Genomic DNA, 72,089 nt, shown 5'->3' on the forward strand with positions numbered 1-72,089 from the left:
CCATGGAGATTAAAAGGGTCATGGTACCGGTATTGCCAACAATTCAATTTGGTTCATTAGATCCTATAGAAATCGAACAAGAAGGTACTCCTTCAACTCTTCAAGAACATGCATATGAAGATGAGAAAGCATTACAGCCCGGCATGGATGATGAAGGATGGACTTTAGTCACGCGAAGAAGGAGGCGACATTCCCATCCATCTAGTAAGGCAAACAAGGCCTTAACAAGAAGCCTGGTGATCTGGAAGGGGAAAGATAAGGATGTAAAGAGAAACAATGACTGTCGTAATCTTCAAGAAAGTCGAATTTGCAAGCAAAAGTCACGAATTCCTGTCACTCTAAAAGAATTCATGCTAAAAGAATTCTTTGATGTTGATGTGATCGCAAGTCACACAACGCGAGTAGATAATGTCGAAGAACAAAAGGATAATACTCGCGAATCTTTCTGTGAGATAGACCGTATGCCTACCGGTAATGAAAAAGGTCGCATGCCTACCGGCAATGAAAAAGTGAACGTCATAAGTATCACTTTCACTAGTGAAGACTTGTTGCTTGGGTCAACACCGCATAACTGCCCTTTGTTTGTGACTGGTTATGCAAATGAGCAAAAAGTGAATAGAATTTTGATATATGGAGGTTCCGCAGTCAATATTCTTATTTTAAAGACTCTGAAGGAGTTTGGCATCTCGGTTGATGAACTCTCCAACAGCCGACTGATGATTCGAGGTTTTAATCAAGGAGGGCAAAAAGCTCTGGGATCACTAAATTTGGAGATAGTCGTTGATGACATGTCATCCAGAGCGCTGTTATATGTAATAGATGCTAATACAACATACAATGTACTACTGGGAAGGCCCTGGATTCATGAAAATGGAGTTGTACCATCAACTCTTCATTAATGTTTCAAGTACTGTCAAAATGGGGTGGCAAGAAGTGTGAAAGCCAATGATAACCCTTTCACTGAGGCGGAAGCGTATATCGCTGATGCCAAATTTTACATCAAAAGGCACAATGCGAAGGATAAGTTTGAGCAACCTCTATTTGGGGATAAAATCCAGAACCCCGAATCTCCAAGTGCAAAAGGGGAGAAAATGATGATTTCGAAATCAAAAGAGGAAGTTCATGGAGAAACTGATGTTTTATTGCCAAACAATGAATCAGTTGTCTTTCGCTACCCTCCCAAGTCAAGAATGGAACAGGGACAGTCACCTGCAATTTAGCATGAAACTCTAAAAGATTTGACTCTTCCGGTAGTTCATCTTGATACAAAGAAGGTGTCATCTTCTCAACTTAAAAGGTCTAACTTTTTAAGCAAAGAATCTGAAATTGAACAAGACACCATACCAAAGTCAAGAACCAAAGAAGGTTTTGATCCTATCCCTTATAAGCTTCTCGCTAAGGATGGATACGATCTCAAAGAATCTGCGGTGTTAAATGTTCCATCCCGTCAATCTACTAGTGACATAATTCATGGATTGAATCCTACCCAAAAGATGTTGAAAGAAAAAGGATATACTGTTGAAAATCCTAAATTTGGTCTTGGCTATTCCTTTCTTACACCAATCCGCATCAAGATCAATAGAGTTAGTAGCCAATATATTGCTGTGGAGGATGAGTCTTCTCAAATAGTTGGTAAATTTTAAACTTTTCACGAAAAGGAGAATAAAACTCCACGGGTATCTATTTTTAAAAGATTAGGACCACAAAGAAGACAAAAGTCTCAAGACTCTCATAAGAGTAAAGGAAAAATGGCAATATCATTGTAAAATCTTAAAGAACCTTTTGATTGTTCTCATAAATTTGAGAGTATCGTTCCTTCGAGAATGAGAAAATGCACAGACCTTGTAATAAAGTGTGTGACTGAATTGAGGGTCAGGGAGCATATCGTGGTGTACACAAGATCAAAAGAGGATGATGAAGAGAGTGTTACTTCATGCAATCATATAACCATAATTGACGGTGACTCTCCTCAAGAAGAAGAGGATGCTGAAGACGCTCCACTTGAATTGGAAGAAGGTGTTAAGGCCACTGTGGATGATCTAAAGGAGATCAATTTTGGTACTTCAGAAGACCCACGTCCAATATATGTAAGTGCTTCATTGAGTCCTGACGAAGAGAACGCATATGCTGACCTCTTGCAAGAGTATCGAGATATTTTTACTTGGACTTATAAAGAAATGACGGATTTAGATCCAAAAGTGGCCGTCCACCATTTGGCTGTTAAAAAGGGAATTCGATCGGTGAAACAAGCACAACGGCGATTTAGACCCGATTTGATTTTGTTGATCGAAATTGAAGTCAATAAGCTTATTGAAGCCGAGTTTATTCGTGAAGTTAAATATCCCACATGGATTTCGAGTATCGTGCCCGTGCGAAAGAAGAATGGGCAAATCCGCATCTGTGTCGATTTCAAAGATCTTAACAATGCTTGTCCTAAAGATGACTTTCCTTTACCGATCGCTGAATTCATGATTGATGCAACTACTGGGCATGAAGTTCTGTCATTTATGGATGGCTCTTCTGGGTATAATCAAATTTGACTGGCACCTGAGGATGAGGAGTTCACTGCATTTCGTACTCCTAAGGGTATTTATTGTTATAAAATAATGCCCTTTGGTCTCAAAAATGCTGGACCACATATCAAAGAGCAATGCAAAGCATCTTCGATGACATGCTTTATAAAAATATCGAGTGTTATGTGGATGATTTAGTTGTTAAATCAAAGAAAAGAAGTAATTGCTTGGAGTACTTGAGACAAGTATTTGATCGGTTGAGAAGGTATCAACTCAAAATGAACCCTCTCAAGTGTGCATTTGGAGTCACGTCGGAGAAATTTTTTGGTTTTATGGTTCGCTATCGAGGTATTGAAATTGATCAGGCCAAAATTGATGTTATATCGAGGATGCCTGAACCTCGTGACATTCGTGAATCGAAAAGTCTTCAAGGGCGATTAGCTTATCTGCGGAGATTTATCTCAAATTTAGCAGGAAGGTGTCAATCATTTAGTCGCTTGATGAAGAAAGATGTGCCATTTCAATGGGATGAGGCATGTAGTAATGTATTCAATAGCATTAAGTCTTATCTTATGAAAGCATCTGTTTTGGCTGCACCTATACATGGAAAGCCATTATTTCTTTATATTGCTGCCCAGGAATGCTCAGTGGGGGCATTGCTTACACAAGAAAATAATGAAGGAAAAGAAGTTGCCTTTTATTATTTAAGCAGAATGATGACCCCCAACGAACTAAACTATTCACCGATTGAAAAGTTGTGTCTAGCTCTTATTTTTGCAATACAGAAGTTAAAACACTACTTTCAAGCACATAGCGTGAGGTTCATTTCCAGGGCGAATCCTATAAAATATGTGATGAGCATACCAGTATTATCCGACCGTCTAGCTAGATGGTATCTTCAACTACAACAGTTTGAAATTATTTATGTGCCTCAAAAGGCTGTGAAAGGACAAGTTCTAGCAGATTTTCTTGCTAATCAACCGATACCTGCTGAATGGGAGTTAAGTGATGACCTGCCAGTTGAGGATGTACTTCTTGTTGAGATTCGCCCACCATGGAAGATGTATTTTGATGGTGCGGCTCATCGTCGTGGAGCTGGAGCGGGGATTGTATTCGTGACTCCTGATAGAGGGATATTGTTATACTCTTTTACTCTAAATCAACATTGTTCAAACAATGTCGCTGAGTATCAAACTCTCATACTCGGATTTGAAATAACTGTTAACATGGAACAGTTGGAACTTCAAATCTATGGTGATTCTCAATTGGTGGTTAACCAACTCTTAGGAAGTTATGAAGTCAAAAAATCTGAATTAATTCCATATCACAAATATGTAACGCGACTTATGAGGCAGTTTGGAGGTGCAAGTATTAAGCAAGTTCCTAGAAGGAAAAATAAGCAAGCTGATGCATTAGCTGCGCTAGCCTCTTCACTTACCATGCCGAATCATGAAATACAAGTTTGTGTATGCCAAAGTGGGTAGTTCCATCACTAATTGATGATGAAGATATTGAAGGAAACGATGCTCATGTGGTCTCAACGTATGAAATTGACAAAGAAGATTGGAGACAACTTCTCGTTGATTATCTCAAATATCAAAAATTACCTGAGAAGCAACGTAGGAGAACTAACATCCGTCGTCGTGCCCCTCGTTTTATCTTGTACAAGGATACGTTGTACCGAAAATCATTTGAAGGTGCACTGTTGCACTGTCTGAGCGAAGATGAGGCATATCGGGCGATGTACGAGGCACATTCTGGAATATGTGGAGCTCATCAATCCGGTCCCAAATTACATTTTTGGATTAAAAGGATGGGCTACTATTGGCCTACTATGGTCAAAAATTGCATAGAATATGCTCAAAAATGTCAAACTTGCCAGTTTCATGCAAATTACATTCATCAACCAGTTGAGCCGTTACACCTGACCGTTGCTTCTTGGCCTTTCGATGCTTGGGGCTTGATGTTGTGGGGCCATTACCAAAGTCGTCCGGTCAACATTTATATATATTGGCTGCGACCGACTACTTTTCTAAATGGGTTGAAACCATAGTGCTCAAGCAAGTTAGAAAGGAAGATGTGGTGAATTTTATTCATGTGAATATTATTTACCATTATGGAGTTCCCAGGTACATTATCACTGATAACGGAAAATCCTTCTCCAATAGCTTGATGGATAAGTTGTGTGAAAAATTTAATCTCAAGCAACGCAAGTCCTCCATGTATAATGCCCCCGCCAATGGTCTTGCAGAGGCATTCAATAAAACTTTATGTAACTTGTTGAAGAAAGTGGTGGCTAAATCAAAAAAGGATTGGCACGAAAGGATAGGTGAAACTTTTTGGGTTTATCGCACCACATATCGAACTCCAACGCAAGCCCCACCATATGCCTTAGTCTATGGTGTAAAAGCTGTCATGCCCCTTGAGCAACAAATTCCTTCTTTGAGAATTGCAATCCAGGAAGGGCTCACGGAGAAAGAAAATGTTCGCCTGTGCCTTGAAGAATTGGAAGTTTTAGATGAAAAAAGATTAAAGGCCCAACAAAATCTGGAATACTATCAAGCCCGTCTCTCTAGAGTTTTTAATAAGAAAGTTCGGCGCCGCTCCTTTCAAGTCGAGGACATGGTACTTGCCGTTCGAAAGCCAATAGTTATGACTCATCGCACTAAAGACAAATTCGTCTCCAAATGGGATGAACCATATGTTGTTCGAGAAGTCTACACGAATGGCGCGTATAAACTGGTGGACAAAAATGGCGTAAAAGTTGGTCCTATAAATGAAAAATTCATGAAGTTATACATGCCATAAAAAAAATGAAGTACTCCATGACGCATGAGTCTAAACTGCCTGTTGCTCCAGACCCGCATGAGCTAAAATTGTGAATAACAACCACCAATAGTATAACACGTGGTTAAACTGCTGAAACACTCCACCAAATCTAAGGTGGTAAACAAAAGGATATTCCTGACCCGCAAGAGTTTAAACTGTGAACGGTAGGAACTACGTGTGATTTGATTCCTTTTTGGGATACGTAGGCAGCTTAGAGGACAACTTCTAAGTTCAGTTACAACCTCATAAAACTAAAGTCTTTACCCGGATAATTCTTTTGATGAAAAAAAGAGAACGTTCATCTTTAGGACAGTTCGAATTATTTTGTGACATATACTTGAAAGTGTATTATTCAGATTACCAAATTATTTGGATAATTACTTTTTCAAGTGTGATCAAAATTATGCAAAGATGAAATTATTTGTATTGCAGTTGATAGTCTAAAATGGTGGCTATTGAAAGAATAAGGAAAAACGAGGACATCTACAAGAATGTGGGGAAAAAAAAGATCAAGTTTCATTATGAAGTGCTTGTACTCGTAGCTACACGCTTTGAGCAATTAACAAAAGATGAAATTTGAAACAAAGTAAAAGATTGTAACTATTCCTAGAATTCAAATGACGACAGCTTCTTTCGGTTGTTTTCAAATAATGCTTGCATCTTGTCCAAAGTTTGACTCTCCTCAGTAAGTAGGGGCGGGAAATCCTCAACCTTTCGAACTTCATTTCGTAAGTTGACCATCACGCCTTGCACTCGGGTAAGCTCGTCCTGCTCTTCTCGTAGCAGTGAAAGCGTCTCCTTCCTGTGAGTATCCAAAAACTCAAGTCGCTTTCTCAACTCTACTTCCTCGCGATCAATCTTCTTAAGTTTCAACATGTGCGTTAAGATCTTTTTTGCTTGTTGTTTCTCCTTACTCTGAGCATCTCTAAGATGTTGGGTGGTCGTAGAAAGCAACTCATTGTATGATTCAACTGAAATTTTATTTGAGAGAGAATATTTCACTGCAACGTAACGAGCTGCATTTACAAAGAAAGCCTTTAAAAGGCCTTGCAAATTTGAGATATCTGTGGCATTGAAACTTTGCATTTCCTCCATAATTTCGCTTGCTTTCATTTCAAGAGCAGGCATGCGCTCCAAGGCTGTTTGAGATACCATCACCCTCAAATTATTACACAACATTTGGATATAGTCTAACGGCATGTTGAGATTACACTTTGGGGGCAAAATTCAGACACCTGACCACGATGGTGGATCGAAAACTTTGAGTTTCTTTTTTACTGATGGAGTCATATGTTCCGCCTTCTGTGGCGTGATTTGCTGAATCACATTTCCATCCTCTATTGCCTTTTTGGAATTCTCACTAGCACCTTTTTGTTGGGTAGAACTGACCACTTGTTTTGCCAAAAGTTCAAATGCAGTAGGTCCTTCAACTGATACTTGGCTTGGTTCTCCATCATCAATAAAGATCAAATCTTGATCATCCAACTGTAAGGAAAACGTTATGAGATAAATCATGAATATGAAATTAACAAGCAAATTTCAAATGCTAAATTAAAGAAGGCAAGGAGGGTCCTTACAATATTGGCACGGCTTATACCAGGCACAGATATATCCAGAATGTCTTTAAAGGGTTCTTTAGCATCTAAACCAATATCATCCAAAGGGAGAGTCATTACCTTGGACTTCTTGCGCTTCCAATGCTGGTCCGTGCTAGTGGATTGCTCATCCTCCTCATCAAAAGGCTCGCTCCTCTTCTTCTCATGTGAATTGCAAGAATCATGATCAATAGCCTTCACTATTTTTGAAAGAAGATGAAATGAAGTACCCTTCGAAAATTGTTCATTAGGAGTAAGGTCCTCAGGGGTAGCAACCTTGTTGCTTAAACTCTTCAAAATTTCCTTCTCGCTTCTCATAGTTTTTTGCTTCATCTCAAGACTATTGCCAACCTTGGAAGGATGGTTCAGGTTTGCAAGTTCCTTCCCTTTTGACTTCTTCTGCTCCCCATTTGATTGGACACTCTTAATCAAAGCATCACGCCCTTTGAGGAGATGATCATCATGCATCATAGACCACCATATTTAAAAGCCTGAAGATGTGTGCTTGCTAGCATTCAAGGGATAGGTAGGAAAAGAGTACCTTTGACTCTGTTTTACTACGAATGGAAGTGCGCCAGAGTATTCGACTCAAGTTATGATTCGTGGAACGAACATCTGCCCCGAATTCCTGTGGAGGAACTTGATAAAATCCGAATTGCCGCGCGAATCTATATGGACTATATGGCTCAACAAGGAAATCCCATTCAGTATGCAAAACTAAGTAATTTGAGCAGGCGCTTACAAGATAACTTAGTTCGAGATTCACTAATTTGCCATTGTCAATAAAAAGTTCATTGCGGTTCTTCACAAGAGAAGTGATTCCCCAAGTGACTTTGTCTTCCTGATGAATGAGGTCGCGAGCACTATTTTCATCAAAGTATCGCGCGCCACCCTCTCCAGAATAATTGGTCATAGTGGGTCCAGGCATGGTATTTGGAGTCGAATAATGGGTAGAGAAATAACTCGCTAACCAAGTATATACGTAGTGCATCAGAAAAGCCGCACGTGCACACCCTGGGGTAGCTGAGTTTGAAATTTTATCGAGCCTACGGTATATGTTTAGCAGGACAGGAACAGCAAGGCAAGTCTTACGACCGGCAGCCATCATACTAGCCATTTTGAAAGTAGATGGTCTAATATAATGGAGGTTCTCATCTGGTAAAGCAAAGACACAGAGCCAGCAAGATATAAATGCTGCAAGATAGGTTTCTTCCTGCAAGTGAAGTTTAACTCCGATGGTATCAAATATGCCATTGTCTTCACCTGAAAATTTGCGTGGTTGTCCAATTTCGCCATTCGAATTTTGGGTCGCTTGAGCACGATATGCCCTCTTTATCCTTCTTTGCTTTGGCTTTGAGTACTTGGTTTTGCCTTTAAACCAGAAGTTAATCCATTGGGCAGCAGAAACTCCAACTTTGTTGGATTCCCCATGTTGAAGATGATGTAAGGCTGCGAACAAATACTCACAGTTTTGTAGAATATGCCTTAATTTCTTTTCATTAACTCCAATTAGCTCCTCCACGCATGAGATTACCTCTTCATAGATACCCCCGATGATTGGAAGTCCTCCTAACTTGTGCAAGTCCCAAAGTGAGAGAGACAATTCCCCGGCAGATGTATGCAAGGTATTAGTGTCCGTACACCATGCCTTGCAGAATGCTCTAAGTACATGGGGATTTCTATCGTATGTGACAAGTGAAGCATATAAGGCGTCAAACAAGTAATTTTCACGGAACACTTGTTTACTCCTGCCAAGAATATCCTCCAACCACTCTCAATAATTCTCAATGTAACTGAATGCACCACTGAGTCTCAAGGAAGGACTACAGTGTGCATCTCCGTCTATGATCCGCCTGCCAAGGGTTTGAAAAGGAGTTGTCCTTGGCTCCTTATCATGAATAAGGGATTTCAAGAAGTGAACCTTCGTGCCATCATCTTGAGAAAGCTCGAGTGACCAATCTTTCAACTCTGGGTACTGGTGAGAATGCCACTTACCCGAGTAAGATCCTTGTATAGGGGGATGCACCAATAATTTCGTTCCTTTGTCATCAGAGTCATCATGACTATTGGCGATAAGGAGGTACCTTTCGTTTGAAGTGGTAACTTCCTTGAATATTGCCATTTCGTTAGGGCTAACCTGCATAAAAAAGGGGTTACAATGGCGTGACCAAAGACAGTAAGTGGAGTACTAAGTCGTTAGCATAGGATAAATAAAGAGATTTCTAGAGCGTTGGTAAGCTCTTATTGAGGTGGACATTTGTGCCTCCTTTATATACTCCTCAAGCCATAATATGGTTCTCGTGGGAGTTTGCGGTTGCGCCTTCTTCAAATTTTGGTCGCACCTCCTTTATGTACTCCTCAAGCCATAACATGGCTCTTGTGGGAGTTTGCTGTTGCGCCTTCTTCAAATTTTGGTCGCGCCTCCTTCATGTACTCCTCAAGCCATAACATGGCTCTCGTGGGAGTTTGCTGTTGCGCCTTCTTCAAATTTTGGTCGCGCCTCCTTCATGTACTCCTCAAGCCATAACATGGCTCTCGTGGGAGTTTGCGGTTGCGTCTTTTTCAAATTTTGGTCGCGCCTCCTTTATATACTCCTCAAGCCATAACATGGCTCTCGTGGGAGTTTGCGGTTGCGTCTTCTTCAAATTTTGGTCGTACCTCCTTCATGTACTCCTCAAGCCATAACATGGCTCTCGTGGGAGTTTGCGGTTGCGCCTTCTTCAAATTTTGGTCGCGCCTTTTTCATGTACTCCTCAAGCCATAATATGGCTCTCGTGGGAGTTTGGTCCATCGTGCATGTTGTAACGAGAAATCCTCCCTTCGTGGCAAAAAAAAAAAAAATTGGCATTGACAAGAAATAAAAGCCATAAGGTATGTGAATTACCTTAGCATTTTGAACTCCAAGAGCTATGGTCCTAAAATTGTGGACACAATTGGAACGTCAATTTGCTTCAAACAAGATATGTCGACGTCAGCTGCAGAGAAAAAAAAATTTCAGCCATAATTTTGTGCAAAAAAAAAAAAACTCAAAAAAAAAAGAAAACATTTTTTTCCAAGGTGGAAATAAATCAAGTTTTGACAGATCTCAATGAAATTTGGCGAACATCTATTACTCGACCAACATGTGGTTTTCAAAAGGCAGTAAAGATGATTACCTCTAGGGTGCACGTGTGAAACAGGTTTCTTCCTCAAATATTGTAGTAGTCTTCAGTAAAGATGTTTGTCACAGTTTCAAGACAAAAACATGTCTTGTGCAGCTTTTATAAGGTGCTTGGATGAATCATTTTAAGAAGTTTTAAATTTCGGGTAGCTACTAAATTCAATGATTGCCATTTAACTTTTTGGAATCACATGAATTTGGTTCCTAAGACTAATTTCAAAAGCTGGAAGTCAGTTTAGGAAACTATCGAAATTTGAGAAATTCCATATTGTCAAGACATTGGTTTCGACAATTACCTATTCATTGTATGGAGTAAAGCTGCAACTCCATATGGAAGAGGAAGGCACATGTCTGTTTACAAAGAGAGAATACTATATTAATGCATGGTGTTTTAGAAACTTGGAATATTTGGCAATTGCTCTGATCTCTCGGGTATTGCTATTTCCAAAAGCTGCGCACATGGACATTGGCTTTGGAAACATTAATAATGGGTAACCAATATGTATTACTTGTTTCTAAGTCAACCGCAAGTAATAAGCAGTACGGCGGTCATAGGAACAAAATTTCCAAATGCAAGTTTGAAACGAAGTTGCAATAGAAGTGGTGATACCCAATTGGATGTTTCCATTTCTTGCTTCGACATACTGCCGGTTACCATAAGCATTTGAGTGATTTTGGAAAGTGAAGCATTACTTATTGTTTTTTGGTATCATTTCCGAAGTGGTTCAGCAACTTTTGGTTTCCAATGTCTGTGGCTAGTACCTTAGGACATTTGAAATCCCAAAGATCAATGAGATAGCCATTTGGATAATACAATTGGCTTTGGCAATTGCCAAGCCATTGAGTTACGAGACTAATTGCAACAATTGCATTGTAATGACATGGGGAATAATCCTATGCATCACACTTTGCCATAGATCACATGTAATCCGTGAATGGTGTAGATTTTTTTTATGATCTTCGATCACCTGTATTAACCCAGGCTCTTGTTGCTTCCCACCAAATCGGCAAAGGAATTGGCTTCTCTTGAAAAAAAAAAAATCAAGTACTTCAAGTCTCGATTACATCCTTGCCAAGCAAGTCCCAATTGAGTCTTGAAGTGGGGGCATTTGTAGACAAAGAAAATTTGTTTAATTTATTTAATCAAGGGTTATTTAAATTAATTGACCTTGATTAAATTAAATTAAATTATAGAAGTCCATCATGTTTTGGACTGGCAAATTGGGCCAATATTATATGGGCTATTAAATCAAATTAAATTTGTAATGTCCATTTAAATTGGAGTGAATTAATTGATTTACTCACAATGGACTATTTGGGTTGACCCATTATTTAAGCCCAAGTTAAATGGATTTCTTAAGTGTCAAGTGATCCAAAAATGCAGGAAGATTCTGAGAGTTTTCTTGAAGACCTAGTATACATATTTTGCCTATAAATAAAAGCCTTCCCTCAAGGCAAAAGAGATAGAAAAATCCCTAACATTCGGAGAAACTCTGTCAAATTCTCTCAAGAGCTTTTCCTTCTATCCAAGTCCAAATCAAGTCAAACAAATCCTCTTGCCATTGGTGTTGAAGACTTAAGAGTTCCAAGTGTTCGACGTCATCATCAAATCAATCGTTTTCTACGCCGAAATTGTAGGAAACGCCCTTTCGATTGGAGAACAAGCTTTTCGGCTCTTCAATTGAAGCTATTCGAAGAGAAGAATCAGGGGATTAATTTCTTTGATTCAAGAATTTTCAGATATTGTAACTTACTTATTATTTAATTTAATAAATTTGATATTTGTGCAAGTTTTCTTGTCTTTTATTTTAGGCTTGTCTTTTATTTTAGGCAACAAAATTTGTGCTTACAGGCTTAGAAACTGGGATGTTTCAACAATTCAGCATTCAATCTTTCAATTGGAAATGTGGATTCTTTGTTCACATTGACCTTCATACTCTTCATTAAAGGCATATAATTTCCTCTTTCAATTAAAAAAAAAAAGTCTTAAGCTTACTAGAAGATATAGAAATTAAGCATATTATTTCTAACAACTGTTTTGGTTGACAATACAATAAGATAAATTATTTCTAGACACATGATATGCATAATTTGCAGACAAACTTGACTTGTACGAATTGAAGTGTAGAATATGTTTTATGTGACCTACTATCAGAGGAGATTTGCTTTCTAAAAACAACTAACTAGAATACAATAATTTTTTTCGAATCTTTAGGCATTAAAACCACAAGGATTATTCTGTGATATGACAATCTGAAAAGAAATTTAAGGATTTTGAAAAGCATATGCATGCTTCTTCAAAACTTGACAAAGTATGAAATGTAACGAAGATTGTGCCTGAGAAACAAGAAATTTGGAGTAATTGAACTAAGAAATTTGGAGGAATGATAAAGACGTAATCTCAGTTAGTGAAGTGGTAAAATGACTGCACTTGACCAGGCTTGCATGCTGTATGACCTTCATTTTCCAGATAGGATGACACGTTTGCCGTTGAACTTTCAAGAACAAGATTGTGCCTACAGTATTCTGGGCTTGTCTGCTTTCAAAATACTGCGACAGATAAACTCAGGGAGGCTGATTGCTTCATGGACTTGGATATCAGGTTGTTCTTAGTGGTGCAAGATGTTACAATGACTCGGTTAATCAATTGGGCATTGGTTTAAAATTGTAAAGAGAATGATTAAATAATTCAAATGTGGGACTCATATTTAATCACAATATCAGATGGTGTATTATTGGGTTGTATGTGAGCATCCATTTTAGTGGCATTCTTGGCTTGTTGGATGAATTTTATGATGAAAGCAATTAAAAGGTCTCTTCTCTTGTAAAGTGACCCGCTCATCCATCAATCATACTCAAAACCCCTATTGAACTATATACATACATATATATATATATATACATACATATATATATATATATATATATAGAGTCTAGGCAGTTTGGAGTTAATGATCAATTATTATCCCTTGTTCCCTTTTCCTCGTCTTAGTACTAGATCAACCTGAACCGTCTCAATTCCTATCCACAGCCTTTTCCTTCCGTCCATTTCAATAAATCCATTAATGAGTGTGCATAACTGGAAAGATTGCGAGTCCAATTCTTTCCTTGTTACCTTTTTTTTTTGGTTCCTCTCTTTATTTTTTTTTAAAAAAATGAAATAAGGGAAAAAAAAAAGTTCAGTGCCATCAATCCCATAACAAGCAGGCTTGAGAACGAAAAAGATCCACTTAAATATAAATAGGATACAATTTAAGAGGGGAAAACTCAAACATGGTACTAGTCTTTAAAGGATCCAAGGATCTCCTCCAACGACAGCATGGTCTCTGTTTGCCCTGTTTTACATGTACTTGTCCAATGCATACAAAACATACATACTAAAAAACTGAAAATGAAAAGACAATGTGGAAAACAGATGGGCAGAGATGTTAAATCGCATGCATCAGAGGATCACACTGCAGTTGTCCCGTTAAACCCTGTTTCAGATGTATATACCTCTATGTTAAGTTGTTAACAAGCATTATAGAACCAAGATAGAGCGACAGATTCCAGAAAGAAAGAGAAAATTCACCAGTCAGGCAGAGAACGATTGGCAAGGATTATTATTATGGTGAACCCAATGAAGAAGAGGGCGGCGGACATCTGCTTGAATGGGGGATCGAGGTTCATCCAGATGGCCAAGAGAAGCGCAACAGCGCAGAAGAAAATTGCAACGTGCTCCATGACAAGAGATGCTTTGTGGTAATGGCGACGCATGTAAACAGATACCAACAAAGCTAAGAAGGCCAGCTCAAAAGCCATGCAGAACCAAGGAAAGGTTGAAGCTACAGGGAGAGTTGCACGAGTTTGGAGAGCTTGCAAGATGACGCTAATGGCCGCGAAACAAGCTCCAATAACCAGCAACCCCCACTGCATGTTCATCACGTTATCAATCTGGGCTCGATCATGATGACTATCATCGGGTTGCTGCTGCTCCACCAGACGCGCGGGCTGCGGGTCCTCTGTTTCAGATACTGCACCACCAGGCTCAACCTGGGCGGTGGGCAACTCTGGTGGAATTGGCCTTGCACCCCTCCATAAAGGGAGCTGCTTGGCCAGGTCGATCGTGGTATTGACAGCAAGCCTGAATTTTCCCCACATTCCTGAGAATCCCTTGGTTTGGTCTTTCATGGAGGAATTGAGAATCCCTTGGTTTGGTCTTTCATGGGGGAATTGAGAAGCCCTTGTTGAATAGAACAAGTAAAATGGCAGACCCCAGATAGAATGATGTGGAACTGTCCAATGCAATGTCTTGACCAATGTTTTGAAACTCGGACCGTTAATTAAACCGATGAAGTGATCGGGTCGAGATTCAATCGATCGGACGGATTCAACCTTGGTTCGATAATTATATGTAGACACACACACATACGCACACACATTTGTCCACAGAGTAAGATTATCCCATGGACTAATTTAAGACATCACTTGATAAAAACTTAAATATTTTTAAATACAAATAAATTTTTAAAATTGTAAATTCAAACAAATAAATTCATCCCAATTGTACCTCCTAAGAAAAAATCTTAAATCCTACACAAACCACAACCATATTCTGAAATTAAACAAAATGCATTGGTCCTGACCACCATGGTGCACGGTTGTCCTTCAGGTCCTAGAAGAAGTGAAAAGATAGAAAACGCCCAATTTAGAATTTTCAATATCCAGCAATGACTTGCAAAAGTTTAACCTGATTTTATCAATAGTATGTCCCAAACTTAAGAGTGTGCAAGACGTACTATAGAACCAATTATTCCCCCGGTAAATGTAAACATTACGTGTACTCATTCTTTTATTTATTTATTTATTTTTTGAATAAGTACGTTGTAATCCTATGGATAAAGGTTTTATCTTTGGAACCAGTTCCATCATTATTTTTTAATGCTGATTCCCATCATATCCACTAAACTAAATGTCTCTCTTCTTTTTAAACAATTTTTACTTACCAGCTTGGAGAAAATGGATTCAACATGGATAGTCCCAAAATTTTCAGCTACGCGGAAAAACATTAGCAGTATGGGAGATTGATAAATCTTGCTCAAACGTGTTAACTACTTGCCTATGCCCAAAAACCCAAACATGATTAGGATCGCAACAGAGAAGTGTTCCATGACCATAAGAAGAATACAGTCGAGTAAGGGTCCTCTATTCGTGTATAAAACTAGTTCATCTTTATTTTGCATCATGATTCGTGAGTGTAGTTGTTATATTATCTTCTTGTCAGGAATGGGAAATGTAAATTAGAGAAATACACATACCTCTATTAAATGGAGAATGAACATAGCGAATTGTGTGGAAAATGGCATTTAGGAATATCAATATGATCAAGCAGCTTTTGGTGTTTAATTTTACAGTTTATTATATCCCTCTTTACCCTGTATTCCAAAATTCCCTCTTTCAAAACTAGTTGCACAACCAAATATCTAATTATCCTTTTTACTTGGAGAAAAAAAAAACCTCAATTCAATCTCGGCCGGTAGCCTCTGTCAGAATTGAACTGCAATTATGTGATTATATGCTAGAAGAATGTAGAATTGAATGCAATTCTAGTATCCAATTCTGACAGGGGACAAACAGAAGCCAGATACACACACATGCATTTGGCAGCTGAACTGTTGACTGCATAAAGAAAACAATAACAAGGAGAAAATGAATAAATGATTCGAGCAAAGCTAAAAGCCTTCTCTATTGCATTCAGACTGCTGAAATCTTGATCCAGTTGAGGAAATGGGCTTTGATTTGAAATTCTCTGTTGGGGAATTTTGCAGATTTCGCCATTGGCAGTATTGTTGAGTGATAGGATTCTAATGAATACGAACTGGGCTGGCCGAACATTTTAGTCCCAATAGATCTGAATTCCACTCTTTTTGTTTTTTTAAAGAAACTCACACTCAAGTTTGCTGTTCTTTGTAAGATCAGTTCCCTCAGTCTCGAGTTTTCCTATTTATTCTGAAGAAATGCTATTTAGGAAATAAGCTTTCAAAAATTTTCCTATTTGTTCTTTCTATTTCTCTCCTTTTAATTTCACATGTAAACCTTTTGTGTTCCATGTACTGCAATCATCAGGGCAAAAATGATCAGGTCTCTATTTATGGACAGTACAATCCTTCTTCGCTCTTCTTAAGGGAAAAAAAAAATTGTAGGGCCACAAACCCAATAATAGGCTTGAGAACAGAAAGAATCACATGTATATATAAATAGAAGTCACTTCATAGCACAAACTCCACAATTAAAGGAAAAGTATAAACATAGTGATCATAAAACATCATTTCATTGCAGATGAATTATAGTACTAATCATCAAACAAATTACACGATCAACATATTTCCAACAACAACAACAACAACACAATCGTCTCTCTTTGCTCTGTTTATTGTAGAATGCATATACAACAACGCTTCCCAGAAAAACTGAGAATTTTGAAAGCTAAAGGGCATAGTGAAAAGCATAATCTTAACTCGGTCGGACAATTCGCGAGTCATTAAAGCGGGAAAACGATCGGGACCATGTTAAGCCCTGTGTCAAAGGTTTGTATACATTAACCAAACATAACCAAAAATAAAATACAGTGAAAAATTCCAGAAAGAAAGAAATTACCTGAAACTAATATAACGACTGGCAAGGATTATTATGAGAAAAGCAATGAGAATGAGCTTGCTGGATAACGGCTTCAGTGGGGGATGGAGGAGAGGCATCGAGATGGCCAGTATAAAGGCAACAGCGGCAAAGAGGACTCCAAGGTGCTGAATGAGACGAGAAGCATTAGGGTAAGGGCGTTGTAGGTAACTAGATACTAAAACAGCCAAAAAGGCCAGCTCCAGTGCTAGGTAGAACCAATGAAAGATTGCAGGGAGAGGACCAGGAATTTGGGCAGCTTGCAGGGAAGTGCTAATGGCGACAAAAGAAACTCCAATCACCAGGAATACCCACTGCACGTTCATCATGTTACCCTTGGGGACTCAATCAGCACAATCAACGCCTTGTTTTGGCAGACTACTAAACAAGGTCCAGTTTCCAACTATCAATCCTGTAAATACCCAGGTGATATTTTGTGCCTATCTTGGAAGGTAATGCTGTGCTATTGTATAAATCCAAATTCGGCTTTTATCTTAGGACCATGTCCACACGCTACTACTGCTATCAACCAAAATGATGTGTTAATATTTGACACGTTGAGTCTAACATTTTAAAATTGTTTCATGAACAATAACAACAACAACAACAACAATAATAATAATTTTGTGTTGTTCATTACAGCAATGTGTACAATGAGTTAAGATCCTTTTCCTTACATTTCTCTCTATTGTTCCTTCTATTTATATCTAATATTTTATAACTCTATAAGATCATTTCACTGTGTTATTATTTTTCTTTTAATCTCTAGATCAACTTAATAAAAATAATATTCTTTCAGAATACTTTGACATTCAATTTACACGAAACGTTTAAATGGTGAAAATGACCAATTGCATTGCCTCTCACAGCAGATTAGTCGAGCTGTTCAGACAATTCTAAACACTTTTAATCTAAACTGATTTGTCTCCTCATCCTTCAAGAATTTTATAGCCAAACCACATGGTTCAATCCATTGAACAATCAGATCCCATAGGCATAAACCTGCTCCAGATCCACTCCTACCTTTCTCAGAAACCAAAGACTACAAAAAAGATGTATCTTCTAATTATGCTGACTCAACTGCTAATGCAGACAGGTGACTTCTTCCCACTGAGAATTTCAGTCTGGCCTACTGCCATATGCTTGTATGTACTTTATCTTAAATTTTCATGCAATCAGAAAGAGATCCAAAGCTCTCATTATTGGTGTCCATTGGCTAATTATTTGTGGCGCAGAATCTAATCTAAGCTCATTTTAATAAGAAAAGGCAACACATGAGATGAGATATTTTCAGCATGACATCAATATCTATGGAATTTACATGTGCAGTTACAGCAGCTGTAATGTTTATACAGCATACCAGTGTTGAAACAGGTTCTCACGTATTACCTGTTTGGGAAAAACTAACAATTAGATGGTGATTTTGGAGGGCTGGCTGGTTCTGCATGTAGATCACATAGTATTCCCAAGCCCCTGAGTATCATCAGAAAAACCTATCAAACTCAGAATTTACCTTTTAATATGTTTCAATAACAGGACATTCTATACAGACCAACAATCAAGGAAGTTCTCATATAGGACTGGGCATGGCATAAGTCAGAGTTCCCTTTGAAGTTACGTCAAGTAGTATGCCTGGCAGATTTTGGTTAGCAGGCACACATATTGGACATTACCCCGAGACCTTGGAGGAGAAATGACGGTCAATTAACTGAAACATTAAGCTCATGACTACATAATCACAGGATACTCTTCTCCGTATGCTATATGCAGGGTTCGCCGTGTCACCTAAGTCCGAGATGACTCGGGCGAGACATAACCAGAACAATGCTTGCTGGTACAATACCGATCCCCGAATCAATGATTTACCAGTTTCAAATTTGCATTCTCTCAGCTGATATTGACTGAGTTATCTCAGCGATACAAGAAATCGCTGAAACTGGCGGATTCACAAAGAGTCGACTCTCGGGAATCAAAGAAAGGAGACAACAAATTCAGAATACAGTTCAACACCCACCAATTCAGATGAAACAAACCGTATCCAAAGCAAATTGAGAGGCTATACAAGCATCTTCTGAGAAGTTATTCCAACGGCCAACAAAAATTACTTTCAATCACATCTCCACTGTCCTAATCTCTTTTCTTCTTTTTTTTTTTCAAAAAAAAAATTCCCTTCAGAAAACTATAGAGTTGAAACAAAACAAGCAAATTGTAAGGCTATAAACTCACCAAAGTCAATCCCATCTCCTTTTTTCCTCAGCAGTAGCCAACAAAAATTGGTTTCAATCGCATCTCCACGGTCCTGCCTTTGCCTCTGTTTTCGGGAAAAAAAAAAACAGATCCCGTGATTAATAGGGAGTGAGAGGAATAGTATAGATTACTGAGTACTGCCTCCTGCTTTCTGCCTTTGTTCCTCTGTTTTTCGCGGAAATCAGGTGTTGGTCGGTGGAAAGGGAAAGGTGGAACTGGCAGTAGTCTCCACGACAGGACTTGGAGAAGCTTCGTGGGTCGGCGGCCGATGTCAGTATGACGTTGAAAGTGTTAAGCGGCCTTGAGAGAGATAAATTTGGGCCTCTTTGTCACCTTCAAGTGCTGTTGAGTGTAGTGGGTTTTTAAAGATATCAATTCGACAGTTTGCACATCCAAATTCTATGGGCTTTCAACGAATCAATTCAGCTTTTGAATGTGTTTCTTTCCAACAGTACTTTGGTTCGGCCTAATCCTCAGAAGTACATATTGGCTATTTCAGAAAAGATTTGTTAATTTGTTTGTATGAATTTCTTTATTTATTTGTAATTGCTAATGATTTTAGTTCTAATTTACGATTTTTTCTAGATTTAGAATAGAGTATATTAGTCATGTGATTTGCAAATTTATTTTACATATTCTTAACAATATAAGTAGTTGTATTAGATTGATAATTATTTGTTGTATGTATAATGTTAGTAGTTTTTATCTAAGTTTTAATTTAGAAAGTATATTACAATTATTTGGATAAGTTAATGTTCCAAAATTGTTATTCATTTCTTTCACATATTTCTGTTACTCAAGTTAAAATGAATTTTAGGAATATAATTGAAAATAAGCAAAAAAGAAAATTAACTGTTGAATTTTAGGTATAATAGCAAAACACTACTACTTCTTTCGTGTATTGGGATTCTTACTGTGTTATATAAGATATGATGGTTTTAATCTTATACTTAAGTTTTAATGTCAATAAAATAGGAATGGAATGTATACTTGATGCAAAAATCATTTACTATCAATGCTACAGGTCTATGGTTATAGCAGCATTACTTTATTTAAATAATTAGTGACTATATATGATAGTGTAGGTATTCAACAAATCTAATTTGATGATTGTGCTTGCTATGGTATTTTCCTATTTTTAGTAATTTTTTAAAATTTTTTGGAAACTCTTATATGTTATCATGTGTGTATCATCCGATTTTTAGCCACGACAGCTGCAGCTGTGACTCGGCGAACCATGGCTATATTTTCTTTTGGCATGACCAAATTTAACTTTTTCAGTTATGACTGTAGCACATTTATATTTTTAGTAACGTGAATAATCGTTCTAAATACGAAATAGCACATTCGATGAAATTACTTTGACATATTCACTCAAAAAACACTTGGTTAATAAAAGTGTTAAGAAGACATACTGTATATTTGTAATGAATCAGACTCGTATGAAAATTGAAATAACACTAAAATAGAGCATTAATTAGTATTTTTTTTTTCTTCAAGAAAGGGCCATTCTGCTTTGTTTCTAGTGTTATCACAGGATTGCATTGGCACTCAAATGCTATTCAGCAATATGTCTTGAAGCTCTACGTAAAAGGAGACATGAAATACCCAGAAAAAGCTATGCCCTGTAGTTCCATACCTTAACTACCCCATCCGAAGCTCTCGGTTACGATTCCCAGATTTGAACTATAGTAATGGAGGAAAACAGTTAAGTGGCGTGGCGTGGCGTGGCGTTACATTTACCTCCATTAAAGGCAAAATCAGCATAGGAAAATGCACTTCATGTGAAACAAGGCAAATACGTGTATTCAGGGATAGCAAACATCTACATTTGGCAGCTGATGGAGAATGGACTTGGATTATTTTTAACTGCAACCGATATCAGCGTGAAAGATGCGGACAGGTTCATCGTCAAGGCCGCCGTGTGCCTCTTCCTCAATGATGGGCTGCTCCTCAGTCTCAGTTGCTGCCAGATGCTGCTGTTTTCGACCTTGACAGTGTGAGATTGTGGGTAAGTGCTATGGAGTCAAATAGAATTGCTCAAGGTAATATGTTACAACCGCATTAAGCACAATATTACGTTGGGTAAATGATAACTATGCAAAATTTAAATTTGAAATTTAATTTTTGCACACATGTCATGAATCTAACGATGATAGTGTATACACGGTCAATGTAGGAAAGATTTACTCTTAAACAAATGCATCGTAAGTTATAAAACACTGGGCACATCTAACGGAATATAAGTTAAACCCTAAAATCTTTTTTCCTTTTTAAAATTTTTTTTTTGAACGGCTACCCATTGCACAGAAAAAAAAATTGAATCTTTCCCAATCATACAAGAAAAATAATCATACCAATATTTACTACTTTTTCTTAAAAGGTCTTTTTTTTAAACCAATATTTACTACTTGATTAGTAATTGGTTAAAAAAAAGGAAGTAAAAAAGATAAACTTGATAGAGCTGTCTTAAACAATTTAAGAAGCACGTGGATAGATAATTTGAGGGCTGGCTCCCCGATTTGCTCAATCTACTACTACATGACAAATGGTCAAAGCAAGCTACTTAAACATTCCAAGTAATTCATCGAAAGTGCATTTTCTATGATTATTAGTATTTACTAGGACTCCATAGGGGTAGGCAAAATTATCCGTTGAAAACATGTGATGTCCGATCCGATCCATATTATTTGATTGGATCAAAAGAGAGTATTTGACCTAGTAAAAAAAGAGTCGAATATCATCTCATATGCGAGGCGGGTTAGAGTTACAGGATTAAGAACTCATAAGATACCTGAACTGTGCCACATATAAATATCACATACTACAAAATAATATTTTTAGAGTTAACTATATAATTTCATTGAGCAAATTACTGTCCAAATATGGACTATTTGTTTACAAGATTCAGAGGTTATCATCTTATGTTTTTTCAGGAAAGAGTTTGATTGATGTAGAATATACATGAAAAAAAAGACTACTAATTATTTCAATTTTCATCGATTCCGAATTCTTTAAATGTTTACCCTTTTTGTATTCTCTTTGCATGTTTTTTTTTTGGTATGGGGCTTCTTTTTGGATAAAATCTGTGTCGAATCTTAGATGATGTAAAATACAAAATTAGATTAGTATAAATTAGTTTTTATTAAAAAAATAAAATAATGAGCGAGATGGAATGAGTATCCGTTAATCCGATCATCTTTTAATCTTTTAATGGGTACCCGATGATATGCACAGTTGTTAAGTGTCACAAAATAACTGATCAACAAAGTGCGGTTTGAGTCAGTTAAGTGCTGTATAGGACAGGTACACAATTCGTGCCTATCCCTAGGACTCAAGCACTTAGCAGTTAGCAGACATCGTTCATTGCGATAGCCATCATGAAATGGGCTTTATAATTATGGTTATTAGTAAGTTTGGTACGGTATGTCCTCCAAAGTGGGCGTTATAATTATAAGTTTGGTATCTCCTCCAAAGTGGGCTACATATAAACATAGGATTGAAAGAAACCGCCTCCTAAATCTATTCCCCAGGACCTATAGAAGTCCAACACGTGCACTTAGTTGAGAATTGGATCAACTGTGGGTGAACACTAAAGATGTAATCGAATCAAATCGAACTCGAGTATTGTCATACTCGAGCTCGACTCGACTTGTAAGAAAGATATTCGAACTCGATCTCGAGCGAGCAGCATTACTGGAATTCGAGCTTGAGCTCGATACATTGCTTATAGAACTCGAACTCAACTCGCATGGGCTCGAGTCAATGTTAGTCTTATAGAGCTCGAGTTATAAAGATTTGGAAATTTCATTTTTCTTGACAAATTTTAAGCTAAAAGACATTATTGTCCTTCAAAAAAATTTCATACAACCTAAAGCATTTCATAAATTCAACCATTCTGATGGGCACAAGGGTAATTTCATAATAATATATTAAAAAATTAAAATTTAAAAACTCAATAAGGCTTGACGAGCCTTCGAGTCTTGCTACTGGATACTCGAACTCGACTCGTTTGGCTCTATCGAGCTCCTCGAACTCGATCAACGTGAATTCGAGTCGAGTTTTTGATCAATTGCTCGCAAGCAGTTCGGTTCGATTATAACCCTAGTGAACACCACCCTTTCTTTTTTTTTTTTTTTTCTTTTTTTTTCTTTTCTTTTTAATTATTTTTTTTAAATCTTTGTGTGTATTTGCTCAATAAAAAAGGATAGAGAGAATAAAAAACACCAAACAATAAATAAATAAATAAATAAAGGTTTCGTCATCTCTAGCTCTGTAGCTTCCTCTTCCATTTTATCATTTTGTGCCAATTGCCAACTACCTTCTAGCCCTTTAGTCTGCCTCTTACGTTTTTTTGCCTTGGTTAAGAAAAAGGCTCTCCACTCATGACAGCGAAAAAGGAAATACAGGGGAAAAAAAAAGAATTTACTCTGTAGTCTTAATTCCCAAAAAAGAATGAAAAATTTCTTAAAAAACAGTGAATGAATATTTTTAAATGAAATTGGTATCCACGAATACAGTAAAAGAAGACTCAAATATTAGATTAGTATGGCTCTCTCCTTTTTTTTTTTTTTCTCACCCAGGTGTTTTAATTTTCGTAGGACCATGATATTCCAGTTCTGCCCAATATTTGCAGCAATTCTAAGAAAAGATGCAATTGGGCATTTCGCAGCACAGCGCGCTTCGGAAATAGCTGCAGAGGTTGAAAGCGAGACGGCCGCAATGCAGCGTGCTCAATCTGTGAAGGTATATCTAGAATTGCATTTGAACTTAATGTGATATTTGCGCAGATAATTCTAACAAAGACGCATCAGGAATCCTGGAGTATTGCCTCAGCAGCACTAGCAAAGACTGCAGGAATTAACGCCATTTCTTGGTGCTGATTCATGAAACCTGCTCCTCCAGATCCACTCGTTCAACATTTCTTTTTCAGATCCTAAAGACCATACAAAAGATGTATCTTCTAGTCATGCTGTCTCAACTGCTAAGGAGATGGGTAAGTCTGGCCTTGCTACAATATGGATGCATGAACTTTTTCTTGAATAAACTCTCAAGTGGACGTTTTGACCCAATAGGAAAAAAAAAAGTATATCCTACTTTTGGTCACTTATGTTTCAATATTAACAAATCCGATTCCTTAATTATCTTTAATAAACAGGAGTTACAGAGGAAGAGCTGCAGACTAAGATCATATAATATTGAAATAAAAAGGATTAGAGGAGTCTATACACACACACATAAGATAAACAACTTATACTTTCATACTTTAGCCTTGAGACTTGTAAAATTATCCTCGATTGTCCATCCTACTTCAGGTACCAAATAAATACAAATTCGTCCTGTTCTATAATTCTTATTGGACATAATTGCAATTCCAATTCTGACAGAGAGTCTTAACAGAGATTAGAGTGATGGTTCTTTATTTTATATTTTTTATTTCCGAAGAAGGGAAAGGGGAGGGCCTTGTATCATTGAGCTTCTAATACACAAACCACGCATAGCATAGTATGGATTGATATTGCTTTTTTCCTTTTCAAAGATTAACGAATTATATAAAAGATAGAACACAAATAATGAAAACGAAAAGGGCAGGAAGTTTGATCATGGTCTTTATGGCCTTTAGCCTGCATTTAAAAAAAAAAAAAAAGCACATGTGTTGCACTTTATGATAAAGTTTAGCATAGACTTGTATTTATTCAGTTAATATGAATTGATAAAATTGACAGACTAATTTTTGAGAACCAAAACATGTTTTGATTTCTAGCAAAGAAAAAATAAAGTCTCATGAATAATGCCCAAGATGAGATCCTTTGATCGAAAATTTTCCTATATAATAAGTATAATACAGTTGTATAGAAGTGAAATACAACATTCAGCCTAGCCATTTTTATACATGCACATTGTTGTCCACACAAAATTTTAATTACCGGCGAATGTCATAGAATATGTCAGTCCAAGTAATGAGAAATCAAGCTAAAGTGCCATATCATATCATGTGGTAGTCGCAAAAGATGAATTAATGGCATCTGTGTTAAGAAAAAGTCAAACAAAAAACCAACAAAATCTAATTTTTTTTCCTTCTTGTTTGTTTGTTTGTGGGCACGTTGTTTGATTGAGATTGAAATGCATCACTCTGGGTTTAACAATAGAATTAATTGAACCTAGATTTACTTGTTGTCTTCTTATCCTTTGCTGACCTCTTCCTTATAGTAGCCATAGCTTCGAGTCAAATTTTAATAGACTCTAAATTCTCAACAAAACAAGAGAAACCAAAAACATCGAAGATAAAAAAGAAAACCACAAGTCTTTCAGTTCCATAATTCTTTAACAAAATGTAGGAAATAAAATAGAAAAAATGAACTATTAAAATTTTACCTAGAAGCTGTGGCTACAACCAGGAAGAGGTCGGCGTAAGGTAAGAAGGATTAGAAGATAACAGTTAAATCTAAGGCGAAACCTTTATTGTTGTATTCTGAAGTTGCACTATTCTCGAGAACAAGTGTTACATTTCAATCTCAATCAACAAAAACACAGAAAAAAAAAAAAGTACTCACAGACAAGAGAGAGGGAGACGGAGAGAGAGATTCTGTGTTGTGTTTGACTCTTTCTTAATATAATTCCCATCAATCAATTCATCTTTTGCGATTATCTGTTTTGTGTTCCTTTTTGTGATTCACTAAACCCGCATCAGCTTTATAACTAAAAACTGAAAAGACCTATTCATTCCTAGTTCCATTTTTTTTTTTCCTTTTTATACTATATCTATCTTTGGCTTTCCCTTTTTGGATGCAATGATAATAAATTCATGGACTAGTTATATCCATATATAACACCTTGACCCCTCTTTTTCTTTTAAAGACATTCTACAAAAACATATCATAACCGCTTACCTTTGAGAATACCCCATGAAATACAACTGAGCTCATGAACTGCCAGTTAAAAAGTTAAAATAAAAGCAGAAACTTAACAAGCAAACAAACCACTAGGAATATGGATTTACTATGTCTCAGGGCATCAAAAGTTTGGCAACGATGATGAGTAGAGTGCCATGGTGATCTCCAGAAATGGGGTCGAAAAGTTCATTGAGATGGCCAGCATGAATGCCGTGCCGTGGCCACCAAGAAAATGGCAGCATGGTGCATCACAAGAGATGCCAGCTGGTTAGGTGGTCGGATGTATATAGTCACAATCATGGAGAGAAAGGACAGCTCGAGAGCCATGCAAAACCAATGAAAAGCTATCGGAAGTGGTTTTGAAGTTTGGAGAGCTTGCAGATCAGCCCAAGCAGCAGTAAAACAAACTCCTGTCACCAACAATAATAGTTTCATGCTCATCATGTTACAATCAGCAGTGCTAGGGGCTCGATGTCGTCTCCCGCCCCCTGGTCTTGGGGTTGGCTCATCAGTGGAATGTGTTGCTTTAGTCTGGTCTACTCGGATGCTCAGAAATTCAGGCGGGGACCGGGACTGCTCTGGACTGTCTGGCCACCAGGTACAGGGTCTAAAGAAATGGATGTCTTCAGCACGATTGGATGTCTTCAGCACGATTGATGGCATGGATGAAGGGGAAGTCATTCCTCTGTTCCATGATCAGCAAAAGCAAGTTCGCATGCCAGAGCTAGATGATCACTTCCCCATCTCTGCAAAATGGAATTATGCTTAATGCGACAGAAAACTGCAATTCTGTCAACCTTGGGTTGATGAATGTGCGTAGGTTTACCAGAGAAGATAGACCGACATGCATTGATGATTAAACTTCTAGTGCAGAACAAGCCACAACATGTTTTGTCAAGTCCAAAAATAGCCTGCAAGTAAAATTAAAGATACCTTGCTTGGGAGTCCACCTGTTTCCTTCAATTTGTTGATGGCCAATGTTTCAAGAACTTTGACAGGAAGAAGCTCGCCTGTATGCCTGCATCAGCTCATGTCGTCTGACAACATATTTTACACTGCAAAAAATGCTTCGGAAAAGATGCCGAACAGGGGGAGGAGGAGAAGGAAAGTAAAAAGTCCAGAAAGCAAACAATAATGTCCTTTCACAGGAAATAAGAGTACCATATATAATCAACAGTTCCCATGAATTTGGAGTGGTATGATGTTGCCAAGGGTTCTCCGATGTTATTCCTGCTTCTAGTGCTTCCCTGCATAAATTCAGACAAAGAAGTATTACAAGAGAAGAATTTCTCGGACATCTCATGTAACACAATAAGGTGGCAATTTTCTAATAAAGTTACATCTTTAATAAAAAAAAAAAAAAAAAAAAAAAAAAAAAAAAAAAGATGGCATGGATGAAGGAATTCATGGATTTTTTCCGGATGCTCATCACCATAGTTGTGAAGGACAAATCAAGGTACGTAAAAGTATTATTTTGGTAATAAGGTTGAGAAAGTGCAGAATTGAAAAGGGCCGACAGAATGAGAAATTGAGGATTTTCGGACAAGGTAGAGAAGGTATTATTTTGGTAATAATTAAGGTTGAGAGTGAGAGAGAAATTGAAGATGTTCTGAGAAGGTTGAGATTGTGGATGTAATTTGTTCCACATTGGTTGCAGAAAATCAGTCACAATCTGGTCGTGATATGTATATTTTCATTGCTAACATTTTTAAAAAATTCAAGAAAAATTATTAAAAAAAGAAAATATTGTAACGATTGCAATAATAAAATTAAAATTGCAAAATATCGAGATTAATAAAGCCAATCCCTAATTCTATAAAAGAAGTTAAAGATGTTATTAAAAAAAAAATGGCTGTTATAATCACTAGCATCAAAAGACCACAAATATGCATTCTTCTTAGCCTAATGAATCACCTGAGATTTATAGTAGTAGATGTTGCCTCAAAATCTCTTGGGCGTGAATTTGTTATTTTCTATGGATGGGCTTCTTTTGGGCTGGTTGTGCAGTAGACTAATGCATTCAATTGTCACACTCTTCCTCTTTCTCTCTCTCTTTTTTTTTTTTTTCAAGGCAGAAAATCAATCCTATTCGTTCTTTTGTTTAGACTTTTCTTCCTCTTGCTCTCCATTCTTTCTGCTTCTTCTCCTTCAAAATCCCTCTATAATGAACCCATGAAATAGCTTCTAAAATCTCCATTGATCTTCCAAAGATCACACCCTCAATTTACTTTCATCAAAAATCCTGAATGGTTGAAGTAAAATGATTTTAATGAAAGCAACTATCTACTCCTCTGATTTTGGTAAACCTTAGCCCTCAAATTTGCTTCTTTGTTGTTTTATATCGATTAGTTGTTGATTATTTTGGTTTCAACTGGTTGTTGAAGATTTTGTGGGAAAAAGTTGGAAATTTTCGAACTCTTGAGTTGACTTAGCGAGTTTCAATGATTTTCTATTTTTCAGAGTCAACTCAACTGGATCAATTTGAGTTCTCGGAGTCGTGGCACTTTACCAATGATTTGGGTTGAAATCACCCTTTCTCCTTTTAATTTTTTAAAATCCCATTCTTCCCCTACTAAGAAATAAAAAGAAAATCTAACTAAGACAAAAATTTTCCTTCTAAACTATTTCACTATCCATACATTTCATGCCTTTAGAAACTTTGTAATTAAATTTACTAGTAGTCCACCTAATTAAAAGACAAATATTTGTATCATGTTTGCATGCAAAATACGTGCAATTTTAATATATATTTAACTAAATTATATATTAATTTAGGACTAACTCCGTTTTGCACTTCTAAACTTATATCACTTTCTCACTTTACACCATGAACTTTAATTTTGGACACTTTACACCGTAAACTCTAAATTTTAGACACTTTATACCCTAAACTTTCAAATTTGTCCTATTTAAGTTCAATTCATGATTATGTTTGAAAAATTAGCGAGATAAAGGGTGATAAAAATTAATGACAATGTACAATTTTGTTCTAACTGGGATTCTTTAGCTTTTTTGACCATTTTTAGCACATTATCATTGATTTATATAGTCTCAATTATTAATATTATTAGCAAAATTAAACGAGATAAAAGATGGTGTAAATTAATGACAATGTATTTTTTTATTTTTGCTATGATATTTTGGTATCTTGTGATTACTTTTGGCATATTATTATTGATTTGTTGTGTTCTTTATATTGGTAATTTTGCAAAAGTTAACATTGATTGAATTTAAATAGAACAAACTTGAGAGTTTAAGGCACGAAGTGTTCGAAATTGAAGTTTAGGATGTAAAATGAAAAATTAATATAAATTTGGGGTGCAATGTGGAGTTTTTCCATTTATCTACTTACAACAACACAGCAAATATCTTACTTTATGATTTTTAGTTAGTAATATAATAATTAAAAAATAAACTATGGCTCTGTTTGGATAAATGGTTTTTTCAAAAACTAAGTTTTTCCAACAAAATCTTCCCCAATTACCATGGCTGCACCGTCCCACTACCACTCCTTCCCTCCTTCCACATTCCTTGTCTCCTCTACAACTGCACCCTCTCCTTCTTTTCCCTCATTTTTTCCCCATCATCAGCTTTTCTCCCTCGACCAGATCTAGTTACGACTAGATTTGGTCCAGATGGCAATAAGATATGATCATATCTTGATTAGTCATGATGAGGTTTGGTCGTGGGTAATTTATGAGAGTTTTTAACCTAATTTATTGAGTATTAATGGTTATTTGATAGCTAATAAGTAAGCTTTCAGATTAGGAATTCGATATCATTAAGATAGTTTCCATTCGGTCTACAATGTCCAATATTTTTCTGCACACCTAAAGCCAATGTGCTTCTTTCCAAATCACTTTGGAATAGCTAATTTCTCCAAATATTGATGAAAAGAAAAAAGAAAAATCATGTCTCTAACAGTGGACCTTTCTCTTTGGATACCCGCTGTGCTTACGAAGCACGATGTAAGCATGGCGGGCCAATTTTTTTTTTTTTTTTTCAATGAAATTTGACACCTTCATGTCCACTGCAATTTAATTTTTTAAAACAAAATCTGTTTGGACACGGAGGTCTGGACCCAAAGACACATTAAAGGTCCAGTGCTAACTACCAGTATGGTCTACTTATGTGGTAATAGTTGGTTGCCATGGAACTGAAATTGGTAATGCTTTAGCATTGAGGCAGGAGGCATTATGTAGTGCAGTGTAGTCTCTTGCTCCAATGCCTGCATATTTATCTTTTTATATGTTTCTCGTCGCGATTTACTGCTCTTCCAGTCTTCCTCAATGTTAGGCACGGAGACCCCTTTTGCTTTCAGTTTTCACTTTTCTCTCATCAATTGGTCTCACCTATTATTTTTGTCAAGTATGTTTCATGGTGTCTGATAAATATATTTAGATACTACATCCCTTGACAAGTATCCAAAATCAAATGCTTTGGGCGGTTGAGGCCAAAGTGCTATGCCCCCTTGCTCTTTTTCAAAATTTCAGTGTTTGTTTTTGCAATGAATCGCTCTGAAGTTGCAATTGGTTTTGCAGAATATGCTTGCACACTGCAAGTCGATGAGAAGAGCGATATGTATAGCTACGACGTGGTATTGATGAAAATCTTGACTGGAAAAAGATCGGTGGATGCAGAATTTGGTGATGGCAATAGTATTGTAGGTTGGGTGGGATCCAAGATTAAGAGTAAAAATGGTTTTCTTGATAAACAAGAATGCTGGTGCATCATGTGCCTCCGTGAGGGAGGAAATGATGATAGTGCTAAGAATTGCATTAATCTGCACCAGTCGAAATCCGGCTGGCCGTCCAACTGTAAGAGATGCAGTATCAATGCTGCAAGAGGCCAAGCCAACGAGGAAACTACCCCGAGCCGGAGGTGGTGTAACTGGAAGCGGCAGCGAAATGGGCACCGCTTTTTTGGGACAAAAGCCAGCGCCTATAATTGAGTGTTAATTGCATTGGGATTTTAGTTTTTTTTTTTTTAATTGGGGGAATTGGTATTGGAAAGTAAAAAGATTCTGAAGTATAAATTGTTTATAGGATTGCTCTTCTTTTCTGAAGTATAAACATTTCACAGGAAAATTCTGTTCTGATTTGATATGGCTAGTTGTTGCATCCGTTGTAAAGCAAACCACTTTTGATGCAAGCTTAAAACAAAGTCAGATGGTCTATGAGGCTTAAGATATTGATTGCGGCACCAATCTAATTGACTCTAGCAATTTTTTCTGTCAAATTTTTTAAAATAGACCAAATTATATTTATTATACGAAAGGAAAAAGGTATGAATGACAAAATTGCACAGTTGATCTTTGAATGCTAACCATTCTGTTGTGAATATAAGCACATGTACAGTGCAATTAAAAATGTTTTCCTATCTTGTTAATAACATGAGAAACGAAAATACATAATGAAAATGAAATTGCATGCATCAGAGTTTTGAGTTCGAAGACGGGAGTTCAATTACTCTAAAATTATTAATTTGGTTTGCACTATTTGTAAATTTAATATGATAAGATCGTTCGTTCACTATATAGAATTCACATGGTTATCCTTTAAATACATCCTCTAGTTTTTCTAAAAAGAAATCTTGTATTTATATTCAAGCGAAAGGAATTTCATAATTTCATCTTATAAATGTATCTTAAATTAGAAGCATATATCCTTTTGCTAATATATTTAAGAATACTAATCACCACTTTAAAAAATGAAAAATCATGTAAAGCAATTTTTCTTTTGCATATTACTATTATTTGATAGTATGATTTATGAAAATACTGGATCACGTGCAAAGCACATGGTATATTACCGTTTAAAAATTAAACACTCAAGTCAAATAACTAAATAAGCATGCTATGGCGTCAATAAGATTGAGACCTGCAACTAGACATAAGCATGTGACCATAGGCGAGAGGTCAAACCCAACACTATTGAGCCTAATCAATTCAACTCACAATGTCAAAGCTAAATTCGACTTACAATAAAATCCAACCCCAGATGATACTAGATCACGTTTGCCTCTCCACTGCTGTCAATATCTAGATCAGAATTCAGGATATCTATATAATCACCCATCATGTCCACGATATACAGGCGAACGGTTGGTATAGTGGCCTTACGTATTATCTGCATGATAACATCTAAACTCTGCATTGGCTAGTCAGGCTCGACAAACTGGTTGCTCATGGTACTTTCATCCATCAGATCTCTAGACGATCTCCAAGAAAGATCCTTGATATCACATGGGAGGGTCCTTAGATACTGCACATTATTGTTGGCATAGTTAAACGAATCGTTGTGATAATTGATTTTTCCTATTTGAAATTTGGAAGTTTTTGGTTTAGTAAGCTCTAGTAATTTAGTTGTTTAGAGTATGGAGTAACTAATTGATTGTTTTTTGTTGTTAGAGAAAAAAAAGCATGAGAAGTTGAAATGAGTTATTGTAAAGATAGTTTTAGCTAATTTTTATGTCAGTCTCGACAAAAGAGTTGAATGTATACTTTATTTCTGTGATTAATAATAGATTCATCTTCTCTCACATATTTATATATATGTTAAGTATTTTCCATGAAGACCCAACTACTTAATTGGTTGGGACGTTAGCTCTTTTTTTTTTTGGCTGGGTAGATTTGACTTCAGTTACTACCACGGGTCTAGGTAGGCATCCGGGATCATAGGTCACTCACAGAGATACTTATAGATCGCTCACCAATACAATTCTCACATCGACAGCGGGATTCGAATACATGACCTTTTATGATCCATTCTTACCAACTAAGTCAACTTGTGTTGGCGTTGGGGCATTAATTGGGTTATCATAAGATACCTAGTTCAACTCTAAAACCTTTGCCTCTTTCCCTTTCTCCTTATAAGTTGTGGCGTCCCCCTTGAACCAACAAAAAGTCCTCCGTGCATTTTATGTGCCAACTATCCAAAATTCTGAATTGAACATTTAATATTCTATTTATTGTCTTCTGAATAAGTTTTGGTTTCATAATCCTTAAATGGATAAGAGGCAACCAACATGACATATAATGTCACCCACATGACCATATATCTGTTATCTTGCTATCATAGATATTCTTGCTTGAATAAAACAATAGCATAAATGTAAGAAGGTGTTTCCACTCAAGATTGTATTTATTTGAGTAAAATATAGAAGCTCCTTGTGGTTTCACCAAAAGTCAATCAGCCACCCTTTGGTTCAAAATGCCCGCATAACTTTCTTGTACTTTTAAATGTTGGAATAATGCTATAATGTGGTCTACATGACCACATAAATGTAATACTATCTCACATAAGGTGAATGGATTCGTTCAAGGTATTATGACCAAAGTCATGTACTTACTTAATGAAACACAAGATTCAATGACCAAAGTCATGAATCTAGCTAAAGTGATAAATGAACTTATCCTACCATTCATGGAATCTCACATAAATAAATGTACATACTATTAAGGCTATGTATATACATTCTTGAAACAAGTGATTCTTGATAAGATTTATCTTATCCAGAAGAAAGAATGAATGAGCCTTATTAATGATTAATGATGGGAAGGGTCACTTATGCATCTATAAATAGGCTCTTGGTCCCTCTCTCCACTTGACAAGTTTGAAAAATGATTATCCCATCATTGCAACAAACATAAGAGAGAGTAGAAGAGGGAAGATCAAGAGCTATAGCAATTGAGGGTCAGGTTCTTGACACAAGTAGAGACACACTCAATAGCACAAGGTACGTTTAAATGTTCCTTGGCTCATGATTTATAGGTCATGGCTAAAGATCCTACTTTTTTAATGTTTTTCTAACATGTGGTATCAGAGCAAGGTTGAAATCATGACTTATAAATCATATCATGTCTTCTATTACCTTATGCATTTCTATTATGGATGATATGTACTACTATGGTTCTCGTTATCTTAGAAATGTGTAATGTTAATCTAGATATATGGAAAGCTTGATATACCATTACATTTTGCTTATGTAATATGTCACAAGGTTTAAGGATATAATAGAAGCAAGAAGTTTGTTTCTAGTGTATCTCATATTATGTTATATGAGAAATTTTATGAATAGTATGGTTTGATACGAGAAATGTCCATATGCATGTAGTTTGGACAATTTAATATAGCCATATAGACCATGAGTGAAACGACCCTTTTATTATAATAGTTAATAAGGTTAATCCCTTTATGATTATAGAGTTAAAATAACCCAAAGGTGTTTTATATTCTATATTCATGAAAGAGTTGTTATACAACCCAAAGGTGTATAACGTCTCTGTTTTGGGATATTAAGAGAATTACTGCAACTCATTTTAGAATGGATCGCTAGCATGTCTTGTATCTATCCAAAGATAGGACAAGGTGATGCAATTGATTACTTACTAGAGTAAATCGCTAGTATATCCTATTCTGTCCAAATATAGAATAAGATGATGCAATTGATTACTCTACTTATGGTATATCTCGTGACATGTTTTACAAAATTTCAGCTATCACTCCAACAGCACTTCCAGGAGTAATATCTAACATTCCGGAATTGAAAGGGTCTAACTATTCTGATTGGCATGAACAAGTGCTTATTTCCTTGGGATGCCTAGATTTGGATCTGTGTCTCCGGATTGATGAACCTGCCCAACCTACTCCTGGAAGTTCGGAAGCTGAAAAGGCTCTTTATGAGAATTGGGAGCGTTCTAACCGTTTAAGTCTCATGATCATCAAAAGCAAGATTGCAAAACATATACGGAAGTCAATTCCAGAATCAACGAGGGCACGTGAGTTTCTGGCTTCAGTTGGGCAACAATTTTCAGCAACTGATAAAGCCTTGGCTGGAACGCTTATGGCAACCTTGACTACTAAAAGGTATGATGGGGTAAGTGGTGTACGTGAACACATTATGGAAATGAACAATTTGGCTGAACAACTTAAGACTATGGACATGACTATTTCCGAGTCCTTTTTGGTGCAATTTATTCTCAATTCTCTTCCTCCTCAATTTGGTCCATTTAAGATTACCTAAAACACTCAAAAAGATAAGTAGACCATGAATGAACTTATCTCTATGTGTGTACAAGAGGAGGAGAGATTAAAGTGAGAAGGATTGCAAACGGTCCATTTGGTATCACGAGGTCATTCTGGAAAAAGACCAAGAAAAAATAAAAAGAAGAGTCGGCAGACACCAAATAACACCGATCAAGAAGGAGCATCTGACCATGATCGGTTTGTCTTTAGATGCTATTTTTGTAAAAAGAAGGGACATAAGCAGAAGGATTGCACTAAACGTAAGGCTTGGTTTCAAAAGAAAGGTAACCTCCTTTCATTTATGTATTTTGAAACCAATTTAATCGATGTTCCTTCTAATATGTGGTGGCTTGACTCTGGTGCAACTATTCATGTTTCAAATAATATGCAGGGATTCCTTACAACCCGCCAACCAATGATAACCGAAAGGACAATTCTGATGGGAAACAAAATGGGAGTAAAAGTTGAAGTCGTTGGAACCTATCGTCTTAATCTTAGTTCTGGAAATTTACTAGATCTTGCCAATACTTTTTATGTACCCTTCTTTTCTAGAAACTTACTCTCCTTATCTCGTCTTGATTTGGAAGGCTATGTTTTTCATTTTGAGAATAATTCCTTTACCTTTTCTAAGACTGGTAGTTTCATTAGGAATGGCAATTTATGTGATGGATTGTATAAAGTAAACCTTAATCCTACTTTTTCCGAATCTCTTCTTTCCCTGCATATAAATGCTAATGTCTGCACCAAACGTAGTCGTGATAATGAAACTTCATCTATGTTGTGGCATAAACGCTTGGGCCATATCTCTAAAGAAAGGTTTGAGCGGCTTGTAAAGGATGGAGTTTTACCAACTCTTGATTTTACAAATTTTGGTACTTATATAGATTGCATTAAAGGAAAGCAAACTAAGGGGACCAAGAAAGGTGCTACGAGAAATTCAGGACTACTTGAAGTAATACATACAGATATCTGTGGACCATTTTCTCCTTGTATAAGTGGAGAAACATATTTCATCACTTTTATTGATGATTTCTCAAGGTATGATTATATCTATCTTATTAAAGAAAAATCTGATAGTTTGAGTATGTTTAAAGTATTGAAGGTAGAAGTTGAAAACCAATTAGATAGAAAAATTAGAGTTGTGAGATCTGATAGAGGTGGTGAATATTATGAAAAATATAATGAAAATGGTCAGAATCTTGGACCATTTGCTAGGTTCCTTCAAGAAAATGAAATTATAGCTCAATATACAATGCCAAGAATGCCTCAGCAGAATGGTGTGGCTGAGAGAAGAAATCGAACCCTTTTGGATATGGTTCGAAGTATGATTAGCGACACCACACTTCCTGAATTTTTGTGGAGTGAAGCAATTAAAACAGCTATGTATATTTTAAATTGAGTTCCAACTAAAGTTGTTACCAAAACTCCTTTCGAATTATGGGTCGACAGGAAATCAAGTTTAAATCATATACATATTTGGGGCTGTCTTGCCGAAGCAAGACTTTACAATCCACATGAAACGAAGTTGGATTTAAGAACCGTTAGTTGCTTCTTTATCGGTTATCCTGAAAGGTCAAAAGGATACCAATTCTATTATCCTAATCATCATAATAGAATAATGGAAACGAATACTGCTAAGTTCCTTGAGAATGGAAATTCTAGTGGGAGTCATGATATTAGAAAAGTGGCATTGGTCCCTAAAATTCGGGAATCAAATGATTTGCCTATTACAGAAATAGAAAAGGGCGAAAGAGAATTTGATTTGCCGCATAGTGAGCCAAATCATGGCATTTCGAATCCCATTGATACTCATGATCATTCAGGCACTTTATGTCGGTCAAAAAGACACAAGAAAAGTGCAATTTCGGATGATTATCTAATATATTTGCAGGAGCTTGGTGAAACTGGTATTGATGATGATCCAAGCACGTTTTTACAAGCCATAAATAGTAGTGAGTCCAATAAATGGTTGGATGGTATGAATGAAGAAATGGCATCAATGAAAGCCAATGAGATCTGGGAATTGGTTGAATTACCTAAGAGGCATGTACCCATTCAATGTAAAAGGGTATTCAAAACTAAACGAAACTCTAAAGTTAATATTGAGGGGATTCAAGTAGTGGACTCTATGTCTCGACCCATAACGCTTTACTGTGATAATTTCGCTGCTGTATTATTTTCTAAAAACAACAAGTGCTCTAGTAAGTCTAAGCACATTGAGTTGAAGTATCATGTTGTTCGTGAAAGAATACAGCAACAGCAAGTGTCCATTGAACATATCCGCACGGATGTGATGCTTGCAGACCCTTTAACGAAAGCGTTGGCCCCAAATAAGTTTAAAGAACACACTAATTCTATGGGTCTAGCTGAATTAATGTAACTTGGATTTGTGTAATTTGAACACCTGATTGTGATACTTATTTCCTGTATAAGAAATGGGTTTTTGTGCACATTATACAGAAATATTATATAGGAATTTTTGGACCATTGATGGATCTGACAGTTTTAATCCATCTTATCTTCCTTATTTGATTTATCTACATACAGTGATTGAAATTGTGATACATGGAAGGGATTGTATTACATTATTACTTGACCGCCATGATCCATTTCAATCACTGCGTAGGATAAATGTAATTATTTTTTGGTGGCCACTCTTACTTGTTTTTATGACATTTACGTGATTATTTGTCCAAGTGTGAGAATGTTGGAATAATGCTATAATGTGGTCTACATGACCACATAAATGTAATACTATCCCACATAAGGTGAATGGATTGGTTCAAGGTATTATGACCAAAGTCATGTACTTACTTAATGAAGCACAAGATTCAATGACTAAAGTCATGAATCTAGCTGAAGTGATAAATGAACTTCTCCTACCATTCATGGAATCTCAGATAAATAAATGTACATACTATTAACGCTATGTATATACATTCTTGAAACAAGTGATTCTTGATAAGATTTATCTTATCCAGAAGGAAGAATGAATGAGCCTTATTAATGATCAATGATGGGAAGGGTCACTTATGCATCTATAAATAGGCTCTTGGTCCCTCTTTCCACTTGACAAGTTTGAAAAACGATTATCCCATCATTGCAACAAACATAAGAGAGAGTAGGAGAGGGAAGATCAAGAGCTATAGCAATTGAGGGTCAGGTTCTTGACACAAGTAGAGACACACTCAATGGCACAAGGTACGTTTAAATGTTCCTTGGCTCATGATTTATGGGTCATGGTTAAAGATCCTACTTTTTTAATGTTTTTCTAACATTAAATTGATATGAAATTTCACCCTTAACCTATATGTGACCTGCAAATGATGTATTATTTTTTTAAATATTTTTTACTTTTCATTTTTTTCCTTTTATTTATGGTGCTCAAATTACTTTAATTTAACTATTATGGGTGTTTTTTACCAATTTCAAAACTTTTGAAACATTTTTAAAATTTTAAAAAATTATCATCATCCATCTTTCTCTTTTCTCTTCCATCCTTTCTCTCTCTACTCGCCACCATCGCCCGCCACCAGCCAACACCATTTGCCACCACCCTTTTATCTTCTTTCACCTCCTCCCCACTTCCCCCTTCTTTCTCCACTTTCTCTTTCCCCTCTCTCCTTCTCTTTCCCCCCCTTTTCTCCCTCCACTTTCCTACCCCTTCCCCTCCACTTTCCTACCCCTTCCCCTCTTTCCCTCTCCTCCATGGTGACTAGATTTCTAGAGAAGAGATCTGGCTCACTAGAGAGATGATCTAACCAAATCTTGTCGCAACCAGAGATCTGGTTGATAGGAAGAAGGGAGATAGAGGGGCACAAGCGGAAGATTGGGGAGAGGAAAGAAGGAAAAGAGGAAAAGGAGGAGGTAGGAGGAAGTGGGGGAGAAGGGAGAGCAGAGGAGCGGGTGGTAGAGGATGCTAGATGGTGGTGGTAAGAGAAAGATGGAGGTGGTGGTAATGGCGTAGTAGTGACGGTGAAATAAAGAAAGAGAAGAAAGAAAGAAAAAAGTAGAAAACAAAAGGAAAGGAAAACACAAAAAAAAAAAACAAAGGAAAAAAGAAAGGAAAGGAAAAATTAAAAAAAGAAGAAATTGACGAAAAAGGTACCATGTATTTTACCCTATTTCTTTTGTTGGGATTAATCTTCTTTCCTAAGTTTTTTTGGTGAGAGATTCATCTCTTTTATAATTTCCTAGTGAGATTTCTTCTTCCAATATCCTTCCAGGAAGAGTGTTCTCATCGTTTAAGATTTCATTATGTGAGTTTTTTTTTTTTTGTGAAATCTAAGAATTGTTAGGCTATATCTAAAGTTTCTCACTTCTAAATAATTTTTCTTTGGGTTTGAAATATTTTTCTATTAGATATGACTATTAGAACATTTGCACAAATCTATTTGGCTGCTATAATCAATCTAGATAGAAGACATTTTGATGCTTCAATTTTATCTTTATCTTTATTAGCTTTTTAAATCCGCTTTGTAGATTGATTTTCAAATCTATATGCATTCATTGCAAATTTGATGTAATTTCTATTATTAGTGTCAACTTAACGCAATTAAATTTTGTTTTTGATCAAAAAAATGTCAGTTGTGATGATGGATAAAATTACCTTGATTACCCAATTCAAGAAGTTAAGCTGATGGATAAAATAACAAGATAACAATAAAGAAAGAAAACATCATTCTTATTTATTTGTTTATCCTTTCACCCCTCCCCGCACCTTCCCAAGTACAAGAAAACATCATCCTTAATTGAAAAGAAAAACACTTAAAAAGAACCTTATCCTCAGTTGAAGAAAAAGTACAAACAAAATTAATTGACCACGTAGAACGAATATTGCACGTAAGTGAATAGAAAAGTGAGGACAAAATTTAGCCCCCGCGTTCTAAATTTCCATCTCAAATGTACTAATAACTTGTACCATTGGTACTAATAACTTCTAGCTTTAGTATTAAATTTCTACAAGCTGTGGATAGAAAATGGCGAGGTGTGAATTTAGTCCATCCTAGGTATGAATTATCCTTTGTACAAACTTAATTCCGTAGCATTATCATACTAAATGTCAAATATTTATTGATGGAAATCTTGACTGGAAAAAGATCGGTGGATGCAGAATTTGGCGATGGCAATAGTACTCTGTAGGTTGGCTGAGATCTAAGATTAAGAGTAAAAATGGTTTTCTTGATATTCTGGACCAAAATGCTGGTGCATCATGTGACCCGTGAGGAAATGATGCTATTGCAAAGAATTGCATTAATCTGCACCAGTCGAAATCCGGCTGACTGTCCAACTATGGGGGATGTAAGTATCAATTTAGCAAGAGGCCAAGCCAAAGAAGAAGCTACCCGGAGGTGGTGTAACTGGAAGCGGCCTCGACAATGGCACCGCTTGTGATGCTCTATTCCTTTGGCACAAAAGCCGGCACCTATAATTGATGAGTGTTAATAGGATTTGGATTTTAGGTTTTTTTTTTTTATTGTGGAAATTGTTGTAGGAAAGTCTTTTCTTTTTTTTTTTTGCAGAAAATTCTGAAGCATAAACTGTTTGCAGGACTGTCATTCTCTTCTGAAGTACAAACTATTTACAGGAAAATTCTGTTCTGATATGACATGGCTGCGTTGTTGCATCTGTTGTAAAGCAAACTACTTTTGATGTAAGATTAATACAATGTCAGATGGTTTACGAGGTTTTGAATATTGATTACGGCACCTATTTAACTTTTTTTTTTCAATCAATATTTGGAGAAATTAGCCCTTTGGAATCACATTTGATATTGATTCAAGTTTCATTTAGTATGAAATGCGGCTACTTCACATCTTAACTAACCATCTACTCATCAACGTTTTGAATTTTATGGAAATTGACAATAATAAAACTTAATATATCAAAGGTTTCAAGTGTCATGATGGCTTTCAATATCTATCAAAGGCCTAATAGCTGGAATCAGATTGCTTGAAACTTGTATCCTCTTCTTGTTGAGTCGCCCTTGCTTTTCTTGGACGATTTGGACATTGACTTGATGTATGTACTCATTCTCTTCACGCATTAGGACATAAAAACTTAGGAGCCAAATATCCATTGAGAACCATTATTTTGCTATTCATTGATAGGAAGGAGGGGAACTACGAACGGTTCTCTCCTTTTCTTACAAAGCCGCTTTAGTCCTTTTTGGAAGCCTCAGAAGGTCGGGATTTTTAATTTTTTTTTTTCCATATGTTGAACTGAAAATAAAGGCAATTTTATGACCTTTTGAGTTATTTATTAAATACCAGTCTTTCAATAAAAATCATTTTTTTCTGTCAAATTTTTAAAATAGACCAAATTATATTTATTAGACGGGAGAAAAATGGTTTGAATGAAAAAATTCCACAATTGATCTATGAATGCTAACCAATCTGCTGTGAATATAAGCACATGTACAGTGCAATCAAAAATGTTTTCCTATCTTGTTATTAATATGAGAAACGAAAGCACATAATGAAAATGAAATTGCAAGCAATGGAGTTTTAAGCCCGAAGATAGGAGTTTTTTTTTTTTTTTTTTTTGGATCCGAAGACAGGAGTTCAATTACTCTAAAATTATTAATTTAGTTTGTACTATTTGTAAATTTAATCTGCTAAGATGGTTCGTTTACCGTATAGAATTCACATGGTTATCCTTTAAATACATTTATTTTTCTAAAAAGAAATACTCTATTTATATTCAAGCAAAAAGGAATGATATATTCTATAATTTTGTCTTATAAATCTGTCGTTAAATTAAAAGCATATTCTTTTTGCTAATTTATTTGAGAATGCTAATCACTACTAAAAAATAGAAAATCATAGAAAGTAATTTTTCTTTGGCATATTACTATTATTTGATAGAATGATTTATGAAAATACTGAATCACGTGCAAAGCATGTGGCATATTACCATTTAGATACTAAACACACAAGTCTAATATCTAAATAAGCATGATTATGAAGTCATTAAGTTTGAGATTTACAACTAGATATAAGCATGTGACCATAGGCGAGAGGTCGAACTCTACACTATCGAGCCTAATAAATTTAACTCGACAAAGTCAAAGTTCAATTCGACTCAACACATTTATAGCCTCTATTTTGGCATCTTAAAATCAAACTTAAAAATAGAAGTTTCTATGTTATTGCTTAGTAGCAATATTTTAGTCTAATCAAAATTTTAATAGTTTATTGGAGTCAAAATATGGTATTATTTAGGAACTAATATTATGTTAATTAATTTATTGTAGTTGTTAAAACTTATTTACCAAGTTATCTAATCTATAAATAGGAAATCTTATTATAGCCAACAGTTAAGAAGAGAGTAAAGTTTGATGGACTTGTTCTTAGAGTGTTATTGATATTATATATTTGATTTATTCCTCTTTTTCCATATATATTTTTATGCATGTAAATTGCTTCCCCATATATATTGATTTTCTGAAATTTATCTCCTATAGCTTCTTGGTGAAAATTTTTGAAGCATACACCTAGTATCAAACACTGGCATTGGTCAATGTCTTGCCACAAATATATTGCATGATCAAGCACCGAGGATGATTCTACTTGCTTATCATTTGGCCGCCTTAGTTCTAGTTCACTCCCAACACATTTAACACTACCATGTACCAAAGAATTTCCCGAACATATATCATCATCTAGCGCAGGACTGGTTTCCACTTTCTTTTTTTATTCTTTTTTTTACAAGGAAACCCACAACTTCTTCCTAAGAATGCGCATTGAGTAAATTCCGACCTGTGCAATAGCCTATCAACTACACGGAGAATTAAGACGTTCTAAACAAATTCTGTGTGACGGACAGATGTTCTAGGAGAGATTCGAACCCGAGTTGATAGAAAAACATGACACCAACTCTACCATCTCTATTATCTCGGCCATCTCTGGCTTCCACTTTTTTGTCTTCTCTTACTAAATTTTTTGCAATTCCACATTCGCAAGGCCCCTATCTGCCCCAATATCAGATATTTCATTACTAAAAGCAGATGGATTTACAATATAACTACTAGAAGTAGCAAAAGCCATTGAATCCCCTTCTCCATCAGATAGGTGATTAAATCAGTTGGTGTTCACTACAACAGCAGATGGACGTCTGATTTGGTTCAAGTCTGATAACTTCGTCGACCAGATGGACGTCCGCATCTCTGCTCTGCTGCGACTTCCTTACCTTTTCTGGCTCTTTTCTAAACAGATTAATGCCCTACATGTTTTGTCACTGAAATTTACCACGAAAACAATGTAGGAACAATATCCACTCTAAACAAATATATATGAGTTGCAGAATTTCTTTTTTCAAAAAAAAAGGAAAAAAGAAAAATAAGACGCACTCAAGAAACATAGAGTAGCGGCTGAAATGAAAAAGAAATATAAGAATTCTGTTAATGGTTAAAGGGAAAATAATATCACAGAGGAAAAAATCCTAGGCTGGTTTGTAGAATCCAAAAATTCCACCAAAAAGTTTGTAGAATATAAAAATTCGACCAAAAAGTAATTTTGCGTTTTCTAAAGGGTGTCCATTAAGCACCCGTTAACACACTTAAATTCCACCACCTACCATGCATATTAATAATTATTATCTTTACTTGCATTTAAACACTTTCTCTATTAAACCACCTACCGAGCCTCATCATTTTATTGTTTGCACGTCACCTAACTCACTTGCCTCTTAGACCTCTGAATATTTTTTTGACTTGTGACTTCTGAAAATCCCCAATTCCTCAAGCATTCAACTGCCACAATATCAATCAAATCTAGAAATCGGGGGAAAATTTTCTTAAATCAATTTAAAAAAGTACCCTATTTAAATCAATTGGGAAAAAATCAATAATTGGAAAAACTATGATTTATTTGACTATTAGACTCTTAAAATTTAGTATTAGGACACTCAGCGTGTTATGTTCCATACTTTCCTATTTATCATTATGCTCGTGAGAGCTCGATATTCTTAACCGACATCTAATCTGTACTCCACTTCTGCAACCAATATCTTTCTTTCGAAATAAATTTGGAATCATATTCGACAATGTCTCAAGTTTATTTTGTATTGACTTCTAATATTTCACACATGCACCAATTATGCACGCCTCAACCTCTTTCTTTATTCTTCTTTTTTTTTTTGGGAAAAACTCTTCAAGCATATGTACCATAATGTACTTTAATTATTTTTTTTTTATGTGGATTCCTTAGTGCCATATTCAAGATCTTGAGGTTGTCTGAGACAATATTTGAAGTTACAAAGAGAGAACAAAGTTCAAGCACTGAAGAGAGTGATGAGAAGCTAGGAGGTTCACATTTGATAATTCACCAGTTTTTGTGCCTGGCACAATATTTTGATGGTGAATTTGACTGCTTTGGGTATTGGATTCTTGAATTTCATACAAGGGAATGGAGGTAAAATAGAGCGGGGAATAGGAGAATTGGTATGTAGCACATAGGTGGTCTTATGTTTTTGGCCATTCTTGAAAGGATTACTTGGAAAGGAAAATATGGGATTCCATAATCCACAGTTTGCATGTCTGCAGCTCTGGTATTTGTGCTTGTACAGGTTTGTAGATCAAGCTGGGGAATATGAGACTTTTGTTGTTTTAAAGTTAACTGGTTTTTTTTTTTTTTAGGAAAAAAATCTTGGGCTGGATAACATAAAGAGGGATGAATATGCCTTTTTTTTTTTTTTTTTTAACGGTTTAGGAAGCATCTTTTTTTTTTTTTTTTAAAACATCGAGTTTCAGGCTACAATAATCTCAAGGTACGACAAGAGGGCTATGCCCTCCCACCGTGGGTACGAACAAAAGGGGTTCCCTAACTATCCAACTGCAAAGTAGCTCTAACCTCCCTCGGGAGTTGCTGAAATGACGTGGTGTAAAAGTCATCCTGGCGATCCATCGTTGCTAACTTATCGGCAGCGGAGTTCGCCTCTCTGAATATGTGCTTAGATGTAGTATTGAAGCTCTGAAGCAGGGCCCTAATCTATCGTATCAAGCGACACAGCGGCCATTTTGCCAAAGCCCCTGAGTCTAACTTTAGTATATACATCACTAAATACACATGTATTTAATAGTCTAACAAACAACAAAAAGGTACTTTCTCTGACCTAATTTCTAGTGTCATATTTTGAGAATCTAATTTTTCAAAAATAGTGCTTTCATTACGATGTTTGTACTTCTTTTTTCAATTCTACCTCTTTAATTGATAGTTTTTTGTTGTTAGAGAAAAAAATCATGAGAAGTTGAAATGAGTTATTGTAAAGATAGTTCTAGCTAATTTTTATATCAGCCTCAACAAAAGAGTTGAATATATACTTTATTTCTATGATAATAATAGATTCATCTTCTCTCACATATTTGTATGAATGAATGGTCAAAATGGTCACTAATCTATTCAAAATGACATTGTTTGATCACTAAACTTTTTTTTTGTGGCTAAAAAAGTCACCGAACTAGAAAAAAAAAGCGTGTAATTTAGGTCATTTGGTCAATTTTTACTGGCGAACCATCTGGTAAAATGGGTATCCCAACTAGAAGAATATTTTCATGCATGGATAAAAATGTCCTAGAAAAATATGGCCTTAAATCTCTTCCACCTCAATTTCTTCATCGCAATCACAACCAGTCATGAAATTTGACATAAGAAAAAACAAGCAGATGAAACATTATAGCCATGCCTTCGATAAACCTTTCCCATGAAGAAATTGTTATATTCAGCAAAACGAGAAATGAGAATTTTTAGAACTCCTCGGCTTGGTGCTCTTGTGGGTCTTTTATTCATCACCCAACATTTCATCATCTTCTGCCACGTCATGATGTATACAAATGCCAGTATCATTGGACCTCATAGAACTCCATTTATTCATTGTTGCACCATTCATGTGTCTCTTTGCCAGCCCGATAGGCAACAACAGTTGCTTCCTTTGCAGACTTAGCAGCACCTACAGCCTAAATTCAATGACAAAGCCCCACATCTGGTAGAGTGGGAAGGAGGGGAGAGGAACGGCAGTAAGGAGGGGATGTGAAGGAAAGAGAGAGAGTAAGGTGATGGAATTGTGCAATACTGGAGGTGGGAGATGAAGAAGTAGAAAGAAGAAGAGAAGGATGCCACAGGTGATTTTTTTTTTTTTAATGTTAGTTACATTTTTTTTTTTTTACAATAGTGAAGGTGGGCGGTGAAGAAGCATAAAGAAAAAGAGGAGGATGCTGCTGGAGATTTTTTAGATCTAAGGCGTACTCGCGAGGAAAAAATAGGTTGGCCATATTTTTTGGATATGTTTGCCCTTGCACCAATATTCTTCCAATTAAACTAGCCATGTAACTGGATGATTCACCAGTAAAAATTGACAAAATTACTTGGACGGCGCGTATTTTTTAGTTTAGTGACCTTTTTGGCCACAAAAAAGGTTAGGTGATTAAGCGATGCCATTGTTAATGGTTGAGTGACCATTTTGACCGTTCATTCTATTTGTATATATTTTTTTGTAATAAAAAGTTTGGATGGATTCGGTTTCGTTCACTCCCACGGATCAGGGTAGGCATTGAGGACCATAGGTCATTCATAGAGGTACTTACAGATCGCCCACCAACACAACTCTCATATCGGCAGTGAGATTCAAGCACACAATCTTTTATGAGAAAGTGGCTCGTCCTTTCCAATCAAACCAACTTGTATTGGCATTGGGACATTAACTAGGTTATCATAAGATATCTAGTTCAACTCTCAAACCTTTGCCTTTTTCCCTTTCTCCTTATGAGTCATGGAGTCCCCCTTGAACCAACAAAAAATCCTCCGTGCATTTTATGTGCCAACTATCCAGAATTATGAATTGAATATCTAATATTCTATTTATTGTCTTCTGAATGATTTTTGTTTCATCAGGATTCTTAAATGGATAAGAGGCAATCAACATGACATGTAAATTCACCCACATGACCATATATCTGCTATCTTGCTATCATATATATATTCTTGCTTGAATAAAACATTAGCATGGATATAAAAAGGTGTTTCCACTCAAGATTGTATTTCTTTGAGTAAAATATAGAAGCCTCTTGTGGTTTCACCAAAAGTCAATCAGCTACTCTATGGTTCAAAATATCCACATAACTTTCTTGTACTTTTAAATTGATATGAAATTTCACCCTTAACCTATATGTGACCTGCAAATGATGTATTATTATTTTTTTAAAATATTTTTTACTTTTCATTTTTTCCTTTTCTTTTTGGTGCTCAAATTAATTTAATCTAACTATTATAGGTCTTTTTACAAATTTCAAAACTTTTGAAACACTTTTAAAATTTTAAAAATTATCATCATCCATCTTCCTCTTTTCTCTTCCATCATCTCTCTCTACTCGCCACCATTGCCCACCGCCAAGCAAAACCATTTGCCACCAGTCTTTTCTCTTCATTCACCACTTCGCCACTTCGCCACTTCCCCCTTCTTCCTCTACTCTCTCTTTCCCCTCTCTCCTTCTCTTTCCCCGTTTTCTCTCTCCACTTTTCCACCCCTTCCCTTCTATCCTTCTCCTCCTCGGTGACCAAATCTCTAGAGAAGAGATCTAGCAGATCTTGTCGCAACCAGAGATCTAGCCACTGGGAAGAAGGGGCATAAAGGGGGATGGACGGGAAAGTAGGGAGAAGAAAGAGGGGAAAGAGGAAGAGAATGAAGGAGGAGGAAGTGTAGAAAGGGGAGAGAAGAGAAGGAAGTGGTAGGTGATGGCAGTCGGTGGTAGTAAAAGGAAGATGGCTATGGTGGTAGTGGTGTAGTAGTGGTGGTTATGTGGTAATGGTGAAATAAAGAAAGAGTAGAGAGAGAAAAAAGTAGAAAAGAAAAGGAAAGGAAAACACAAAAAAAGGACAGGAAAAAAGAAAAAGAGAGGAAAATTCAAAAAAAAAAAAACAAAAAAGGTACCATGTATTTTACCCTATTTCTTTTGTTGGAATTAATGTTCTTTCATAAGTTTTTTTGTTGAGAGATTATTCTCTTTTATAATTTCCTAGTGAGATTTCTTCTTCCAATATCCTTCTAGTAAGAGTTTTCTCATCTCTCATGATTTCCTTATGTGAGTTCTTTTATTTTTGTGAAATCTAAGTGTTTTTAGGCCAGATTTAAAGTTTCTCACAACTATTATGTCAGATCTAAACAGTTTTTCTTTGGGTTTGAAATATTTTTTTTTTAGATATGACTGTTAGAACATGTGCACAAATCTATTTGGCTGCTCTAATCAATCTCAATAGAAGATATTTTGATGCTTCAATTTTATCTTTATCTTTATCTTTATTAGATTTTTAAATCCCTTGTGTACATTGATTTTCAAATCCATATGCATTCATTGCAAATTTGATGTACTTTCTATTATTAGTGTCAATTTAATGCAATTAAATTTTGTTTTTGTTCAAAAATGTCAGTTTCGATGATGTTGGTAAAAAATGAATTATGATAGATAGAAATTTTGTAGCAAAACTTTAATTCCATCTTTTTGGACGTTATTGTCTTACATACATATAAGCTTAGTACTTTATTGATAGGGGACAAATTCTTACTTACATTCGAATTTTTGAAAACATCATCCTCCATATGTTCTTTCCCACTGCCTCCGATGTCAGCTTCAGGTCCACGAGCCAGCCAAGAAAAGGAGGGGAAGAAAACGATATATTTGGTAGCTATATAAGATTTTGGACAAAAACATTCAAAGTGTGATAGAATTTGAGTGAATCCTGGTTTCAAAGTTTGTTGTCATCATCTGATTCAACTAACTACCATTCTAATGGATCATTTGCAAAATTAACTTGATTAGCCAATTCAAGAAGCTAAGCTGATGAAAAAATTAATAAAAATAAAAATAAAAAGCATCATCTTTTTGTTTTTATCCTTTCACCCCTTGCCACATTTTCCATCCCCAACTGTGAGGCACAAGAAAACATCATCATTAGTTAAAATAAAAAACACTTAAAAAGGCCCCTATCCTTAGTTGAAAAAAAATTATAAATAAAATTAGTTGACCAACTAGAACGAATACTGCACGTATATGAATAGAAGGGTAAGGGTTAAATTTACACCCAGCATTCTAAATTTTTATCTCAAATGCACAAATAACTTGAACCATTGGTACTAATAACTTCTAGCTTTAGTGTTAAAATTTCTACAAGTTGTGGATTGAAAGTGGAGAAGTGTGAACTTTGTCCATCCTAGCTATGAATTACCCTTTTGGACAAACTTAATTACATAGTATTATTATACTATTAAAATCAACTCGTTTGGTTTCTACTAGGTAATGGCAATGACTATCACTATCAAGGACCCCTACAACGATAATGGGTTTATTCAAGATTCCTGTATCCATTTACTAATGTTTGGTAATCGCTTATCTATGGGAATGTCCCTTTTCTTTTCCTTTTATTTAATTATTTATTTCTTTTATGTCCTTCTTCCCCTCTTCTCCATATTAATTTGGAAGAAGAACCCTAATTTGACATGTAAAGTTGCCATCAACCTACTCCATTCAGCATTTGAATCTCAATCAAAGCTCACAAAGTGCAAAAGCACTTCAATCAGATCCCTTCACTAACAAAATCTTTGTTAGATTCCAAATATTTCACCAAAGAAACAAGAACCTAATTTCTTAACTTTCAAAGTCATTGTTTTTCCATGAACTATTTCTGAATAAATCATCTCTTAGGAACGCAACAATCTCTTTGATAAAGGTCCAAATTTCACGGGCAGATCCGTGAATCATCAACTGCCAAAGAGATTCACTATCAATAAAGATTGGATTTTTTTGGGTGTTTCTTTATCATTTGCTAGTAAAACTATCAACTTGTATAAATATTGTAAAGGATGGGAAACCTGGAAACCATGTCGGGACCATCTAGAAAAGGTGAGAATGGAATATAAAGGGAAGTTGTGGTCAAATAATTGTTGGAGAGGGCAAAGCCGATTCGTATGGTGGGTTGAAAAAAGGCTGTAAAATCTGAAAAGTGAAAGAAACCAAAGAGATCCACTTTCATCACGTTTGCTCGCTTTTTTATCGCTCATTGAGCCATTTAATCGTAACATTTTGAATTGTTCTTGCTTTTAGTGCCTCTTCGAGAGGAAGCAACATTTTTCTAAACTGCAAAAATGTTGATTTTATTGTTGAGCTCTGATGCAATTGTACAAAAACAAACACTAGAGGAATCTGGAGTATTATCTGACACAGAAAGTTTTCGAAAAGCTTGGAAATGATTGGACGCAAGACATGGATGGTGCAATCGTCGATGAGATGCTTTCAAACATCTGATGGTCTTAACTACATTTGTTGATTGGAATAGGAAGATTGAACAAGTCTAATCTTCATCAACTAGGATCCATTACCTCCTCACAACTGTCTTAGGCTCTTTGGAAGAAAATCCTTACTATATTACTTCATTAGCATCGTTTACTATATTACTTTGCACTGCTGTGCCTTAGCAAGAAAATTTAACTTAGACAAAATCTTTTAATTTCTAAATTATTTCACTCTCCATATATTATTATGCCTTTACAAACTTTCTAGTTAAATTTACTAGTAGTCCAGAAAATTAAAAACAGTTATGGTTTGAATAATGTTTCAATTTCAGTTAACACATGTTTGCGCGCAACATACAGGCAACTCCAAAGCGTTTTTTTAACTAAAATATGCATTAATCTACTTTACAACAACACATTAAATATCTTACCTTACCATTTTTAGTTAGTAAAATAACCAAAAAACTATTACTTTATTTGGATTAATTACTATTTTTTTAAATAACTAGTTTTTTCAAAGTATTTAAATCTATGACCAATGAATATTATTTCCTTCTTTTTCTATATAATTTGCCTTTTAGTTAGAATTACTAAGTTGAAGGGTAAAATATTGTTATTTACTTTTAAACTTTTAGTATGTATGGTGATGTTTCTTCTTTACTAGCCCTCACATTAATAGTCTTTAAACCAAATTTCTCTATACGTGGAGCCACTTCTTTACTTTTGAATTCATAAGGCATGAAAGGATATATAATAATAAAAAATTCAAAATTCTATATAAAAGGAATGAGGAGTTGGAAGCACTTTGATTTAACCATTCTAAAAACTCCTCCTCAAATTTATATAGATATAGATTTGGAATCATATTCGATCATGTCTCAAGTTTATTTGTATTGAGTTCTAATATTTCACACATGCACTAATTATGCACGCCTCAACCTCTTTCTTTATTCTTTTTTTTTTTTGGAAAAAACTCTGACGAGTGCGGGGTATACATATATAATTAGTTCATCCATAATCAAGTTGTACATTTATAATTCCTAAATACCCCACGCGCAATTTTTCACAAGTATATGAATCGTTTATTGAGTATAGGGGTATTAGGTGTCGATTCCACAGGAAAGATTGTCAACTACCGATGGTTTTTAAATTTCTTTATTATTTAGACTATCACTAGAGCAAGAAATTAAATCTACACTACAAAAGTAACAAAAATATAATAGAAAACTCTTAAAGATATGGAATTCCTTACTATTCTTGCAAGTGAAGTTACCTGTTAAATGAATGCTATCATCTTGACTAGTTATGACGTAATTTCCTCATGTATATGAAACCTACTCTTATAGTGAATCAACTATACTTGTAATTAAGTCATACCTACTCTCATGGTTATGAATTAACTATAAGTTCATTTCTTCTATGAAATTATATGAAACAAGTCACTATAGCCACAAAGGTGCACCTCTACTCTCGTGAGTGTACTCCCTAGGTTTATCACTTCCTTAAACTAGTGTTAAATTTCAATTCTCATTGCAAACTTAACACCTTAAGATTATCACAATTAATGGCCGATTAATCATGATTAGAAAAGCAAAAATGATAAATAACTTGATCAAAATAATATCATCAAATAACCAAATAAACATCACAAATAAGATATATAAAGTTCATTCATACTCTAGACATAAACTTTAACTAAACATGAAGAACAAGATCCAAACTTGTATTATAGTTAAACATGAAATCAAATACAAAAGAGAAAGTGATAGGAGAGAAGTCACCATTGTCACATGAGTTTCAAACTCTCCATCTTTGCTCCTCAATCTTCATCCAAATCTAACTACAAATACTAGAAGGATAAACTACACTAGTTATACTATACTACCCTAACTAATGAACTAAGGAAATTCTAGTAAAAATTACATTTTTGTGGAGTTTTTCTAGCCTTCCAAAGTTGTGAAAATGTCCTCCAAAGACTGCTATTTATAGAGGAATTCCATGCAAAAGACAAAGTGTTAAATCATGTTAAGATTCCTCTTGAGCCCATAAACAAGCTAGATTTGAGTTGTAAAGCTTCTTTTGCAGTTGTCTTAGGCTGTTTCCACCGATATTCTTGCAGGAAAATGGGCCAAAAAGCTTGTGTGAACAAAACACAAGTTTCAAAGCAAGTTGCAGCCGAAATTGAGGAATACGTGACCTTGGAATACGCGACTTCAAGCCAAGTATTCAAGGGTCGTGTTTTCACTTTTGTGAATTTGGCACCACTTCAACTGCTAGTTTCTTGATGATGCAGGCTGAACGAGCTCTTGTGCAAAACATGAAAGTTATAGCTTTTTGAGTTAGCTTTCTAATTCATCAAGAATCATCCAATTTGGTCCTCTGTATATTGATAAATGACCAAAACACCCTCAACTGGTCAGAGCTCTGTTTCAGCTTTCGACAATAGAGTTACACTTCTGTATTTCGACATTTTGACAAGGAAAATGACTGAACTAGATTTCGATGTCTTCATACCAAATGTAGATCTATATCTTAGCTTCAAAATAGTTCAAGAATCACCTCAATTCGATCTCTGTAGCTCAAAATATTGTCAAAATACCATATGATATCAAAACTGTGAAACTTGCTCCTTTTATCCTTGATTGCATTTCCTCTTTTGCACTTCATATTCTCTTTTTATCACTTCAAACCATCATCAATCATCTAATTATCTTCTCAAATCACTCCATTCGATGATTAAATCATTAAACCTACAAAAACATGAAGTTTTCACCATAAAAATCCATAGAAATGCAATTTTTACTCATTAAACTACAAAATGCATATTTTCATTAGAAACTTAATTAATTAGCTATAAAACTAAATAAAATACATCAAAACTAACTAATAAAACACACTAAAAATACGTAAAATATCTACTTATCAAACTCTTCAAGCATATGTACCACAATGTACATTAGTACATACATCACTAAATACAATATGTATTTAATAGTATAATAAACAACAAAACAGCACTGCCTCTGTCCTAATTTTTATTGTCATATTTTAAGAATCTAAATTTTTAAAAATAATGCTTTGATTGTAATATTTGTACTTCTTTTGAAACTATTGCAATCTAATTTCTTAGTCTCTTCTTCTTTTGAATCCCATCATAATCCTACAGAGATCGATCTAAGAAGAAGAGGTACGGCCAGAATAGGAGTAGGAGTAAAAAATAATAGCAATCAATCTTGGCACAACTTACTCATGCGTGGGCATTTGGCAACACGATTATATCAAAATCATTGCAAATAATCATAGGTAACGGGACAACGCAGTCAAGTGTTGCATTGACCCATATGAAGTGGCTCATTGGTGATTCCACCAAGAACCAGTTGGCCAACTATTATGTGAGATTTGAATTCCCAAAATTGTTAATTATTTTGTGATGTTATAGGGCTTTTTGTTTTCTTCCTCTCTTGAGTTGAAATCTGTCAATTGTAGTGACTCTCTATGGAACGCTTCTCCTCATTTTGTTAAGCAAATTGTAATAGATGATTTCTAACAATCTCATTAATAAATATTCCTTATTTATCAAAAAATAATAATAAAGATTTTTTTGGGAAATCCGTTGAATAAGTCTCGTTCATATAAGGGGGCAATTTTTTCTTTTAATTTTTAGGGAACGACGATACTAACTCAAGTAGTAATTACTGAGCTATTTGTGATAAATTTCAAATATACAAGTATAAAGAATTTGGTCAAAAGTAAATTGACATTATAATTGTTAATTTATTATTTTTCCATAATTACAATAATTTTCAAATCTCTGAAAACTTCAAAAATTTCAAAGCCAGAGTGATTTGCTGAGTTTTAAACTTTTATTTTATTGAGAAGATTAAAATCAAGGTCAATTGTTTATTAAGAAGATGAAAAAGAAATGATCTCTTGAGTACTTTAGAAGTTCAAAATGGAATTGAGGGCAAATCATTTCCGTTCTCCAATTCTAGCCTGATTTCAAATTTTGCAAAGAATTAAAGGTTGTGATAGATAACATCAAGTCTGCATTTGCCGCTGATGATATTAGATCACATATATCACCTCTCCACTGCTGTCAATAACTAGATCAGGAATAACATCAAGATCATCAGAATCCAGGATATCTATATAATCACCCATCATCTCCATGATATACAGGCCAACAGGTGGTATAGTGGCCTTACGTATAATCTTCATGATAACATCTAAACTCAGCATTGCCTATTCAGGATCTACAATATGGTTGCTCACGGTACTTTCGTCCGTCAGATCTCTGTAGGATCTCCAAAAAGATCCTTGATATCTATAGACAGTAGAATTTCAATTAATTCTTAAAATTACCATTGGTCTATAAATGATTTTTGTGGCTTATTTCTATCCAATCGAGTATTGTTGTATGTCATGTACACTTGAAAAAATTGGTTATTAAATGGCCAATTATACTTTGCCACGTGTCAAGTTGAAGTGTTCCAATCAATTGAAATTACTAGGATGTCTCCGCCAACCAAATCATATCATGTCACATGTCTATTGGATAAATATCTAAATATTTATTTCTTATTAAATGGATAATATTTAGAGTTGTTTAATCCAAGTATATTTCTTATATGCTGCAATAGTTTGTCCAATCAAACGGCGCCACGTCATAGGTCCCTACAAGTTTGGCCAATCAAGGGACTACTTATTGGTATTATCTCTTTATTAATAAATACAAAATAAAAAGATAATATTTAAGTTGACACAGTTCTAATATGACTGCACGTCTTACAAGACAAGTAAAGTGGTATACATGTTTTCAACCTCTGCCTCATACCACAGTTATAAATAGAGGTCTCTCTACCAAGTCGACACACAGACATACCAGGAGGCATCTCATACACTCAAGTGGTGAAGTTCCAAGCTACGAAGGTTTGGGTCTTCAATTTCTTCAAGTCTTTCATATATCAAGGCTTGAACCTCCAAATATTTTCAAGTTCTCCAAATCTTCCATATTAAGATTTGAAGGAATCGGTGGTTGATCCAAAAACAAGCTGCGAAGCCCTTGGATTGGCGTTCGAGGAGAAGAATCGAAGGAAGCTCTCTATAAGTTCGAAAAAATTCCAGAAATTATACCCACATATTTTCCTAAATTTATATATTACATATTTGTCGTGTATTTCTTTTTTCTTGTTGTTTTGCAGACTTGAAAATTAATCGCGTACAAATTTTTGGCATGCCCGGTGGGACCATCTTTGCCTTCCATATCTTCTTCTCGAATATTCAACTACATATATCACTAATGGCACCAAAGAGCAACAAGTCCATGACTGCTCGTTCCAAGGCTGCTAATGCCAAGCCTGTTCAGGAAGCTGCACCTGTTGCCAGCAATACTCGCGCTATTGGTCCTGTGACAAGGAGTATGACGAGAACTTCTACCCAAAGTAGCATGGAAGTTCCATCGGTGTCAACTCCCGACTTTAGTTCAACATCACCAATGAGCTACTCTTCACGATGGAGATCAAAGACGTTCTTGCCTCAATCGAGAAGGCCCTTGCCATGCTAGAATTTGGATCCGGATCCAAATTTTGTAAGTATGATGATGATTAATCAAGCGCTGGATCAGCCTCTTCACATGAAACTCTTCAATCAAGATTTTCTATTGAAGATTCTGCTGCTTCATCTGCTGCAATGCCTGCTATGATGACAAACACTTTAAGTCTCGAAAAATAAATTTCTAACATGTCCAAAATGATGGAGATTATGATGAAACACATCAAGGACTAAGATGTTCTTATCGCTCAACTGCTCACCCAAAAAGATCACGTTCCTGAAGGAAGTCATATGAACTCTAAGGAGCACCAAGAGCGTGAAATTCCCTCATCTAAAGGTAAAGACAAGGTGAAGGAATTATATGTGACCGCCGAGAGAACTATCCCCATAAAACAACTGAAGAAACTTGTAGAAGACGTGATTAAAGACAAAAAGGAGGGTGGCTCAAAGTCAAGTTTCACCTACTCCAAACCTTACACTGCTAGAATTGACAACCTAGCAATGCCTGCTGGATATCAACCACTTAAATTTTAACAGTTCGATGGAAAAGGCAGTCCAAAATAACATGTGGTCCATTTCATCGAGACCTGCAATAATGTTGGAACCTATGGTGACCTACTAGTCAAACAGTTTGTTTGGTCCTTAAAAGGCAACGCATTTGATTGGTACACTGATCTCATACCGGCGTCCATCGACAGTTGGGAACAGCTTGAGTAAGAGTTCTTGAATCGCTTTTACAGCACTAGAAGAACCGTTAGTATGTTGGAGTTGACTAATACTCACCAATGAAAGGATGAACATGTAGTCAACTACATCGATAGGTAGAGAAGTCTGAGTCTTAACTGCAAAGATAGATTGTCTGAACCCTCTGTCATAGAAATGTGTATTCGAGGGATACATTGGAGCTTAAGTTACATTCTACAAGATATACGTCCAAACACATTTGAAGAATTAACTACTCGCGCTCATGATGTGGAATTGAGTATCACAGCCAATGCAACTGATGGGCATCCTATTCAAGTTCCGCCAGTACAACCGCCCCGTCAAAGCAATGAAAGACAAGAAAATAAAAAAGGGAGTAAGCTTCCTTCAAAACTCAGTAATAAAGAGTTCATGGCAATAAATACAACTCCAATGAAAATTGCTACCAAAGTGAGCTGAAAGGTCACTAAGAGGTTAGATTCCTCCCAAAATAAGTCAATAAGAAAACCAACTCTAAAAGAGATGCAAGAAAAGGAATATCCCTTCCTTGAATCTGATTTACAGGGAATGTTTGATGATGTTTTCAAAGAGAAATTCCTTGAACTTCCCGACATGAAGCGCCCAGAGGAAGTCGGTCGAGTCAATTATCCAAATTATTGCTGTTATCATTGCTTAATTGGCCACCCTCTCACTAAATGCTTTGTCTTCAAAGACAAATCATGGAATTAGCCCGTCAAAGAAAAATCCTTCTCGAGGAGGATAAAGTATCGGCAGACCAAATAACAATAATGTTTGGGTCTTTGTGTTGTCCGATAGAAATTCTATCCACATCAAGCAGTGCTTTGTCTGTGAAAAAGGAATTTGAAAAATCTTCAATTGAAAATGTTATTGAAAATAATAATGAAGGATGGACTTTAGTCACTCGAAAGGGGACTCGCAAGTCAAAGATAAAGAAGTATATCTTTTCAAAAAGCATTTGTTCGACAAAGGTTAAAGTGACAATAAAACAACAAAATGCAACAAAGAAACAAAAAAGGAGTGGCCGTAACACCAAACTCATCAAATCATCCGCTCCTTCAAGAGGTTCGACAACCTGTGACATTGAGAGAATTTATGCCCAAGAGATATTTAAGTGACGATGATGATAATTCTACTTCTTGTCATGTCATCAAGGTTGAAAATCCTCAAATCGCACAAATTAGCACTAAATTTGAGAAAAAACTCAAAATCGATGATAAATCACCGGTAGATTGTGCAACGACTATCATTTTTTATGATGACGATTTAACAGTTGATTTCAAAACCCACAATCGATCTTTGTTTGTTAGTGCATATGTCCGAGAACAGAAGATGAATTGGATACTCATTGATGGGGGATCTGTTGTCAATATCATGTTCGTACGTGCTATGAAAGAATTAGGAATCTCAAGCGATGAGCTCTCCCAGAGCCGCCTCATGATCCAAGGATTTAACTAAAGGGGACAAAGAGCAATTGGTCTCATAAGACTTGAGTTGCTCATTGATAAGTTGTTTTCAAGTACATTATTTCATATTATTGATGCCAAAACCTCTTATAACATGCTCTTGGGAAGATTCTGGATTCATGAGAATGAAATTATGCCGTTTACTTTTCATCAATATTTCAAATATTGTCGAGATGGTATAATTAAAAAAGTTACTGCGGATGATAAACCTTTCACTGAGGCCGAGACTCACTTTACCGATGCCAAATTTTATCTTAAAAAGGAAGCAAAAAGAAAAGAATCAGTATGGGAAGAAAGTCAATATTCCAAAGTACCAATTTTGCGTTATATTCCAAAATCAAATAGAGAAGAAGGTCAGTCTTCTTTTATTAGGAATGCCGCATTAAATGTTCCGCTCACCAAAATAGGGTCTGTTAAAAGTGAGAAAGCGAACTTACAAGGGTTTGTCGGTCCCAAAGAAGAACCTGCAGTGGAACATTACTCACTACCAACTTGTTGGATTTAAGAAGGTTTTGATCCAAACGCATATAGACTTCTTACTAAGGCGGGTTAAAACCCAAATGAAAACAATGCATTGGGCAAACTCCCTCCTGAGGTGATTGGCGAGAAAACTCATGGATTGATACCTACGCAGAAAATGTTGAAAGAAAGAGGGTATAATGTCGAAAGTTTATCGATGGGTCTTGGTTATCAATCACTTTCTCTAGTTCGTATAATGATTAAAAGGGCAAGTTATAACTATGTGAACGAAAAAATGGATATCACAAGCCGAAAGAGATCCGTTTTTGATAGATTGAGAAATAAGTCAAAGCATACTTCTGTATTTGATAGACTTAGCCCGCAATTGAAGAATTTGAAACCGCCCGTCTATGAGAGATCAGGCAATAAAAAATAAGAGTACCAAGTTGTCAAGGAAGAAAATCTTACTCCAATGAAAAAGAACGGTCCGAGAAAATGAGTTTTCAATTTCTTTATGCATTATGGAAACCTGTTTAACGTGAGAATCGAAACCATCTTTGAAGAATAGGGTCAAGAAAGTATTGCTTCTTGCCATCATATTATGATCAGTGATCATGAAGAAGAAGAAGAAGATGCGGATGACGCTCCCCCTAAATTTGAACAAGGAGGAAAAAATACAGTCGATATGTTAAAAGAGATTAATCTTGGCACAAGTGACGACTCTCGCCTAATTTACATAAGTTCTTGTATGACGCCTGAAGAAGAGAAAGAGTATGTTGATTTGCTGCTCGAATTCAGAGATGTCTGTGTCTGAAATTACTCAGAAATGCCTGGTTTAGATCCAAGGATCGCTGTTCATAATTTTCTGTTAAGCGAGAAATAAAACCTATCAAGCAAACTCAAAGATACTTTCAACCCGAATTGATTCCTCTGATAGAAAATGAGATAAATAGATTGATTGAAATTGGATTCATAAGGAAAGTGAAATATCCAACATGGATTTCAAGCATTGTCCCTGTGAGTAAGAAGAATGGGAAAATTCGAATTTGTGTTGATTTTCGAGACTTAAATGAGACTTGTCCCAAAGATGATTTTCCACTCCCCATCACAAAATTGACAGTAGATGCTACAACAAGACATGAAACACTATATTTTCTCGATGGATCGTCTGGCTACAATCAAATACGCAAGGGAGCTCGAGGACAAGGAGCTCACTGTCTTTCGCACTCCCAAGGAAATTTATTATTATAAAGTGATACCGTTTGGCTTGAAAAATATTGGAGCGGCATATCAAAGGGCAATGCAAAGAATTATTGATGATATGCTCCATATTAATGTGGAGTGCTACGTTGACAATCTTGTGGTGAAATTAAAGAAACGAAAAGATCATATTCAAGACCTTCGAAAAGTTTTTCAACGCCTTCGGAGATACCAACTAAAGATGAATCCTTTAAAGTGCACGTTCGGAGTCACTTCTGGCAAGTTTCTCGGTTTCATCGTTCATGAACGGGGGATAGAGGTCGATCGATCTAAAATTGATGCCATTGTGAACATGCCTGAACCGCGAAATATCCATGAATTGAAGAGCTTTCAAGGAAAGTTGGCTTACATCGGGAGGTTTATTTCTAATTTGACCGAACGATGCCAACCTTTCAGTCGACTGATGAAAAAATGGGTGCCCTTCGAGTGGGATGAAGCATGTAGAAATACTTTTACAAGTATTAAAACGTATCTCATGAATCCCCCTGTGTTAACTGCACCAATTCCAGGAAAACCATTAATCCTTTATATTTTCGCTCAAGAACGGTCGGTTGGAGCCTTGCTTGCTCAAGAAAATGATGAAGGTAAGGAGATGCGCTGTTTTACTTGAGTCGGATGATGACATCTAATGAGTTGAATTACTCACCTATCGAGAAGTTGTATTTGGCACTTATATTTGCCATTCACAAGTTGAAACATTATTTTCAAACACATACTGTCCGACTCATATTCAAGTCTAATCCCATTAAATATGTCATGGTGAAACCTGTACTGTCAGACCAGCTTGCGAGATGGTACCTTCGATTTCAACAATTCAAAATTATTTATGTACCTGCAAAGGCTGTCAAAGGACAAATATTGACAGACTTTCTAGCCGATCATCCCATGCCTGCCGAGTGGGAGTTGACTGATGAACTTTCCGATAAAGAAGTGTTTATGGTCGGATCTCCGTGATCGATATATTTCAATGAAACTGCTCACCGTGATGAAGCTGGTACGGGAGTAGTCTTTTATACTCTTGAACCAGATATATTGCCATACTCTTTTACTTTAACACGTCGGTTTTCAAACAACGTGGCCGAATATCAAGCATTAATTCTCGCTCTTAAAACGGCTGTAGACATGAAGCAGTTGCATCTTAGAGTATATGGTGATTCAAAATTAGTGGTAAATCAACTTCTTGGAATTTATGATGTCAAGAAACCTGAATTGATCCCATATTATAAGTATGCAAGACAATTAATGGGATATTTAGATAATGACACTATAGAACATATCTCTAGAAAATTTAACTAACAAGCTGACTCTTTGGCAAGGTTGGCGTCCATGATCACTCTACCTTCTCATCGAAATCAAATTTCAATATGTCAAAATTGGGTCAAACCTCCGATGTTCGATGAAGAAGATACTGGTGGGGAAGAAAATGCTTATCATATTTTTATCCATGAAATTGAAAAGGAGGATTGGCGTCATTTCATCATTGATTGCCTTAATCATGAAAAGTTACTTGAAGATCCCAAAAAAAGGGTTGATATACGTCGTCGAGCGCCACGTTTCATTTACTACAAAGGGGCACTTTACCGAAATTCATTCGATGGAGTATTTTTACGATGTCTTGGAGAAGATGAGGCCATGCAAGCAATGAACGAGATTCACTCTGGAATATGTGGTGCTCATTAATTTGGTCCGAAATTATACTTCGCATTAAAAGAATGAGATACTACTAGCCAATGCTGGTGAAAGACTGCATCGACTTTGCTAGAAGATGTCAAGTTTGTCAATTTCATGGCAATTTCATCCATCAATCTCCTGAACCATTGCACCCAACTGTGGCTTCTTGGCCGTTCGATACTTGGGGTTTGGATATAGTTGGACCACTTTAAAAATCGTCTGGTGGACATATCTTTATTTTAACAGCTACAGATTATTTCTCAAAGTGGGCTGAAGTAGTTCCTCTAATAGAGGTCAAAAAGGAGAATGTAGTAGATTTCATTCGTTTGCACATCTTTTATTGGTATGGGGTTGCACGTTATATCATCACTAATATTGGTAAACCTTTTTGTAATGTAGCAATGAATAAGCTTTGTGAAAAGTTTCATTTCAAACAATACAATTCTTCCATGTACTACGTTGCTGCAAATGGACTCGCTGAAACATTCAACAAGACCTTATGTAATCTGTTGAAGAAAATCGTGGATAAATCGAAAAGGGTTTGGCATCTTCAAATTGAAGAAACTCTTTGGGCATATAGAACTATTTTTCGAACTTCCACGTAAACAACCCCATATGCGCTTGTTTACGGTATTGAACATGTTCTTCCACTTGAATGTCAGATACCTTCGCTAAAAATTGCGATTCACGAATGGCTTAGTGAAGAAGATAAAGTTCGTCTTCGCCTTGAAGAGTTAGAAGCACTCGATGAAAAGATATTGAAAACTCAACAACGGATTGAGTGCTATCAAGCTCGCCTTTCAAAAGCATTCAATAAGCATGTTCACCTCACTCTTTCCAATTGGAGAGTTAGTGCTCGCCGTTTGGAGACCAATCATTCTCACTCATGACGGACAAAGGAAGTTTACTCCTAAGTGGAATGATCCATATGTTGTTCGAGAAATATATACAAATGGTTCATACAAGTTGGTTGCTGAGGATGGATTAACGGTTGGCCCCATCAACGGCAAATACCTAAAAAGGTACTATGCATAATCGGAACAGTATATTGCTCCTGGCCCGCACGAGCTACAACTGTGGATGACAACTATCAATAGTGTAGTATGTGGTTAAACTGTTGAAACACCCCACCAAGTCTAAGGTGGTAAACAAATAGATGCTCTTGGCTCGCATGAGCTAAAACTGTGGATGACAAGCACAAATAGTGTAGTATGTGGTTAAACTGTTGAAACACTCCACCAAATCTAAGGTAGTAAACAAATAGACACTCCTAACCAGCAAGAAATTAAAATATGAACGGCAGAAATTATGTATGACTTGATTCTCTTTTGGGATACATAGGCAGCTTAGAGGGTGACTTCTAAGCTCAGTTACACCACTCCAAACCAAATACTCTTTCCTTGAAAAAAAAATCTTTTATTTCTTAAAAGAATAAAATGCTCCATTTGAATTCTTTTATCTCAAAAATAAAGAAAAAATCAAAAATAAGGAACGAAAAGCATTTTTACTATTTATAGGAGATTTCATTACATGAAGGAAAAGAAATGATAAAAAAAAATTCAGGGAAAAAAAGGACCCAGTGAAAAATCTAAATGTAAAATTTGTAATTCACTACGACTATTTTACATGATTCGAGTGTGGATTTCATGTCTTTAAGTTCCTTTGTTACGTTATCAGTTAAGACGCAAGCATTCTCAATAGAAAAGAACTCATCATGTGCCTGGGTTATCTCAGCTTGGATCTCTTTGAAAGTTTCATGCTTTTAATCGATAGTAGAGCTGATTTTCAGGTCCTATTTCTCCAAATTGATAAGTTCCTGTTGCAGAAATTTCTTCCTATCTTCAATGGACTGTAACTTTTCCTCAAGACTTTGCAGATGACAAGTTAGTTCTTCTTCTTTTGCTTGGTCTCTCTCAAGTTGGGTGGTCACTTTTGAAAGGAGTTCTGCATGTGTTTCTTTACTCATCTTCTCCCATGATGAAGATGCCAAAATATCATACGTCTCCGCCTTGGCAAACAATTCTATCAAGTAGTCTTTTGAAGGAAGACCATTGGTGGGATCCGTCCTTGTGATTTCTGTAATAATTTTCTCTGCACACTCTTTTAAAGAATAGATTTGCTCAATAGGAGTGTCAAGAATCTATCCGCAAAAATTCATCCACAAACTCTGCAAGTACTTCCTTCGATGTGCCTGGATCAATTTTTGACCATGAAATTCTGATACCAATTTTACCTTAGGTCTTTTCCGGATCTCGTGCGAACTAGTCAGCTCCTTTTTTTGTATTGAAGAGGTACCTCCACTGGGGGCAAATTGTTTTGAAATACTGATAACGATTTCGTCACTTTTCTTGTTTGAAATTATATCATCAGTTTCAAGTTCAATTGGTGAATTGGTACCAACATTTTCTTGGCGAAAATCAAGAAATGGAGGTTGAAAAAAAAAGAAAAAAAAGGGTTACAAAAAAAATGGAGAGATGATTACCTTAAGTGGCGACACTCCAACCGACAGTGATGTAAAGGAAACCTCCTCTAAATCAGAAGATGTCCTTTTCTTTGATCGGTTCCAATGACGATCTTGACTACTACTGTCGCTTGCCAATGAATGAGTTTCTCCTTAGGTAGATCCGGTGCCCTGGGTTTGAGCTCCTTTCTTTTCAATAGCTTTGATAGAATCGTAATCATCCAACATTTCAATTTCAACGTCTTCTCCCATAGAAGTCATGGTTAAAGATTTTGGAATAGTGGATGGCGCCTTCTTTACTGAAGTCGCTAGATTCGTCTATTTGAAAGTCCATTGAGAATTCTTTGAAAGCTTATTTTTTGTGACAACACTTTTTAAGAGAGTGCCTGTCATTTTGCCTTCCTGCAAGGTAGATGCAGTAAAACCTGTTCCAGTCTCTATAGTTCCATTGTGATGTATCGGCTCATTGATAGAAGTAACCTTGCCCTTCTTCGATGACTGTTGGGGGATCTTAACCGTGAATTTAAAGGAAATTGAAGAGACGCTATTTGACCGTATTGATCACCAGGCATCATAGTCTTTGGTGATCAATGGATGCTTCCTATGCATAGGTATAGTCATCTGAGATTGCGTCTGCTTGCGAACTGAGGAATTTCATAATTGAATAGCCTCACCCAAAGTATAAATGTGAGTGGTCTCTTTCAAGTTATTTTGAATATCCTGACAGAAGCCAAACTGTCTGCTAAACCTATAAGGATTATACTTTTCAATAGTGAAAATATTGTCTTTACATACAGTTAAGTGGTAAGAGCGTTGACTAACAAAGTAGCTTGTGAGCCTTGATGATAAGGATCCATCATCGATCAACACTTTTTCTTCATTTTCAGTCCAACACAGTTTGGAAAGCATCAAAGGATTCACTTCTTTAAAGATTTCCTTGGCTTCTGATTTACCATAAAATATTATCATTTTCTCACCGTTAAATCTCGTCATGCGCGTGTGGTGACTACTCACTTGATTATTCTCATAATATACGTCAAAGTATTAGCCAATCCAAGCATAGACGTAATGAATTGGAAAAGTTACCCCACATTCTTCAAGGTTAGGGGCGTAGACGATCTCCCTTAACCCATGATATATACTCGCAAGCACGGAAATTGCAAGGCAAAATCTTTTTCCTGTGGCCATTAAGCATGCAACCTTGAAAACACTGGGGTGGATGCGATCGACCTTTTTGCTTGGCAAAAGGAACTTGCAAATCTAACACGCTATGAATGCCGCAATATAGGTTTCCTTTCTTAAAAATCCTGGGATATCTAGTGTGTCAAAAGGGACGTTGAAATCCTTCAAATCAGCAAGGTCGTGAGGCTCTATGCTTCCAGAAGGGTTGTAAATCATTTTTTATTTAAATGTGGTCTTTCTTCTATTCGCCCTATTCGGAGGAGCCCTATACCTAGCCCCCCCCTTTGAATCAGAAGCGGATCCAGTCTTTCATCCAAACTCCTTAATCGTTTGTCCAAAGGTGGTAGTAAGCGGAAAAGAGATGCCTGCAACTCTCAGGGAGAAGTGGCTTCCCTTCTTTGTCACGAGTGAGAAGCTCCTGCACTGAAGAAACAACTTCATCAAAGAACGAGCCATCAATCGAAAGGCCACCAAGTCGATAAATGTTCCAAAGTGTGATGGACAACTTCCCAATGGGCGTATGGAGTGTGTTTGTTGAGGGACACCAATATTTGAAAAAGGCTCGCAAGATATTTTCGTAGTGGTAGTAAGATAATCGCGACGCGTAGACGGCTTCAAATATGCCGGCACGTGTGAGCACTTCTTTATATCTTCCAAGGATGTCCTCAACCCACTCCCAATAATGGGAAGTGAAGCACGTCTCGCCAAAGAAGGACGAAGGAATCTTCCAAATAGTTTTGTCAATATTGAACCCCACGAACGGAAGCGTGAATTTGGCTATTTCTGGATCTTCATTATGAAGTGACGAGTTTAATACGACCACTTCTTCTTCCCTCGACGTAGTGGAGAAAGTCGACGGGGCTACAACTTCTTTGGTCCACTTACTAGTCCAATTTTCGAGATGAAAACATCCTTCAAGAGGTATAAAGGATTCAACGAAGGTGCCGATTGCTGGTTTATGAACATATAGTGACAACCTCTTTGATTGAGGTCCACCCCGCTCGTCCGTCAATGAAATATGGGACAATGGCGTGGCGTAGTTCTTAATTTGCATGATGGCTGAAATTTTGTAAAAGAAAATATTAGATGATGAAGGGAACTTCTTACAAAATTTTGGTAATTAAATTACCTATTCGGTTGAGCCTTTCTCAAATCCTTGAAATTGTTTCAAACTCCTCTTCAAGCACGGTTTTGGTTTTCTACGAAGAAGCAAGTTAATAAAGTTGAGATCGAAATCATGTATGATAGAAATATTTGGGACGCAAAAATAACTAGTGCGAAAATTGAGATCAAATTTCCAGCCATAAGGAATAGCTCAGAAATAATATTTTGAGCCAATTTTCATTTTCAAATAATATTTAAAGGGCGTACATGATTTCGAATAATATTTAAAAGGCATCTCAAATAATATTTCGAGCCAATCTTCATTCGATCAATTTCAATCTTCCAGCCGAGACCCAAGCTTTATTCTCAAATAATATTTTGAGAATTTGTTTGGTAAAGCTGTGGGGCTCTAAGCTTCTCAATTGACCAAAGCTTCTTGTAATAATTAAATATTGCGAGCAAAAGAAAAATGATGAAGCCGCAAGTACCTAGTAAGCGAATGAAGTTTTTTTTTTTGGATTGCAACCGACGGATGGTGATTGACTCTGGCGGTAGTAGCAACTTGATGATGCGGCTGAAGAGAGAAATAAAGCTCGTTCAAGAGTTTGCGACCTGGGCATAGCTATTTATAGGGAAAAGTTTGATGTGAATCCGAGCCGAAAAGAAAGTCGATCTTCTTCCATACGAATTGAGAAGAAAGTCGATTCCTTGTTGGAATGACTTTACTGAGCCGAAACTGATTTGTCAAAGGCCTCGCGGACTATGTTAGTAGTAGCCGGCCAAGTAGTTTGCTATGGCAAAGAATTCTAATTTGGCTTGGGATTGACAATCATGGTTGATATAGGAAAAGTCTTGTGGGCCACGAGAGTCATATTGGAAATTGAAGCCACCGAAACTTGTCTGATGATGCACGTAGCGGTGGACTTGAAGTTTTGGCATGGTATGTTTGACCCTGGGATTGATATCACTAAATTTTGCATGGATTGGTGGTACCCCACATGGCCATCTTATGACCAATTCAAAAACCATGACATTGCAAAGCTTTAAGTCCATTCACGAACTTTATTGTAAGGCTTCAATATGGAGTAATCTGGCCTCGGGACTTTCCTAATCATCATCAACATCAAATACTACTTGGAATTCAAATACTACTTGGAATCTGGCAGGCACATTGTTTGGCATAATCAAGACCCGTGACTATGAATCCATATAAAGTGTGAAGTTCAAGTGAATTAATTAAGACCCGTGGCTATATTAATGCTTAAATCTCAGCCTTGCGGCATTCAAATCAAATTGGGAAAAAAAGAATGTCGAAACTTGTCCGTTCAAATCTTGCTTTAGTCTTCAGCATTCGCGAACAAGTTTCGAGGGGGCATTTGTAAACAGTGGAATTTCAATTAATTCTTAAAATTACCATTGGTCTATAAATGATTTTTGTGGCTTATTTCTATCCAATTGGGTATTGCCGTATGTCATATACACTTGAAAAAATTGCTTATTAAATGGCCAATTATACTTTGCCACGTGTCAAGTTGAAGTGTTCCAATCAATTGAAATTACTGGGATGTCTCCGCCAACCAAATCATATTATGTCACATGTCTATTGGATAAATATCTAAATATTTATTTCTTATTAAAGGGATAATATTTAGAGTTGTTTAATCCAAGTATATTTCTTATATACTGTAATAGTTTGTCCAATCAAACGGCGCCACGTCATAGGTCCCTACAAGTTTGGCCAATCAAGGGACTACTTATTGGTATTATCTCTTTATTAATAAATACAAAATAAAGAGATAATATTTAAGATGGCACAGTTCTAATATGACTGCACGTCTTGCAAGACAAGTAAAGTGGTATACATGTTTTCAACCTCTACCTCATACCACAGTTATAAATAGGGGTCTCTCTACCAAGTCGACACACAAACACACCAGGAGGCATCTCATACACTCAAGTGGTGAAGCTCCAAGCTACGAAGGTCTGGGTCTTCAAGCTCTTCAACTTTTCCATATATCAAGGCTTGAGCCTCCAAATATTTTCAAGTTCTTCAAATCTTCCATATCAAAATTTGAAGGAATCGGTGGTTGATCCAAGAACAAGCTACGAAGCCCTTGGATTGGTGTTCGAGGAGAAGAATCAAAGGAAGCTCTCTATAAGTTCGAGAAAATTCCAGAAATTGTACCCACATATTTTCCTAAATTTATATATTACATATTTGTCGTGTATTTCTTTTTTCTTATCGTTTTGCAGACTTGAAATTTAATCACGTAAAATATCACATGGGAGAGTCCTCAGATATTGCACATTATTGTTGGCATAGTTAAACAAATCTTTGTGATTGTTGATGTTTCCTATTTTTAATTTGGAAGTTTTTGATTTAGTAAGTTCTAGTAATTTAGTTGTTTAGAGTTTGGAGTAACTAGTTGATAGTTTTTTTTTTGTGAGAGAAAAAGATCATGAGAAGTTGAAATGAGTTATTGTAATGATAGTTCTTCCTAATTTTTATGTCAGTCTCAACAAAAGAATTGAATATATACTTTATTTCTACGATTAATAATAGATTTATCTCCTCTCACATATTTGTATATGTGTTAAATACCTTCCGTGAAGATCCAACCCCTTAATTGGTTGGGACATTAACTAGGTTATTATAAGATTCCTAATTCGACTCTCAAACCCTTCCCTTTTTCTCTTTCTCCTTAGAAGGTTTGGAGTCCCCCTTTAACCAACAAAAAATCCTCCATGCGTTTTATGTGCCAATTACCGAAAATTCTGAATTGAATATTTAATATTCTATTGATTGTCTTCTAAAAGAGTTTTGGTTTATCAGGATCCTTAAATGGATACGAGGCAACCAACATGACATATAATGTCATCCACATGACCACATATCTTCTGTCTTTCTATCATATATATTCTTGCTTGAATAAAACCTCAGCAGTGATGTAAGAAGGTGTTTCCACTCCAGACTTTAGCTATGAACGTAGCAAAGAGGATTTGAATTACCCAAAATCACATATGTAGAGGTGGAGTTGGGCTTCTGTTTAACAATATTGTATTTTCTAGCTATTAGTCACGACGACATACTTTCATTGAATATAGTAGCTGACTCTAGATATACGTTGCGGGAGAAAAATCGAACCACATCCTCAGCTGAAGCTCCCTAGGATTGCAGATCCATTGAAAACGCTCTCTAACAGAAGCATATTCTGTGAAAATAGCCAAATTGGTTGCCATCAAAATCACCATTTTAAATCTAACAATTTTTTTGAATGCCTTAAAATCTTTGGTCATTAATCTGCTTCTTCACATTTTACAACCTGCTCTTTGGTCAGCTTATCTCTAACAAGTCTGGCCATGCCGAAATTACTCGACAGGATATCCCTCAAAAAATCATAGCAGTTACTGTTCTCTATAAAACTTATTTTCTCCTTTCCTCTTCCAGCCAAAACCTGATTTAACTCTTTTATGGTAAAGAGATCAAACAAATCTAGCCTTTCTATTTAGGGACCTCTCTCAAGAATTTATTTCTTTGAGTATAATACAGTGTGGTTTCACCAATAGTCAATAAGCCACTCTATGGTCTCAGAATTATCCAAATAACTTTCTTGTACTTTTAAACTGAGATGAAATTGCACCCATAACCTGTATTTGACCTACAAATAATGTACTATTATTTTTTAAAATGTTTTTATTTTTCATTTTTTCCCTTTTCTTGTTTTTACAAATTTCAAAACTTTTGAAGCACTTTTAAAATTTTTAAAAATTATCATCCTCCATCCCTCCCATCCTCCCTCTATACTCGCTATCACCGCCCGCCACTAGCCAACACCATCTGCCACCACCCTCTTCTCTTCTTTCCCCACCTCCCTACTTTCCCACTCCTTTCTCCACTTCCTCATTCCCCTTCCTCTTTCTCTCCTCATCTTTTCCCCTCTTCTCTCCCCATTTTCCCGCCCCTCCTACTCAATCCTTATTTAGCATAGAGAAATGTCCAAAATAAGTTTATAAATGCTTATTTAGCATTTTTAAGCATGTTTATATGATCAAATATGGGAATGTAATGATCTATGCAATGTTTCAATTTACGCAAATTCCTATTATATTATCAATGTAATAATTAGTCTTAGAATATTGTTAAGCATAATTGGATGGTTCAAATTGCTAAAATGTGACTTGTTCATGATGCTTGCACGTATACATTCATTATATGGTGACATTTTAGCAAATTTGAATTTGTAAGCTTTAGAGAATGGCTAGTTTATCTAGTTTAACAAAATGTTGCATTTAAATGGAAGTTTATTGCTTAATCTTCATATAGAGCATGATTGGATGATGAATTTTGAACGTATGAAGAATTTAGCAATTTGTATGGAATTTTAGGAGTGAAAAATGTGTGAAGTGAAGTGTTTTATTGTACCTTGAGGAATTTCTATCAATTTTATACGAATACATCACCAAGACAAAGGCATAATGTTACGAATCGTCGTTTTATGTTTATTAATACCTTTGTTCTTGCCTTTGCTTCTCTTGAACCGTAGTAGTTTGTTACTCATTCTTAGGTTTCTATTACTAATGGTTACAAATGGAACTCATGAAGCTTCCTTTTTTGTAGAATTGCAGCAAATGGATTATAAATTTCATGATGGATTCTGGAAGTTCATATTTGCGCACTTCAATTGCATCAATAGGGGAGTATTCCTTTCTTTATCTTAGTTTACTCCTTTACACATTGAGGACAATGTTTATATTAAGTGTGGGTGGGAGGGGAGAATTGAGAGTATATGTATTATATGTGATTGACTTGTTGGTTGAAAATATTGGACTTATGCTGGAAAATGTTATTGTGCTTAGAAATTTTTCAAACTTAGGTTTGTTGGCAAGGAGTTTTGTCCATTTTTAAGGGAAAATTCTGCCAAAAGTTTTTCAAAATCTTCTCCAAAATTGCAAAATTACCCCAAAAGGTTTCAAATTTTTTCAATTTTATCCAAGGGGTAACAAGTTCCATATCATTAGTAACTCAAATTCCTTCTACTTTTGAGATGAATATATGTCGCTTGACAACTTCTTTTCTCATTTAATTTGAAAATGACTATTATGTGGTTATAATTTGTGCATTTCTAGGAAAGCAAATCGTGTAAAGTGGAGAAAGTTATGCCTAAATTTTGGAAAATTGATGAAATTTCTTCTCTTTACTCGATTTTATATAGTTAAGTGATAAATAAGGTCAATAATTGTAATACTCTTCTTATAATTATTCTTTTAGGGGAATAATTATTATTTTTATTTTGAAAAAAAATAAAAAGAAGAAGAAAAAAAAAAGAATAAAAGTTGTTCTACTCCAATAGTTCTTGTACTTAATAATCGGGAGTTTTCATCTACAAATGTTGACTTTCACGTAAAACAATACTAGAATTAAGAGTATGCAAAGGAACTTGAGAATGTGAAGTGTTGAATAACCAACGATTTTTATCTAAAAATGTCGACTTTCGCGTCAAAAGACACTTTCACAACTTGAATAATATTTAACTATATTATATGAATAAAATCCCTCGTTGAACTTGAGAAAAAAGATGATCATGGGCTTAACTAGCATTTTTATTGACCATGGGAATTACTTGCTTGTGAAATTGGGTAAGGATGAGAAATGGAATTAAATTAGTTATAATTACGATATAATTGGCTCTCCTTTACTTGATATTATGAGTACTTGAGTTTAATTAAGTGATTGTATAATAGTTATTTACCTTGTTTTGAGGAAATGAAGTTAAATTGTACATATGTTTATTTTCAAAATTTTAAATCATTGTTGGATTATATTTCTAATTGCTTGAGAACAAACAATGGTTCAAATGTAGGGGAATTATATTATTATCTTACACACATATAAGCTTGGTAATTTATTGATAGGGGAATACAAATTCTTACTTACATTCGAATGTTAGAAAACATCATCATCATCCATATGTTCTTTCCCACTAACTTCTGATATGTCAGCTTCAGGTCCACGAGCCAGC

General features: G+C 35.9%; 1 protein-coding gene and 2 long non-coding RNA genes across 10 annotated transcripts; 1 reads left to right on the plus strand and 2 right to left on the minus strand.

Annotated features, from left to right (window-relative positions):
• Positions 1-13,362: 13,362 nt before the first annotated feature.
• LOC113732797 (uncharacterized) lies at positions 13,363-19,383 on the minus strand. Of its 8 annotated transcripts, none has more exons than XM_072080832.1 (6): positions 18,978-19,368; positions 18,304-18,893; positions 18,141-18,224; positions 16,734-17,163; positions 13,669-16,652; positions 13,363-13,573 (listed from the first exon to the last, which is right to left on the minus strand). In XM_072080832.1, exons 5-6 carry the CDS (start codon positions 14,265-14,267, stop codon positions 13,567-13,569), a joined length of 606 nt encoding a protein of 201 aa, XP_071936933.1. In that variant the 5' UTR covers positions 14,268-16,652; positions 16,734-17,163; positions 18,141-18,224; positions 18,304-18,893; positions 18,978-19,368; the 3' UTR covers positions 13,363-13,566. The 8 variants fall into 8 exon arrangements, with proteins under 8 accessions (XP_071936933.1, XP_071936929.1, XP_071936928.1 ...); XM_072080828.1 differs by having other exon boundaries at positions 16,734-17,270; positions 18,304-18,890; positions 18,978-19,349; XM_072080827.1 differs by having other exon boundaries at positions 16,734-17,270; positions 18,978-19,349.
• A 7,179-nt stretch (positions 19,384-26,562) lies between these two features.
• Positions 26,563-27,195, minus strand: LOC113729631 (uncharacterized). The gene is made up of 3 exons (XR_011841297.1): positions 27,053-27,195; positions 26,825-26,909; positions 26,563-26,637 (listed from the first exon to the last, which is right to left on the minus strand). It is a non-coding gene; the product is annotated as an uncharacterized lncRNA (long non-coding RNA).
• A 6,318-nt stretch (positions 27,196-33,513) lies between these two features.
• On the plus strand, positions 33,514-35,623 carry LOC140037047 (uncharacterized). Its single transcript, XR_011840921.1, has 3 exons — positions 33,514-33,628; positions 34,389-35,201; positions 35,309-35,623. It is a non-coding gene; the product is annotated as an uncharacterized lncRNA (long non-coding RNA).
• The last annotated feature ends 36,466 nt before the right edge of the window (positions 35,624-72,089 follow it).

This window comes from Coffea arabica, chromosome 2e (assembly GCF_036785885.1).
Source record: "Coffea arabica cultivar ET-39 chromosome 2e, Coffea Arabica ET-39 HiFi, whole genome shotgun sequence".
NCBI classification, from domain to species: domain Eukaryota; kingdom Viridiplantae; phylum Streptophyta; class Magnoliopsida; order Gentianales; family Rubiaceae; genus Coffea; species Coffea arabica.

Excerpts from the sequence above, each read along its gene's own strand:
- LOC113732797 (XM_072080834.1), bottom strand. The coding sequence starts at position 14,267 with ATGAAAGACCAAACCAAGGGATTCTCAGGAATGTGGGGAAAATTCAGG.